Source organism: Arachis stenosperma, unplaced genomic scaffold (assembly GCF_014773155.1).
Source record: "Arachis stenosperma cultivar V10309 unplaced genomic scaffold, arast.V10309.gnm1.PFL2 arast.V10309.gnm1.Scaffold_100025, whole genome shotgun sequence".
NCBI classification, from domain to species: Eukaryota; Viridiplantae; Streptophyta; class Magnoliopsida; order Fabales; family Fabaceae; genus Arachis; species Arachis stenosperma.
In genome coordinates, this window is record NW_026651369.1 from 2,029,541 (window position 1) to 2,101,629 (window position 72,089).

At 39.4% G+C, this 72,089-nt stretch overlaps 3 non-coding genes across 3 annotated transcripts; all 3 read left to right on the forward strand.

Moving 5' to 3' along the window:
* The first annotated feature begins 12,691 nt into the window (after nucleotides 1-12,691).
* LOC130959883 (small nucleolar RNA R71) lies at nucleotides 12,692-12,799 on the forward strand. The gene has a single exon (XR_009078875.1). It is a non-coding gene; the product is annotated as a small nucleolar RNA R71 (small nucleolar RNA).
* A 30,717-nt stretch (nucleotides 12,800-43,516) lies between these two features.
* LOC130959901 (small nucleolar RNA R71) lies at nucleotides 43,517-43,624 on the forward strand. The gene has a single exon (XR_009078891.1). It is a non-coding gene; the product is annotated as a small nucleolar RNA R71 (small nucleolar RNA).
* Nucleotides 43,625-68,080: 24,456 nt separating this feature from the next.
* LOC130959909 (small nucleolar RNA R71) lies at nucleotides 68,081-68,184 on the forward strand. The gene has a single exon (XR_009078899.1). It is a non-coding gene; the product is annotated as a small nucleolar RNA R71 (small nucleolar RNA).
* The last annotated feature ends 3,905 nt before the right edge of the window (nucleotides 68,185-72,089 follow it).

Below are 72,089 nucleotides of genomic sequence, written 5' to 3' on the forward strand. Positions count from 1 at the left end.
ACATCTTTGATCATTGTTAGTCCTTAGACATTGGGGGCTGGCCATTCGGCCATGCTTGGACCACCATCACTTATGTATTTTCAACGGTGGAGTTTCTACTCACCATAGATTAAGGTGTGGAGCTCGGATGTTCCTCGAGTATTAATGCAAAGTACTACTGTTTTCTACTCAATTCATGCTTATTCTTATTCTAAGATATTCATTCGCACACAAGAACATGATGAATGTGATGATTATGTGACACTCATCACCATTCTCACTTATGAACGCGTGATTGACAACCACTTCCATTCTACATGAAAATAAGCTTGAATGTGTATCTCTTGGATTCCTGATCCATGCGTTTGATTGCCTCTCTTGACAACAGAGCCTTCAATTCCTTGCGATCAGAGTCTTCGTGGTATAAGCTAGAATCAATTGGCAGCATTCTTAAGATCAGGAAAGTCTAAACCTTGTCTGTGGTATTCCGAGTAGGATCTGGCATGGGATGACTGTGACGAGCTTCAAACTCGCGACTGTAGGGCGTGGTGACAGACGCAAAAGGATAGTAAATCCTATTCCTACACGATCGAGGACCCACATATGATTAGCCCTACGTAACCCGTAGTTGGACCATTTTCACTGAGAGGACGGGAAGTAGCCATTGACAACGGTGACGCCCAACATACAGCTTGCCATGGAAAGGAGTATGAAGGATTGGATGAAGGCAATAGGAAAGCAGAGATTCAAAATGGATAAAGCATCTCCATACACTTATTTGGAATTCCCACCAATGAATTACATAAGTATCTCTATCTTTATTCTATGTTTTGTTTATCTTTTAATTATCAAAACTCCATAACCATTTGAATCCGCCTGACTGAGATTTCCAAGATGACCATAGCTTGCTTCAAGCCGACAATCTCCATGGGATCGACCCTTACTAACGTAAGGTTTATTACTTGGACGACCCAGTGCACTTGCTGGTTAGTTGTGCGAAGTTGTGAAAAATAGTTGAGATTACAGTTGTGCGTACCAAGTTGTTGGCGTCATTAAGATCACAATTTCGTGCACCATCGATCCATCAGTTGCAGTTGGAGGTTCCTCTGTGCCTCTTGGTTTTCTTGGTATTGTCTTGATAGGCTATTAATGGCTTCTTGAATTTGGCGCATGTCCAGAGAGGTTGGAGCTTGCTCTTCTGAGGTTTGTCCTTCTACAGCTTGATGGAATGCCCTCTTTCTTGGTCTTCGTTGAGGTAGGGGAGGTGCAACATAACGCATCCGTCGAGCAGTAATTGGGATACCAACTTTTATCTACTCAGTATTCCCATCTTCAAATACTACCCCAGCCTTCTCACACAAGCGGAAGATAGTGCTAGGATAGCCCAACTTAGCTCTAGGATCGTTTTTCTCGGCTAACTTTCGAATACCTTGAGCTATAAGTTCCTAAACCTTGATTTCCCCTCCCTTCAGTATGCATTGCACCATTGTTGCTCTCTTACGATTTACCTCCGAATTGTTTCTGGTGGGGAGGGTGGATCTTCTCACGATTTTGAACCACCCTTTAGCTTCAGGAAGAAGGTCTCCCCTTTTTATAAATCTGGGCTTCCCATGGGGGTCTCTCACCCAATCTGCTCCTTGTGTGTAGATACCTTTCACAATCTGGTTATAATTGGGACTTCCATCTATTCTGGATTGGTAGCTCTCTTCTTCAAATGGTATGGTTCGTAGCTTTAACAACCTCATGATAGTCATTGGACTAAAATCCACCGTCACCCCCCTTACAAAGCTGCTATAGGATTCATCTTCCTTATCATACCTGACTGCATTTGCATAAAACTCTCTAACAAGAGTTGCACTTACTTTTTTAACTGAATCTGTGAGGAGTTCCCATCTTCTCTTTTTGACCTTCTCTATGATTTCGGGACACTCATTTTTCCTGACTTGGAACCCCAGCTCATATATTACCACTTTTTTTGCCATCCACCCGAATTGTAGTGCATGGTGCAAGGTTCCAAAATCTTTTCATCAAAAGGGTGTTGCTCCATAGGCTCCTTCCCTTTTCTTCTTTTGGAGCTTGACGATGCCATGAGTGACCTTTCAGCCAGAAAGTGTATAGGTATATGTATGGGTGTAACGTTGGAGGATGTAGCCAGAGGATTTGGTTCAAATGTTTTTGGATGGGGGAAGAGGTATTGAAGGTGTATTCCGAGAGTAAGAGGTGTAATGACCGAGGAATTTGAATTTGGAAGGGTATGGAGTGGGAGTTATTTATACAGGAAGATGGTGGGTAATTGGAGGGTGCGGATTGATGGTATGGCTTAATAGTGGACGGTTGGGGTTTGGCATGAAATGGGCACAAGGATCACCACTTTTATGATGTGGTTGGTTCGGCCTCCAAGGTGTTCTCCCTTCAATATTGCATGGCAACACTTTCCAAGGCACCTTATGCGAAAACATGTGGCTAACCCCCCTTTTTGAAGTGGCCAAACCCCTCTCCTTGGGTTGTCCCATCAATTCTATCCAATCTTCCCTTCATTTCCCATGCAAGACAAAAGGAATAAAATAAAAAAAATTAGTTTGAATGGTGGCGGAGAAAGTAGAAATGAGAGGCTAACCACTTTTTAAATTTTCAATTTAAACAACTAAATGATGTTCATGAATGAAAACCAACCGACTTATCTGGTGTTCATGTATGCAACATTGGTGACACCAAACTTAGTTTGTGATCATGGAGTGTAAAAAGAGTTGATTAAGACTCTAAGATTGGCATGATATGATTCGTGTACATGCCCTCTTAGTGTGCCTTGAACACCAAACTTGTTGTTCACTATATGTTGTATACAAGGATTCACTACTTAAGTGTTTGTCAAAGTGGATTTGAAATTCATGAACCTTGCTTTATTAACTACTATTAAAGATTTAAAGGAAAGGATATAAAACATGGGTTGCCTCCCAAGAAGCACTTCTTTAGCGTCATTAGCTTGACAGTTGGCCTTCACCAGGGTGGTTGATAGTGCCTCAAGTCTTCCCCCTTGCAGTAAATCTATCTCCATTGGCCTCATTAAGAATCTGCACATGTTCTAAGTAGAGAACTCTGCTGATGGTATATGCTTGGGGTAGCTGAGATGGAATGATTGGGAGAAGAGGTGGGATTAGTGGGACATAAGCAGAGATCACTTTATCTCCTGGAGAGAAGTCCTTTGTAGGGATCTTTTGTTCCTCCATCCCCTTGGAACCTTTTTCTTTTCTTCCCTTGGTGCTGCCTTGCTCCTTGTGGCCTCCTTTTCCAGGGAAACTTTGTTGCTAGTCTCGTATAACTTTTATGGGTTCAGCTCCTCCTGGGTTTCCCTTGGTTGTTGTGCCTCCTGACTGCATTTCTTGTCAACCAAAGGGATTCCCAGGTGTCCTGTTCATGCTTCCTTGTTTGTTTCTTCCATGGGTGTCCTGTTGTGGTTCTCACTGAATTCCTTGTTTTCTTGATCTGTTTCTTGTGAGGGCTTGAAGACATTGAAGGTATGTTGTTCATCATGTATCCTCAATATTAGTTCTCCTTGCTCCACATCTATAAGTGCTCTGGCCATGACTAGGAAAGGTCTCCCCAGGATGATTGGATGGATGTGACTCTCTTTCATCTCCAGGACAACAAAATCTGTGGGAAGGAAGTAGTTCCCGACCTTCACCAACACGTTTTCAACCACTCCTATTGCTTGCTTTTGAGTTTTGTTAGCCAATTGGATGATTACATTTGTGGGTGTTAGCTCATTGATTTGAAGCTTCTTCATGAGGGATAACGGTATTAAGTTGATGCTTGCTTCCATGTCATAAAGTCCCCTTCAATCCTTGTTTCTCCAATAGCACAGGGGATATGAAAACTCCATTGGTCCTTCCTTTTTGTAGGCAACTCTGCCTGAATAAGAGCATTGCACTCCTTATTCATCACTATTGTTTGCCCACCCTTCAATAATTTCTTCTTGGTCAGCAACTCTGATGATTGGATTTTTGATGGTTTAGAATTTCACTAATAAAATCTCGTTGTAAATTATAGTTTCTAAACCAAACAATAATCCTTTCATACAAAAGATTGTTTGTCACAAGTAACAAACCCCTAAATTTATAAACCAAAGTATTGAACCTCGGGTCGTTCTCCCTAGGAATTACAATAAAGTGTCTTGTTATTGGTTATGATTTATTTTTGGGGTTTTAATAAGAAACATGAAAGATAAATGGCAAGAAAGTAAACTAATGGCTAAAAAGGTCTTGGCAAGGATTGGTGGTCAAGGATCTCTATCCTAATCACTAGCCACAATATGAGAATTGGCAAGGATTAATCCCATTAAGTCATCCTCTAACTAGTAAAGGAAAGTCAAATGAGTTATATCAATCCTAGTCCATAGGTCCTAACTCTCCACTAATTCAATTAGTGAGAACTAGAGTCAATGGCTCCCAACCATCAATCACTTGGACATTAGTAACTCAAGAGTCCCTAAGTTACCTTTCCAAGCCAAGAGCATAAAACTCTACTCTAAAATCCAACCAAGCATTTTATCGAACACTTGGAAGGCACAAAAGAAAAGCATAGTAAATTGATAGCAAGAATAGAATCTAACAACAATTATTGAAAAGAATTAACAACAACAATAAAAAGGAACACATTTATTATGAATTACCTTGATTGAATTGAAAGAGAGTAGAAGAAACAAAAGTAGATCTACAACAAAATACAAGAACAACATAAAAGAGATTACAACAAAAGAATATAAGAAGGATGAATGTAACTACAAGGAATTGAGAAGATAGGAGTAGAAGAAAGCAAAGATTAAAACCTAAATCTAAGAGCTAAACCTAATCCTAATCCTAATCCTAGAGAGAAGTGAGAGCTTCTGTCTCTAAAACTAACTTTAAACTAATCCTAATGAGTGTGAATGAATGGAATTCCCCTTTACTCTTCAATCCTTGGCTTTAAATAGCATTTCTGGCGCCAAAGTTGGTTGCAATTGGGCCCCACAACCCTTGAGAATTTGTTGGGTGCGAATTCATTAAAAAATCATATTCTAGCATCGACGCGTATGCGCACAGCACGCGTACGCGTCCATCGGCGAGTTCAATTCTTTGGCTTTTCATGATCTTCTCCACTTTGCATGCTTTCCTCTTCACTCCTTTGATCCATTCCTAGCCTTTTCAATTTGAAATCACTAACAAACACATCAAGGCATCTAGTGGAATCAAAGAGAGATTAAAATCATCAAGTTAAAGGCTTAAAAAGCATGTTTTCACACTTAAGCACAAATTGGGAGACAATTGGTGGGCGAAATCGTGATTCATTCTTTTCACTTCAACAATCCAAGGTAATGGCTCCAAAGACTTGGTGCACAGAACCATGGTCCAAAATTAACTTCACAGTCTCGCTCAACTAACCAGCAAGTGCACTGGGTCGTCCAAGTAATACCTTACGTGAGTAAGGGTCGATCCCACGGAGATTGTTGGTATAAAGCAAGCTATGGTCATCTTGTAAATCTCAGTCAGGCTTATCCATGTGGTTATGGGAGATTAGTGATGAGCGGATATTTTATACGCTTTTTGGGGGTAATTTCATATAGATTTTAGTATGTTTTAATTAGTTTTTAATAGAATTTTATTAGTTTTTAAGCAAAAATCATATTTCTGGACTTTACTATGAGTGTGTATATTTTTCTGTGATTTCAGGTATTTTCTGGCTGAAATTGAGGAAGCTGAGCAGAAATCTGACTTAGGCTGAAAAAGGACTGCTGATGCTGTTGGATCCTGACCTCCCTGCACTCGAAATGGATTTTCTGGAGCTACAAGAGTCCAATTGGCGCGCTCTCAACAGCGTTGGAAAGTAGACATCCAGGGCTTTCCAGCAATATATAATAGTCCATACTTTGCGCGAAGATAGACGACGTAACTTGGCGTTGAACGCCAAGTACATGCTGCTGTCTGGAGTTAAACGCCAGAAAAACGTCATGATCCGGAGTTGAACGCCCAAAACACGTCATAACTTGGAGTTCAACTCCAAGAAATGCCTCTACTCGTGGATAGCTTTAGTCTCAGCCCCAGCACACACCAAGTGGGCCCCAGAAGTGGATTTCTGCACCAATTATCTTAGTTTACTCATATTCTGTAAACCTAGGCTACTAGTTTACTATTTAAACAACTTTTAGAGACTTATTTTGTACCTCATCACATTTTCAGATCTGAATTACATACTTTTTGACGGCATGAGTCTCTAAACTCCATTGTTGGGGGTGAGGAGCTCTGCAGCGTTTCGATGAATTAATACAATTCCTTTATTTTCCATTCAAACACGCTTGTTCTTATCTAAGATGTTCATTCGCGCTTAATTATGGAGAAGGTGATGATCCGTGACACTTGGTGCGCGAAATTGTGAACAATACTTTTCACAACTCTCATAATCCCTGGTCATGAACTCCAAAAACTTGGTGGTTCAATTCCATGGCATTACACAACTTCGCACAACTAACCAGCAAGTGCACTAGGTCGTCCAAGTAATACCTTACGTGAGTAAGGGTCGATCCCACGGAGATTGTTAGTATGAAGCAAGCTATGGTCATCTTGCAAATCTTAGTCAGGCAGACTCAAATGTATATGGTGATGAACGAAAATAACATAAAAGATAAAGATAGAGATACTTATGTAATTCATTGGTAGGAACTTCAGATAAGCGCATGAAGATGCCTTCCCTTCTGTCTCTCTGCTTTCCTACTGTCTTCATCCAATCCTTCCTACTCCTTTCTATGGCAAGCTCGTGTAGGGTTTCACCGTTGTCAATGGCTACCTCCCATCCTCTCAGTGAAAGCGATTGCATATGCCCTGTCACGGCATAGCGGAATTCAGCTGTCGGTTCTCGGTCAGGCCGGAATAATATTCATCGATACTTTTGCGTCTGTCACTAACGCCCCGCCTGCTAGGAGTTTGAAGCACGTCACAGTCATTCAGTCATTAAATCCTACTCAGAATACCACAGACAAGGTTAGACCTTCCGGATTCTCTTGAATGCTGCCATCAGTTCTCGCCTATACCACGAAGACTCTGATCTCACGGAATGGTTGGCTCGTTTGTCAGGCGAGCACTCGGTTGTCAGGCGATCAACCATGCATCGTGCAATCAGGAATCCAAGAGATATTCACTAGAGCCTTGGTTGCTTGTAGAACAAAAGTGGTTGTCAGTCACCTTGCTCATAAGTGAGAATGATGATGAGTGTCACGGATCATCACATTCATCAAGTTGAAGAACAAGTGATATCTTAGAACAAGAACAAGCGGAATTGAATGGAAGAACAATAGTAATTGCATTAATACTCGAGGTACAGCAGAGCTCCACACCTTAATCTATGGTGTGTAGAAACTCCACCGTTGAAAATACATAAGCATAAGGTCTAGGCATGGCCGAATGGCCAGCCTCCCAATGATCTAAGATAGCATAAAACGAAGATAGCTACCAAAAGTCCTCTAATACAATAGTAAAAGGTCCTACTTATAGATAACTAGTGGCCTAAGGTTTACAGAAATGAGTAAATGACATAAAAATCCACTTCCGGGCCCACTTGGTGTGTGTTTGGGCTGAGAAATGAAGCAATTTCGTGTAGAGACTCTTCTTGGAGTTAAACGCCAGCTTTTATGCCAGTTTGGGCGTTTAACTCCCATTTGGGTGCCAGTTCCAGCGTTTAACGCTGGGATTTCTTGAGGTGACTTTGAACGCCGGTTTGGGCCATCAAATCTTGGGAAAAGTATGGACTATCATATATTGCTGCAAAGCCCAGGATGTCTACTTTCCAACGCCGTTGAGAGCGCGCCAATTGGGCTTCTGTAGCTCCAGAAAATCCACTTCGAGTGCAGGGAGGTCAGAATCCAACAGCATCTGCAGTCCTTTTCAGTCTCTGAATCAGATTTTTGCTCAGGTCCCTCAATTTCAGCCAGAAAATACCTGAAATCACAGAAAAACACACAAACTCATAGTAAAGTCCAGAAAAGTGAATTTTAACTAAAAACTAATAAAAATATACTAAAAACTCAACTAAAACTATCAAAAACATACTAAAAACAATGCCAAAAAATGTATAAATTATCCGCTCATCACAACACCAAACTTAAATTGTTGCTTGTCCTCAAGCAACTGAAAATCAAATAAGATAAAAAGAAGAGAATATGCAATGAATTCCAAAAACATCTATGAAGATCAGTATTAATTAGATGAGCGGGGCTTTTAGCTTTTTGCCTCTGAACAGTTTTGGCATCTCACTCTATCCTTTGAAATTCAGAATGGTTGGCTTCTTTAGGAACTCAGAATCCAGATAGTGTTATTGATTCTCCTAGTTAAGTATGATGATTCTTGAACACAGCTACTTATTGAGTCTTGGCCGTGGCCCAAAGCACTCTGTCTTCCAGTATTACCACCGGATACATACATGCCACAGACACATAATTGGGTGAACCTTTTCAGATTGTGACTCAGCTTTGCTAAAGTCCCCAATTAGAGGTGTCCAGGGTTCTTAAGCACACTCTTTTTGTCTTGGATCACAACTTTATTCTCTTTTTTTTCGGTTTTCTTTTTTTCTCTCTTTTTTTTCGCTTGCTCTCTTTTTTTTTTGTATTTACTGCTTTTTCTTGCTTCAAGAATCATTTTTAAATGATTTTTCAGATCCTCAGTAACATGTCTCCTTTTTCATCATTCTTTCAAGAGCCAACCTTCATGAACCACAAATTCAAGATACATATGCACTGTTTAAGCATACATTCAGAGAACAAGAGTGTTGCCACCACATCAAATAATTAAACTATTATAAAATTCAAAATTCATGCAATTCTTTCCTTTTTTCTCAATTAAGCACGTTTTTATTCAAGAAAGGTGATGGATTCATAGGACATTCATAACTTTAAGGCATAGACACTAATGATCACAAGACACAAACATGGATAAACATAAGCATAAAATTCGAAAAACAGAAGAATAAAGAACAAGGAAATCAAAGAACGGATCCACCTTAGTGATGGCGGCTCTTTCTTCCTCTTGAAGATCCTATGGAGTGCTTGAGCTCCTCAATGTCTCTTCCTTGTCTTTGTTGCTCCTCCCTCATGATTCTTTGGTCTTCTCTAATTTCATGAAGGATGATGGAGTGTTCTTGATGCTCCACCCTTAGTTGTCCCATGTTGGAACTCAGTTCTCCTAGGGAGGTGTTTAGTTGCTCCCAATAGTTTTGTGGAGGAAAGTGCATCCCTTGAGGAATCTCAGGGATCTCATGATGAGTGGGGTCTCTTGTGTACTCCATCCTTTTCTTGGTAATGGGCTTGTCCTCATCAATGGGGGTATCTCCTTCTATGTCAACTCCAACTGAATAACAGAGGTGACAAATGAGATGAGGAAAGGCTAGCCTTGCCAAGGTGGAAGACTTGTCCGCCACTTTATAGAGTTCTTGGGCTATAACCTCATGAACTTCCACTTCTTCTCCAATCATGATGCTATGAATCATGATGGCCCGGTCTAGAGTAACTTCGGACCGGTTGCTAGTGGGAATGATTGAGCGTTGAATGAACTCCAACCATCCTCTAGCCACGGGCTTGAGGTCATGCATTCTTAATTGAACCGGCTTGCCTCTTGAATCTCTCTTCCATTGTGCGCCCTCTTCACATATGACTGTGAGGACTTGGTCCAACCTTTGATCAAAGTTGACCCTTCTAGTGTAAGGATGTTCATCTCCTTGCATCATGGGCAAATTGAATGCCAACCTTACACTTTCCGGACTAAAATCCAAGTAATTCCCCCGGACCATAGTAAGATAATTCTTTGGATTCGGGTTCATACTTTGATCATGGTTCTTTGTGATCCATGCATTGGCATAGAACTCTTGAACCATCAAGATTCTGACTTGTTGAATGGGGTTGGTAAGTACTTCCCAACCTCTTCTTCGGATCTCATGGCGGATCTCCGGATATTCACCCTTTTTGAGTGAAAAGGGGACCTCGGGGATCACCTTCTTCAAGGCCACAACTTCATAGAAGTGGTCTTGATGCACCCTTGAGATGAATCTATCCATCTCCCATGACTCGGAGGTGGAAGCTTTTGCCTTCCCTTTCCTCTTTCTAGAGGTTTCTCCGGCCTTGGATGCCATAAATGGTTATGGAAAAACGAAAAAGCAACGCTTTTACCACACCAAACTTAAAAGGTTTGCTCGTCCTCGAGCAAAAGAAGAAAGAAGAGAGTAGAAGAAGAAGAAATGAGGGAGAAAGGGATGGCTTTGTATTCGGCCAAAGAAGGGGAGAAGTGGTGTTTAGGTTGTGTGAAAATGAAGGAGTGAAGAAGGGTATTTATAGGAGAGAGGGGATGGAGTTCGGCCATAATGGTTGGGTTTGGGTGGGAAAGTGGTTTGAATTTGAATGGAAGGTTAGGTGGGGTTTTATGAAGGATGGATGTGAGTGGTGAAGAGAAAGATGGGATTTGATAGGTGAAGGGTTTTTGGGGAAGAGGTATTGAGGTGATTGGTGAATGGGGGAAGAAGAGAGAGAGTGGTGGTGGGGTAGGTGGGGGTCCTGTGGGGTCCACAGATCCTGTGGTGTCAAGGAAAAGTCATCCCTGCACCAAATGTTGCTCAAAATCACGTTTTGAGCCATTTTTGGCGTTAAACGCCGGGCTGGTGCCCATTCCTGGCGTTTAACGCCAGGTTCTTGCCCTTTTCTGGCGTTTAACACCAGTCTGGTGCCCCTTTCTGGTGTTAAACGCCCAGAATGGTGCCAGACTGGGCGTTAAACGCCCAACTGCTAGCCTCACTGGCGTTTAAACGCCAGTGGGTTCTTCCTCCAGGGTGTGCTGTTTTTCTTCCTGTTTTCATTTTGTTTTTGCTTTTTCAATGGATTTTGTGACTTCTTATGATCATCAACCTACAAAAAACATAAAATAACAAAGGGAAATAGATAAAATATAATCATTGGGTTGCCTCCCAACAAGCGCTTCTTTAATGTCAGTAGCTTGACAGAGGGCTCTCATGGAGCCTCACAGATACTCAGAGCAATGTGGGAACCTCCCAACACCAAACTTAGAGTTTGAATGTGGGGGTTCAACACCAAACTTAGAGTTTGGTTGTGGCCTCCCAACACCAAACTTAGAGTTTGACTGTGGGGGCTCTGTTTGGCTGAGTTTTGAGAGAAGCTCTTCATGCTTCTTCTCCATGGTGATAGAGGGATATCCTTGAGCCTTAAACACAAAGGATTCTTCATTCACTTGAATGATTAGCTCTCCTCTATCAACATCAATCACAGCCTTTGCTGTTGCTAGGAAGGGTCTGCCAAGGATGATGGATTCATCCATGCACTTCCCAGTCTCTAGGACTATGAAATCAGTAGGGATGTAGTGGTCTTCAATCTTAACCAAAACATTCTCTACAAGTCCATAAGCTTGTTTTCTTGAGTTGTCTGCCATCTCTAGTGAGATTCTTGCAGCTTGCACCTCAAAGATCCCTAGCTTCTCCATTACAGAGAGAGGCATGAGGTTTACACTTGACCCTAAGTCACACAGAGCCTTCTTGAAGGTCATGGTGCCTAAGGTACAAGGTATTGAAAACTTTCCAGGATCCTGCCTCTTTTGAGGCAGTTTCTGCCTAGACAAGTCATCCAGTTCTTTGGTGAGCAAAGGAGGTTCATCTTCCCAAGTCTCATTTCCAAATAACTTGTCATTTAGCTTCATGATTGCTCCAAGGTATTTAGCAACTTGCTCTTCAGTGACATACTCATCCTCTTCAGAGGAAGAATACTCATCTGAGCTCATGAAAGGCAGAAGTAAGTCCAATGGAATCTCTATGGTCTCATTTTGAGCCTCAGATTCCCATGGTTCCTCATTGGGGAACTCAGTGGAGGCCAGTGCACGCCCATTGAGGTCTTCCTCAGTGGCGTTCACTGCCTCTCCTTCCTCCCAGAATTCGGCCATGTTAATAGCTTTGCACTCTCCTTTTGGATTTTCTTCTGTGTTGCTTGGGAGAGTACTAGGAGGGGGTTCAGTAATTTTCTTGCTCAGCTGACCCACTTGTCCTTCCAAATTTCTGATGGAGGACCTTGTTTCATTCATGAAACTTTGAGTGGTTTTGATTAGATCAGAGACCATTGTTGCTAAGTCAGAGGTATTCTGCTTAGAACTCTCTGTCTGTTGCTGAGAAGATGATGGAAAAGGCTTGCCATTGCTAAACCTGTTTCTTCCACCATTATTGTTATTGAAACCTTGTTGAGGTCTCTCTTGATTCTTCCATAAGAAATTTGGATGATTTCTCCACGAAGAATTATAGGTGTTTCCATAGGGCTCTCCTAGGTAATTCACCTCTTCCATTGAAGGGTTCTCAGGATCATAAGCTTCTTCCTCAGATGAAGCATCCTTAGTACTGCCAGGTGCATTTTGCATTCCAGACAGACTTTGAGAAATCAAATTGACTTGTTGAGTCAATATCTTGTTCTGAGCCAGAATGGCATTCAGAGCATCAATCTCAAGAACTCTTTCTTCTGATTTGTCCCATTGTTCACAGGATTCCTTTCAGAAGTGTACATGAATTGGTTATTTGCAACCATCTCAATTAGTTCCTGAGCCTCTGTAGGCGTCTTCTTCAGATGAAGAGATCCTCCCGCAGAGCTATCCAAAGACATCTTGGATAGTTCAGAGAGACCATCATAGAAAATACCTATGATGCTCCATTCAGAAAGCATGTCAGAAGGACATTTTCTGATTAATTGTTTGTATCTTTCCCAAGCTTCATAGAGGGATTCTCCATCCTTCTGTCTGAAGGTTTGGACTTCCACTCTAAGCTTACTCCATTTTTGAGGTGGAAAGAACTTTGCCAAGAAGGCATTGACTAGCTTTTCCCAAGAGTCCAGGCTATCTTTAGGTTGTGAGTCCAACCATATTCTAGCTCTGTCTCTTACAGCAAAAGGGAATAGCATCAGTCTGTAGACCTCAGGGTCAACCCCATTAGTCTGACTGTGTCACAGATTTGCAAGAACTCAGCTAAAAACTGATGAGGATCTTTCATTGGAAGTCCATGGAATTTGCAATTCTGTTGCATTAGAGAAACTAATTGAGGCTTAAGCTCAAAGTTGTTTGCTCCAATGGCAGGGATAGAGATGCTTCTCCCATAGAAGTTGGGAGTAGGTGCAGTAAAGTCACCCAGCACCTTCCTTGCATTGTTGGCATTGTTGTTGTTTTCGGCTGCCATGTGTTCTTCTTCTTTGAAGAATTCGGTCAGGTCCTCTAAAGAGAGTTGTGCTTTGGCTTCTCTTAGCTTTCTCTTCAAGGTCCTTTCAGGTTCAGGGTCAGCTTCAACAAGAATGCCCTTGTCTCTGCTCCTGCTCATATGAAAGAGAAGAGAACAAGAAGATGTGGAATCCTCTATGTCACAGTATAGAGATTCCTTGAGGTGTCAGAGGAAAAGAAAAATAGAAGAAAGAAGGTAGAAGAATTCGAACTTGATGAGATAAAGTTCGAATTGTGCATTAAGAAGGAGTAGTACTCCATAAATAGAAGGATGTGAGAAGGAGGGAAGAGAATTTTCGAAAATTAATTAGAAAGATGTCAAAAACATTTTAAAAATGATTGATAATTTTCGAAAATTGAAAGTGGAAAAGAAATCAAGTGATTTTTGAAAAAGATTTTGAAATTAGAAGTTAAAAAGATTTGATTGAAAACTGATTTTGAAAAAGATGTGATTAAAGAGATATGATTGAAAAGATTTGATTTAAAAACGATTTTAAAAGATATGTTTTGAAAACAATTTTTTTTTAAAAGATTTGATTTTGAAAATCAATGACTTGTCTAACAAGAAAAGATATGATTCAAACATTAAACCTTCCTCAACAGAAAAGGCAACATATTTGAGATGTTCAATCAAATCATTAATTGTTAGTAAGTATCTTTGAAAAAGGAAAGGAATTGATTTTGAAAACATTTGATTGAAGAGATATGATTTGAAAAAGATTTGATTTTGAAAAGCTTAGAAAACTTGAAAAAAAATGATTTGAAAAACAAAATCTTCCCCCTTTGCCATCCTGGCGTTAAACGCCCAGAATGGCCTCCATTCTGGCGTTTAACGCCCAAAATGCTACCTCTTTGGGCGTTAAACGCCCAACCAGGTACCCTGGCTGGCGTTTAAACGCCAGTCTGTCTTCTTCACTGGGCATTTTTGAATGCTCAGCTTTTTCTGTATAATTCCTCTGCAGCATGTTCTGAATCTTCAATTCTTTGTATTATTGACTTGAAAAGACACAAATTAAAAATATTTTTGGATTTTTAATAATCAAAATGCAACAAGAATGAAATAACAATGCATGCTAGACACCAAACTTAGCAGTTTGTATACTACTGACACTATATGAGACGCATAAACACTCAAGCCAAAAGAATTCAAAGATCAGAGTAAGAAATCATCAAGGATTACTTGAAGATCCTTAAGATACATGAATGAATGTATGCAATTGACACCAAACTTAAGATGAGACTAGTGTCTCAGCAAGGAACATAACATATTTTTGGTTTTTATGAAATTTTTTTTGATTTTTTTGTGTTTTTCGAAAATTAAGTGGAAAAAGATATCAAAATTCTTAATGAGAATTCCAGGAATCAGTGCAATGCTAGTCTAAGACTCCGTCCAGGAATTAGACATGGCTTCATAGCCAGCCAAGCTTTCAAAGAAAGCTTCGGTCCAAACACTAGACATGGCCAAAGGCCAGCCAAGCCTTAGCAGATCACTGCTCCAAAAGCAAGATTGATAAAAATCAACAAGCTCTTGTGATGATAAGTTGAAACCTCGGTCCAATGAGATTAGACATGGCTTCTCAGCCAGCCAGATTTCAACAAATCATCATGAAACTCTAGAATTCATCTTCAAGAATTTCGAAAAAAAAGTACCTAATCTAAGCAACAAGATGTACCGTCAGTTGTCCAAACTGAACAATCCCTGGCATTGTTACCAAAAGCTTGCTCAAAACTTGAACAATCCCCGGCAACGGCGCCAAAAACTTGGTGCGCGAAATTGTGAACAATACTTTTCACAACTCTCATAATCCCTGGTCATGAACTCCAAAAACATGGTGGTTCAATTCCATGGCATTACACAACTTCGCACAACTAACCAGCAAGTGCACTGGGTCGTCCAAGTAATACCTTACGTGAGTAAGGGTCGATCCCACGGAGATTGTTAGTATGAAGCAAGCTATGGTCATCTTGCAAATCTTAGTCAGGCAGACTCAAATGTATATGGTGATGAACGAAAATAACATAAAAGATAAAGATAGAGATACTTATGTAATTCATTGGTAGGAACTTCAGATAAGCGCATGAAGATGCCTTCCCTTCTGTCTCTCTGCTTTCCTACTGTCTTCATCCAATCCTTTCTACTCCTTTCCATGGCAAGCTCGTGTAGGGTTTCACCGTTGTCAATGGCTACCTCCCATCCTCTCAGTGAAAGCGATTGCATATGCCCTGTCACGGCATAGCGGAATTCAGCTGTCAGTTCTCGGTCAGGCCGGAATAATATCCATCGATACTTTTGCGTCTGTCACTAACGCCCCGCCTGCTAGGAGTTTGAAGCACGTCACAGTCATTCAGTCATTAAATCCTACTCAGAATACCACAGACAAGGTTAGACCTTCCGGATTCTCTTGAATGCTGCCATCAGTTCTCGCCTATACCACGAAGACTCTGATCTCACGGAATGGTTGGCTCGTTTGTCAGGCGAGCACTCGATTGTCAGGCGATCAACCATGCATCGTGCAATCAGGAATCCAAGAGATATTCACTAGAGCCTTGGTTGCTTGTAGAACAAAAGTGGTTGTCAGTCACCTTGTTCATAAGTGAGAATGATGATGAGTGTCACGGATCATCACATTCATCAAGTTGAAGAACAAGTGATATCTTAGAACAAGAACAAGCGGAATTGAATGGAAGAACAATAGTAATTGCATTAATACTCGAGGTACAGCAGAGCTCCACACCTTAATCTATGGTGTGTAGAAACTCCACCGTTGAAAATACATAAGCATAAGGTCTAGGCATGGCCGAATGGCCAGCCTCCCAATGATCTAAGATAGCATAAAACGAAGATAGCTACCAAAAGTCTCTAATACAATAGTAAAAGGTCCTACTTATAGATAACTAGTGGCCTAAGGTTTACAGAAATGAGTAAATGACATAAAAATCCACTTCCGGGCCCACTTGGTGTGTGTTTGGGCTGAGAAATGAAGCAATTTCGTGTAGAGACTCTTCTTGGAGTTAAACGCCAGCTTTTATGCCAGTTTGGGCGTTTAACTCCCATTTGGGTGCCAGTTCCAGCGTTTAACGCTGGGATTTCTTGAGGTGACTTTGAACGCCGGTTTGGGCCATCAAATCTTGGGCAAAGTATGGACTATCATATATTGCTGCAAAGCCCAGGATGTCTACTTTCCAACGCCGTTGAGGGCGCGCAATTGGGCTTTAATAGCTCCAGAAAATCTACTTTGAGTGCAGGGAGGTCAGAATCCAACAGCATCTGCAGTCCTTTTCAGTCTCTGAATCAGATTTTTGCTCAGGTCCCTCAATTTCAGCCAGAAAATACCTGAAATCATAGAAAACACACAAACTCATAGTAAAGTCCAGAAAAGTGAATTTTAACTAAAAACTAATAAAAATATACTAAAAACTCAACTAAAACTATCAAAAACATACTAAAAACAATGCCAAAAAGTGTATAAATTATCCGCTCATCAACACTCATCACCTTCCCCAACCATGAACGTGTGCCTGACAACCACCTCCGTTCTACATCAGACTGAATGAGTATCTCTTAGATTCATTACGCAGAATCTTCGTGGTATAAGCCGGATTGATGGCGGCATTCATGAGAATCCGGAAAGTTTAAACCTTGTCTGTGGTATTCCGAGTAGGATTCTGGGATTGAATGACTGTGACGAGCTTCAAACTCCTGAAGGCTGGGCGCTAGTGACAGACGCAAAAGAATCAATGGATTCTATTCTAACCTGATTGAGAACCGACAGATGATTAGCCGTGCTGTGACAGAGCATAGGAACGTTTTCACTGAGAGGATGGGAAGTAGCCATTGACAACGGTGACACCCTACATAGAGCTTGCCATGGAAGGAGCCGTGCGTGTGTTGAAGGATTTTAAGGAAGAGTTGAAATTCGGAGGACAAAGCATCTCCAAAACTCCAACATATTTCTCATTACTGCACAACAAGTAACACTGTTATTCTCTTTTATTTTCCAATCAAATCTAATAATTCCAACTTATAATTTTAATCAATATCCTGACTAAGAATAATAAAATAAACATAGCTTGCTTCAAACCAATAGTCTCCGTGGGATCGACCCTTACTCACGTAAGGTATTACTTGGACGACCCAGTGCACTTGCTGGTTAGTTGTGCGGATTACAAATTCGTGCACCAAGTTTTTGGCGCCGTTGTCGGGGATTATTCGAGTTTGAACAACTAAAGGTTTATTTTATTTCTTAGATTAGGAATAATTTATTTTTATTGTTATAGAGTCATTAAATCTTGATAGGATAGTTTCTTTTCAAAAATTTCTTTTCAAAATTTATTATTCTTCTTAATTGATTGCTAATTTTCGTGAGTTTTAGTGTCTTATTCTAAGTTTGGTGTTAATTGCATATTTTACAATTTTCTTTAAATTTTCGAACTTGTGTTCTTTGTTCTTCATTGATCTTCAAGTTGTTCTTGTTTATTTTTCTTGTTTGATCTTGAGTTTTTCTTGTTTTGTGTCTTTTCTTGTTTTTCTTGTGCTTTTTCAAAACATTAATTTTCAAAAATTATACTTTTATCCATAAAAATAACACATCTTTAAAATACGTTACATTTTTAGCTCAGTTGGTTATAGCGGGGGTATATGTTCTTAACAATTGGGCACTTTCTTTTTAAAATTCTTTTTCAAAATAATTTTTCTTGATTTAATCTTGTGCCAAACTTTAAGTTTGGTGTTTTCTTGTTAATCTTTTCATAATTTTCGAAAATTTTATTAAAGTTTTCTAAAAATTTTAAGTTTGGTGTTCTTCCTTTTGTTCTTGGTGTTCTTGTGAATCTTCAAGGTGTTCTTGAGTTTTTCTTGTGTCTTGATCTTAAAATTTTTAAGTTTGGTGTTCCTTGGTGTTTTCCCTCCAAAATTTTCGAAAATAAGGAGCATTAGATCTAAAAATTTTAAGTCTTGTGTCTTTTATGTGTTTTTCTCTTTCATTATAAAATTCAAAATTCAAAAAAATTATATTTTCTAACTAATTTTGAACTATTTTTTCGAAAATTTTATATAAAAATTCAAATTTCAATTTCAAAATATTTCTAATTTCTTTTATTTATTTCATTTTTTTATTTATTTTATAAAAATTAATTCAAAAAAATTAATTAATAATAAAATCAACATATAAATTATCTCTTGTATTCCATCATGGAAGCAAGTAGGAATGAACAGTCCAAGAGGACTCTGGGGTCATATGCTAACCCCACTACTGCTTCATATGGGAGTAGTATCTGTATACCCTCCATTGGAGTTAGTAGCTTTGAGTTGAATCCTCAGCTCATTATCATGGTGCAGCAAAACTGTTAGTATTCTGGTCTTCCACATGAAGAACCTACAGAGTTCTGGCACAATTTTTGCAAATTGCTGACACAGTACATGATAAGGAAGTGGATCAGGATGTCTACAGATTATTACTGTTTCCATTTGCTGTAAAAGATCAAGCTATGATGTGGTTAAATAACCAGCCTAAGAACAGCATAAAAACATGGAAGCAGCTGTCAGAAAAATTCCTGAATCACTATTTCCCTCCAAAACGGATGACACAGCTAAGGCTAAGCATCCAAGGCTTCAAACAAGGAGATAATGAATCTCTTTATGATGCCTGGGAGAGATACAGAGAGATGCTAAGAAAATGCCCCTCTGAAATGTTTTCAGAATGGGTGCAATTAGACATCTTCTACTATGGGCTTACAGAAAAAGCTCAGATTTCTCTAGACCACTCAGCTGGTGGATCTATACATATGAGAAAAACAATTGAAGAAGCTCAAGAGCTTATTGATACAGTTGCCAGAAATCAACATCTGTACCTAAGCAGTGAATCTTCCATGAAAGAAGAAGCTAAAACAGTAACTGCTGAACTCAGTCCGGTGGATCAGGCTAATGAATTCAATCAGCAATTAGACTTTCTAACTCAGCAGCTAGCCGAATTCAAGGAAATATTACAGGAAACAAGAATGGCTAACAGGAATATGGAAGTACAATTAAAGCAGACAGAAAAGCAATTGTCAAAACAAATAGCAGAAGAATGCCAAGCAGTTCAATTAAGAAGTGGGAAAACATTAAATACCTCACTTCAAAGCAGCAGGAAACCAAGAAATGAACAAGTGGATACTCAAAATCCCTCTGAGGACAGTCAGAGCCAGAGAGGAATAAAGCTGGCGCTGAACGCCCAGACCATGCTCATTCCTGGCGTTCAGCGCCAGAAACAAGCATGAATCCGGCGTTGAACGCCCAAAGGGAGCATAGTTCTGGCGTTCAAACGCCAGTAACAAACAAGGAAGTGGCGTCTAACGCCACTCCAGCTCCCACCACTGGCATTCAAATGCCAGTGGGGAATCAGTCACATACAAGTGCTGATAACAACCCTTCTAAAAAGGCTTCCCAACCCACTTCTGTAGGTAATAAACCTGCAGCAACTAAAGTTGAGGAATACAAAGCCAAAATGCCTTATCCTCAAAAACTCCGCCAAGCGGAACAGGATAAGCAATTTGCCCGTTTGCAGACTATCTCAGGACTCTTGAAATAAAGATTCCGTTTGCAGAAGCACTTGAGCAAATACCCTCTTATGCTAAGTTCATGAAAGAGATCTTAAGTCATAAGAAGGATTGGAGGGAAACTGAAAAAGTTTACCTCACTGAAGAATGCAGTGCAGTCATTCTGAAAAGCTTACCCGAGAAGCTTAAAGATCCTGGGAGCTTTATGATACCATGCACATTAGAGGGCACTTGCACCAAGCAAGCTTTATGTGATCTTGGGGCAAGTATCAACCTAATACCTGCATCTACTATCAGAAAGCTTGGTTTAACTGAAGAAATCAAACCAACCAGGATATGTCTTCAACTTGCTGATGGCTCCATTAAATACCCATCAGGCGTGATTGAGGACATGATTGTCAAGGTTGGGCCATTTGCCTTTCCTACTGACTTTGTGGTGCTGGAAATGGAGGAGCACAAGAGTGCAACTCTCATTCTAGGAAGACCTTTCCTAGCAACTGGCCGAACCCTCATTGATGTCCAAAAAGGGGAAGTAACCTTGAGAGTCAATGAGGAGGAGTTCAAGTTGAATGTTGTCAAAGCAATGCAACATCCAGACACCCCAAATGACTGCATGAGTGTTGATATTATTGACTCTCTGGTAAGAGAGGTCAATATGGCTGAGAGTCTCGAATCAGAGCTAGAGGACATCTTTAAAGACGTTCAGCCTGATCTGGAGGAGTCAGAGAAAATGGTAGAACCTCTGAAAATTCCTCAGGAAAAGGAGAAACCTCCTAAACCCGAGCTCAAACCATTACCACCTTCCCTAAAATATGCATTCTTGGGAGAAGGTGATACCTTTCCTGTAATCATAAGCTCCACCTTAGAGCCACAGGAAGAGGAAGCACTAATTCAAGTGCTAAGGACACACAAGACAGCTCTTGGGTGGTCCATCAGTGATCTTAAGGGCATTAGCCCAGCTAGATGCATGCACAAGATCTTACTGGAGGGTGACGCCAAGCGAGTGGTTCAACCACAAAGGCGACTGAACCTAGCCATGAAGGAAGTGGTGCAGAAAGAGGTCACTAAATTACTAGAGGCTGGGATTATTTATCCTATTTCTGACAGCCCCTGGGTGAGCCCTGTCCAAGTTGTCCCTAAGAAAGGTGGCATGACAGTGGTTCATAATGAAAAAATGAACTAGTTCCTACAAGAACAGTTACTGGGTGGCGTATGTGTATTGATTACAGAAGGCTCAATACAGCCACCAGAAAGGATCATTTTCCTTTACCATTCATAGACCAGATGCTAGAAGACTAGCAGGTCATGAATACTACTGCTTCCTGGATGGATATTCAGGTTATAATCAAATTGCAGTAGATCCCCAGGATCAGGAGAAAACGGCGTTCACATGCCCATCTGGAGTATTTGCATACAGAAGGATGCCATTTGGCCTGTGCAATGCACCTGCAACCTTTCAGAGGTACATGCTCTCAATTTTCTCTGATATGGTGGAAAATTTTCTAGAAGTCTTCATGGATGACTTTTCAGTGTTTGGAGACTCATTCAGCTCCTGCCTTAACCATTTAGCACTTGTTCTGAAGAGATGCCAAGAGACCAACCTGGTTTTAAACTGGGAAAAGTGTCACTTTATGGTGACTGAAGGAATTGTCCTTGGGCACAAAATCTCGAACAAGGGAATAGAGGTGGATCAAGCTAAAGTTGAAATAATTGAAAAATTACCACCACCCACCAATGTTAAGGCAATCAGAAGCTTTCTGGGGCATGCAGGATTCTATAGGAGGTTTATAAAGGATTTTTCAAAAATCACCAAACCTCTAAGCAACCTGCTAGCTGCTGACACGCCATTCATCTTTGATAAAGAGTGTCTGCAGGCATTTGAGACCCTGAAAGCTAAATTGGTCTCAGCACCAATCATCTCTGCACCAAACTGGGCATTACCATTTGAACTAATGTGTGATGCCAGTGACCATGCCATTGGTGCAGTGTTGGGACAAAGGCATAACAAGCTTCTGCACGTCATTTACTATGCCAGTCATGTTCTAAATGACGCTCAGAAAAATTACACAACCACAGAAAAAGAGCTACTTGCAGTGGTTTACGCCATTGACAAATTTAGATCCTATTTAGTAGGATCAAAGGTGATTGTGTACATTGATCATGCTGCTCTTAAATATCTACTCACAAGCAGGATTCAAAACCCAGACTTATAAGATGGGTGTTACTTCTGCAAGAGTTTGATATAGAAATAAGAGACAGAAAAGGGACAGAGAATCAGGTAGCAGACCACCTGTCCCGAATAGAACCAGTAGAAGGGGCATCCCTCCCTCTCACTGAGATCTCTGAAACCTTTCCGGATGAGCAACTCTTTGCCATCCAGGAAGTGTCATGGTTTGCAGACATTGCAAACTACAAGGCAGTGAGATTTATACCCAAAGAGTACAGTAGACAGCAAATAAAGAAGCTGATCACGGATGCAAAGTATTATCTTTGGGATGAGCCGTATCTCTTTAAGAGATGTGCAGACGGAGTAATCCGTAGATGTGTGCCTAAGGAAGAAGCACAGAAGATCCTATGGCACTGCCATGGATCACAATATGGAGGACATTTTGGAAGTGAGCGAACAGCCACAAGAGTCCTCCAAAGTGGCTTCTACTGGCCTACTCTCTATAAAGACTCCCGAGTGTATGTACTTAATTGTGACAGTTTCCAAAGATCTGGCAATCTACCTCACAGTTACGCCATGCCTCAGCAAGGGATCTTGGAGATTGAGTTATTTGATGTATGGGGCATTGACTTCATGGGACCCTTCCCACCATCATACTCAAACACTTATATTCTTGTGGCAGTGGATTATGTATCCAAATGGGTGGAGGCTATTGCAACACCCACCAATGACACTAAAACAGTGTTAAAATTCCTCTAGAAATACATCTTCAGCAGATTTGGTATCCCTAGAGTGTTAATTAGTGATGGGGGCACTCATTTCTGCAATAAACAGCTTTATGCTGCTCTGGTTCGTTATGGAGTTAGCCACAGGGTAGCTACTCCATATCATCCACAAACTAATGGGCAAGCTGAAGTCTCAAATAGAGAACTCAAAAGAATCCTGGAACGGACTGTAATTAACCGTAGAAGGGATTGGGCAAGAAGCTTGGATGATGCTCTGTGGGCATACAGAACAGCATTCAAGACCCCTATAGGGACCTCTCCATACCAGCTTGTGTATGGAAAGGCATGTCACTTGCCAGTGAAACTGGAACACAAGGCCTATTGGGCAACCAGATTCCTAAACCTTAATGCCAAGTTAGCCGGAGAAAAACGATTGCTCCAGTTAAATGAGCTAGAGGAATTTAGACTCAATGCTTTCGAAAATGCAAAGATTTACAAAGAGAAAGCGAAAAGATGGCATGATAAGAAATTGTCATCCAGAGTCTTTGAGCCGGGGCAGAAAGTTCTGCTATTTAATTCTAGGCTCAAATTATTCCCCGGGAAATTAAAATCCCGGTGGAGAGGTCCATATATCATTACAAACGTATCACCATATGGATACATAGAGCTTCAGGATAATGACTCTAACAAAAAGTTCATTGTTAATGGACAAAGAGTCAACATTATCTTGAAGGCAATTTTGAGCAAGAATGCTCAAAACTGAGACTTGATTAAAACTCAGTAATAGTCCAGCTAATGACAATAAAGAAGCGCTTGTTGGGAGGCAATCCAGCCAATCACAAAATTTAATTTTATTCGCTTTTATTGATTTTATAGGTATAGGTCAAAATATCCTCAAGGTAAATAGCAATTGATTGAATTCACAGAGTTATAAGAGAATTTGGAAGCTCACTGGCGTGAAAAAGCCAGTAAGAACATTTTGGGCATTGAACGCCCAAAAGAAGCACCCACTGGGCGTTCAACGCCAGTAAGGGTAGCCATCTAGGCGTTAACGCCAGAAAGGAGCATCTTCTGGGCGTTAAACGCCAGAAAGAAGCACCCTCTGGGCGTTTAATGCCAGATTGACAGCATCCTGGGCGTTCAGAAAAACGCCCAGTGACAAAGGACTTCCTGGCGTTCAACGCCAGAAAGATGCATCAGCTGGGCGTTGAACGCCCAGGAGAAGCAACATTTGGGCGTTAAACGCCCAAACCATGCAGCAGTTGGGCGTTTAACGCCAGGATGGTGGGGAGGAGGTAAAATTCGTTTCTCTTTACAAATTTTCTAATTTTTATGTTTCAATTCATGATTTCTTGCATAAACATATTTTAATTATCATCCCTCAATTCAAATTAGTGTTCTAAAAATCCTAATTTCTAAAATCCATTTTTCAAAAATATCAAATGTATCTTAATCCATAAAGCCAAATTATTTTTCAATCCAATCAAACTCTTTTAAAGTTTGTTTTCAAAACTCAATTATCTCTTTAAAATTCTTTTTTAAAATTGAAAATTCAAATCTATCTTTTTAATTATTATTCATATCTTTTTCTTTTTTTTTTAAACTTTATCTTTTTCTTATCATATCTATCTTTTATAAATCATATCTTCTATCTTATCCTTTTCTTATTTTCGAATTTACCCACCCCCCCTCCCCATATATTGAGTTCGGCACCCCACTCATCATCACCTTGCCACACTTGCTCTCTTCCTATCCCTCTCCTTTCTTCTCTTTTGCTTGAGGACAAGCAAAGCTCTAAGTTTGGTGTGGTTATCCGTGATCACAAAAACATACTCATTAAGATCATGGCCCCTAAAGGAAAACAACCCACCCCAAGGGGCAAGAAAGAGAGTGCTCGAAAGCCACTTTGGAATCAAGGGAAGTTCTTAACTAAAGAACATTCAGACTATTACTACAAAATAATGAGTCACAGATCAGTGATCCCGGAAGTCAAATTTGATCTGAAAGAAGATGAATATCAAGAGATTCAAGAGCAAATTCGAATCAGGAATTGGGAAATTCTGACCAATTCTGAAACGAAAGTGGGAAGAAACATGGTTCAGGAGTTCTATGCTAATCTATGGCAGACAGACAGGCAGAGAATAATTGGAGCTGCTCTCTATGACCATCGGACCTTAGTCAGAGGAAAGATTGTTCATACTCATCCTGACAAGATCAGGGAGATATTTAAGATTCCTCAACTGAAAGATGACCCAGACTCCTTTAACAGGAGAATGATGAGGGTAAATAAAGGTCTAGACAAGATTCTAGAGGATATATGCATCCCTGAAGCCAGGTGGACTACCAGCACCACTGGCACCCCAATTCAACTCAAAAGAGAAGATCTAAAACCAGTAGCCAGAGGCTGGCTGGATTTCATTGGGCGTTCCATATTGCCCACCAGCAACAGTTCTGAAGTTGCCATCAAAAGAGCTGTCATGATTCACTGCATCATGTTGGGAAAAGAGGTAGAAGTCCATCAACTGATCTCATGTGAGCTATACAAAATAGCAAACAGGAATTCCAAGGACGCCAAATTGGCCTATCCAAGCTTAATTTCTATGCTCTGCAAAGATGCCGGAGTGAAGATGGGAATAACAGAGTATATTCCAGTTGAGAGGCCAATCACTGGAATATCAATGGTCAGACAACAGCAACAAGATGATTCAGCCAAGAGGAGAGCACAGGAAGCCCTCCCAGAACTGCCTCAATTCGAATATTGGGAACATCTTGAGGCTTCTATTTCCAAATTGCAAGAAGCTATGGACCAAATAAAGGAAGAACAGAACAATCAAAGTAGCATGCTTTGCAAACTGCTTAAGGAACAGGAAGAGCAGGGGCGTGATCTAAGGGAGCTAAAGCGCCAAAAATTAATCCTTGAAAAGCACCCCACAGATTAGAGGAACATCTACTCCTCAAAACAACAGGTTGCTAAGTTCCGATTTTTCTGCTTTAACTTAGTGATAGTATTATTATGGAAATTTACCTTAGGAGATATTTAGTAGTAATTAGTATGTCTATTTTGATTTTATTTCCAATTAAGCTATAATTTATTTTTCTCATCATCATCAGGCATGAATAAAGTAGTAGAATTTTTTTTTAATAAAGAAGTAATCTATATTTTCGAGTTCTAAATAATAAAAATTATAATTAATTATGTGTGGTGGCAATACTTTTTGTTCTCTGAATGAATGCTTGAACAGTGCATAACTTGTACTTTGAATTTGATGAATATTGGCTCCTGAAAGAATGAGGAACACGAAAAATATTATTGATGATCTGAAAAATCATGAAATTGATTCTTGAAGCAAGAAAAAGCAGTCTCAAAAAAAAAGCAATAGAAAAAGCCACGAGCCCTTAAAACCAAAAGGCAAGGGTAAAAAGGATCCAAGGCTTTGAGCATCAATGGATAGGAGGGCCCAAGGAAATAAAATCCAGGCCTAAGCGGCTAAACCAAGCTGTCCCTAACCATGTGCTTGTGGCATGCAGGTCCAAGTTACAAACTTGAGACTGAGTGGTTAAAGTCGTGATCCAAGGCAAACAGAGTGTGCTTAAGAGCTCTGGACACCTCTGACTGGGGACTTTAGCAAAGCTAAGTCACAATCTGAACAAGGTTCACCTAGTCATGTGTCTGTGGCATTTATGTATCTGGTAGTAATACTGGAAAACAAAGTGCTTAGGGCCACGGCCAAGACTCATAAAATAACTGTGTTCAAGAATCAACATACTACACTAGGAGAATCAATAATACTATCTGAATTCTGAGTTCCTATGGATGCCAATCATTCTGAAATTCAAGGGATAAAGGGAGATGCCAAAACTGTTCAGAAACAAAAAGCTACAAGCCCCGCTCATCTAAATAAGAATCTGAGCTTCATTTAAAACTCTAAAATATTATTACTTCTTAATTTCTGTTAAAACCTATTTTATTTATCTAGTTGCTTGAGGACAAGCAACAGTTTAAGTTTGGTGTTGTGATGAGCGGATATTTTTACGCTTTTTGGGGGTAATTTCATGTAGATTTTAGTATGTTTTAATTAGTTTTAATAGAATTTTATTAGTTTTTAAGCAAAAATCATATTTCTGGACTTTACTATGAGTGTGTGTATTTTTCTGTGATTTCAGGTATTTTCTGGCTGAAATTGAGGAAGCTGAGCAGAAATCTGACTTAGGCTGAAAAAGGACTGCTGATGCTGTTGGATCCTGACCTCCCTACACTCGAAATGGATTTTCTGGAGCTACAGGAGTTCAATTGGCGCGCTCTCAATGGCGTTGGAAAGTAGACATCCAGGGCTTTCCAGCAATATATAATAGTCCATACTTTGCGCGAATATAGACGACGTAACTTGGCGTTGAACGCCAAGTACATGCTGCTGTCTGGAGTTAAACGCCAGAAAAACGTCATGATCCGGAGTTGAACGCCCAAAACACGTCATAACTTGGAGTTCAACTCCAAGAAAAGCCTCTACTCGTGGATAGCTTTAGTCTCAGCCCCAGCACACACCAAGTGGGCCCCAGAAGTGGATTTCTGCACCAATTATCTTAGTTTACTCATATTCTGTAAACCTAGGCTACTAGTTTACTATTTAAACAACTTTTAGAGACTTATTTTGTACCTCATGACATTTTCAGATCTGAATTACATACTTTTTGACGGCATGAGTCTCTAAACTCCATTGTTGGGGGTGAGGAGCTCTGCAGCATCTCGATGAATTAATACAATTCCTTTATTTTCCATTCAAACACGCTTGTTCTTATCTAAGATGTTCATTCGCGCTTAATTATGGAGAAGGTGATGATCCGTGACACTCATCACCTTCCCCAAACCATGAACGTATGCCTGACAACCACCTCCGTTCTACATCAGACTGAATGAGTATCTCTTAGATTCATTACGCAGAATTTTCGTGGTATAAGCCGGATTGTTGGCGGCATTCATGAGAATCCGGAAAGTCTAAACCTTGTCTGTGGTATTCCGAGTAGGATTCTGGGATTGAATGACTGTGACGAGCTTCAAACTCCTGAAGGCTGGGCGTTAGTGACAGACGCAAAAGAATCAATGGATTCTATTCCAACCTGATTGAGAATCGACAGATGATTAGCCGTGCTGTGACAGAGCATAGGAACGTTTTCACTGAGAGGATGGGAAGTAGCCATTGACAACGGTGACACCCTACATAGAGCTTGCCATGGAAGGAGCCGTGCGTGTGTTGAAGGATTTTAAGGAAGAGTTGAAATTCGAAGGACAAAGCATCTCCAAAACTCCAACATATTTCTCATTACTGCACAACAAGTAACACTGTTATTCTCTTTTATTTTTCCAATCAAATCTAATAATTCCAACTTATAATTTTAATCAATATCTTGACTAAGAATAATAAAATAAACATAGCTTGCTTCAAACCAATAGTCTCCGTGGGATCGACCCTTACTCACGTAAGGTATTACTTGGACGACCCAGTGCACTTGCTGGTTAGTTGTGCGGATTACAAATTCGTGCACCAATTAGATAATTAAAAGATAAATAAAATAGGATAGAAATACTTATGTAATTCAATGGTGGGAATTTCAGATAGGCGTATGAAGATGCTGTGCTCCTCTTGAATTTCTGCTTTCCTGCTGCTTTCATCCAATTCTTCTTACTCCTTTCCATGGCAAGCTGTTTGTAGGGCATCACCGTTGTCAATGGCTACATCCCATCCTCTCAGTGAAAAAGGTCCAAATGCTCTGTCACGGCACGGCTAATCATCTGTCGGTTCTCAATCAGGTTGGAATAGAATCCCTTGATTCTTTTGCGTTTGTCATCACGCCCAGCCTTCAGGAGTTTGAAGCTCGTCACAGTCATTCAATCCCAGAATCCTACTCGGAATACCATAGACAAGGTTTAGACTTTCCGGATTCTCAAGAATGCTGCCATCAATTCTAGCTTATACCATAAAGATTCTGTTGGGGAATCTAAGAGATATGCGCCCGGCCTAAGGTAGAACGGAAGTGGTTGTCAGTCACGCGCGTTCATAGGTGAGAATGATGATGAGTGTCACGGATCATCACATTCATCAAGGTGAAGTGCAACGTATATCTTGGATTAAGAATAAAATTGTTTTGGATAGAAAATAATAGTAATTGCATTGAAACTTGAGGTACAGCAGAGCTCCACACCCTTAATCTATGGTGTGTAGAAACTCCACCGTTGAAAATACATAAGTGAGAGAGGTTCAGGCATGGCCGAATGGCCAGCCCCCAAAACGTGATCACTGGATCAAAATACAATCCAGGGATCAAAACCAATATAATAATATGATAGTAAAGAGTTCTATTTATAATAAACTAGCTCCTAGGGTTTACAAAAGTAAGTAATTAATGCGTAAATCCACTTCCAGGGCCCACTTGGTGTATGTTTGGGCTGAGCTTGATCTATCCACGAGCTGAGGCTTTTCTTGGAGTTGAACTCCAAGTTATAACGTGTTTTGGGCGTTCAACTCCGGATCATGACGTGTTTCTGGCGTTTAACTCAAGACAGCAGCATGTACTTGGCGTTCAACGCCAAGTTACATCGTCAATTTCCGAATAAAGTATGGACTATTATATATTGCTGGAAAGCTCTGGATGTCTACTTTCCAACGCCGTTGAGAACGCGCCATTCGGAGTTCTGTATCTCCAGAAAATCTATTTCGAGTGCAGAGAGGTCAGAATCCAACAGCATCAGCAGTCCTTTGTCAGCCTTGCTTTCAGTGTTTTGCTCAGGTCCCTCAATTTCAGCCAGAATTTACCTGAAATCACAGAAAAATACACAAACTCCTAGTAAAATTCAGAAATGTGAATTTAACATAAAAACTAATGAAAACATCCCTAAAAGTAGCTTAAACATATTAAAAACTTCCTAAAAACAATGCCAAAAAGCGTATAAATTATCCGCTCATCACAACACCAAACTTAAATTGTTGCTTGTCCCCAAGCAACTGAAAATCAAATAGGATAAAAAGAAGAGAATATACTATAAATTCAGAATATCAATGAATATAATTCTAATTAAATGAGCGGGACTTGTAGCTTTTTGCTTCTGAACAGTTTTGGCATCTCACTTTTTCCTTTGAAGTTTTGAATGATTGGCTTCTCTAGGAACTTAGAATTTCAGATAGTGTTATGATTTTCCTAGTTAAGTATGTTGATTCTTGAACACAGCTACTTTTTGAGTCTTGGCCGTGGCCCTAAGCACTTTGTTTTCCAGTATTACCACCGGATACATAAATGCCACAGACACATAACTGGGTGAACCTTTTCAGATTGTGACTCAGCTTTGCTAGAGTCCCCAGTTAGTGTTGTCCAGAGCTCTTAAGCACACTCTTTTGCTTTGGATCCTTTTTACCCTTGCCTTTTGGTTTTAAGGGCTATTGGCTTTTTCTGCTTGCTTTTTCTCTTTTTTTTTTTCAAAATATTTTTTTCGCCAATTATTTATTTATTTATTTATTTATTTTCGCCATTCACTGCTTTTTCTTGCTTCAAGAATCAAATTCATGATTTTTCAGATTGTCAATAACATTTCTCCTTGTTCATCATTCTTTTAAGAGCCAACAATTTTAACATTCATAAATAACAAGATCAAAAGACATATGCACTGTTCAAGCATTCATTCAGAAAGCAAGAAGTATTGTCACCACATCAATATAATTAAACTAAATTCAAGGATAAATTCGAAATTCATGTACTTCTTGTTCTTTTGAATTAAAACATTTTTCTTTTAAGAGAGGTGAAGGATTCATGGAATTATTCATAATCTTTAAGGCATAGTTACTACATACTAATGATCATGAAGTAGAGACACAAAATATAGATAAACATGAAGGATAAAAACTGAAAAAAAAACAGAGAAAATAAGAACAAGGAATGAGTCCACCTGAGTGAGGGTGGCGCCTTTTTGAAGATCCAATGGTGCTTTTTGAGCTCCTTTATGTCTTTTCCTTGCTTCTGTTGCATGATCCCTAGTGATTTTGGTGTTTTTATCCTTATTTGCTCCCAATAGTTGTGTGGATGATAATTTATCCCCTGAGGTATCTCAAGGATCTCTTGATTTGCAGTCAAATATTCTACCACTGAGCTATAAACCCTTTAGATGAGTCTTTCCATCTCCCATGACTCGGAGGTGGAAGCTTTTTGTCTTTCCTTTTTCTCTTTTTTTTTCTTCTTTTTTTTTGAGGTTTCTCTGAATTGTTGATTTTTAGTTTCTCTTGACTTCCTCTTCAGAGTCCTTTCAGGTTCATGATCTGTTTCAATAAGAATGTTCTTGTCCTTGCTCCTGCTCATATAGGGAAGAAGAGAACAAGAAAAGAAAGAGGAATCCTCTATGTCACAGTAAAGAGGTTCCTTATTGTTAGTAGAAGAAGAAAGGAATAAAAGTGGAGAATCCAATCACAATGGTGAGGATAGAGGCAGTGATTGGAGATGAAGAGAGGTGAAGAGAAGTGTTAGTAAATAAATAAAATAAATAGAAAGAGATGAGGGGGAGAGAAATTCGAAAATAATTTTGAAAAATGGGTTAGTAATTTTCGAAAATTAAAACTAAAATTTGAAACAATTAATTAATTAAAAAGAATTTTTGAAAAAGAGGGAGGTATTTTCGAAATTAGAGAGGGAAAAGTAGTTAGGTGGTTTTGAAAAAGATAAGAAACAAACAAAAAGTTAATTTGTTAGTTGAAAAAAGATATTAAAATCAAATTTGAAAAGATAAGAGGATAAGAAATTAGAAAAGATATTTTAAAATCAAATTTTTGAAAAAGATAAATTTTGAAAAAGATATGATATAAAAGATATGATAAAAGATATGATAAAAAGATATAATTTTTGAAAAGATAAGATTGAAAAGATATTTTTGAAAAGATATTATTGAAGTTAGTTTTGAAAAAGATTTGAATTTTAAAATCACAATTAATGACTTGACTCACAAGAAATCACAAGATATGATTCTAGAACTTAAAATTTGAATCTTTCTTAACAAGAAAGTAACAAACTTGAAATTTTTGAATCAAAACATTAATTTTTGACGCAATTTTCGAAAATATGATGTAAAGATAAGAAAAAGATTTTGAAAATATTTTGAAAAAGATTTTTTGAAATTTTCGAAAATGATGAAAAAATGGAAAAGATATGATTTTTGAAAAAGATTTTAAAAAGATAAGATTTAAAAAGATAAGATATTTTTTTGATTTTTGAATTTTTTTTATGAGAGAGAAAAACACTAAAAATACTCAATGCATGAAAATTTTGGATCAAAACACATGATGCATGCAAGAACACTATGAATGTCAAGATGAACACCAAGAACACTTTGAAGATCATGATGAACATCAAAAACATATTTTTGAAAAATTTTCAATGTAAAGAAAACATGCAAGACACCAAACTTAGAAATTTTTCATGTTTAGATTCTATGAATGCAAGAATGCATATGAAAAACACCATACAACACAAAACAAGAAAATATGAAGATCAAACAAGAGGATTCATCAAGAACAACTTGAAGATCATGAAGAACACTATGAATGCATGAATTTTTCGAAAATTTTATGCAAGAAAAAGATGAACATGCAATTGACACCAAACTTATGACTTGACACAAGACTCAAACAAGAAACACAAAATATTTTTTATTTTTATGATTTTCTAATTTTTTTGTATTTTATTTGATTTTTCGAAAAAATTATAGAGAAAATAAATAAGAAATTCAAAAAATTTTTAACAAGAATTCCAGGAATCATGCAATGTTACACTAAAGCTCCAGTCCAGGAATTAGACATGGCTCAATAGCCAGCCAAGCTTTTAATGAAAGCTCTAGTCCAAAATACTAGGCATGGCCAATGGCCAGCCAAGCTTTAGCATCTGGGTCAGACATACAATACCTAAATCATCAAATTAACTTGCCTCTATGCTGATGGTTTGGAAGCCTCAGTCCAAAATAATTTAGACATGGCTTTACAGCCAGCCAGGCTTCAACATTTTTCATGAAACTCCAGAATGCATAGTAAAAAAATTTGAATAATTTTCGAAAATAGGGAGAAGATTTTGAAAAGATTTTCGAAATTTTTTTTTTAAAATAAAATAAAAATTACCTAATCTGAGCAACAAGATGAACCGTCAGTTGTCCATACTCGAACAATCCCCGGCAACGGCGCCAAAAACTTGGTCGGCAAAATCGTGATTCATTCTTTTCACTTCAACAATCCAAGGTAATGGCTCCAAAGACTTGGTGCACAGAACCATGGTCCAAAATTAACTTCACAGTCTCGCTCAACTAACCAGCAAGTGCACTGGGTCGTCCAAGTAATACCTTACGTGGGTAAGGGTCGATCCCACGGAGATTGTTGGTATGAAGCAAGCTATGGTCATCTTGTAAATCTCAGTCAGGCTTATCCATGTGGTTATGGGAGATTAGATAATTAAAAGATAAATAAAATAGGATAGAAATACTTATGTAATTCAATGGTGGGAATTTCAGATAGGCGTATGAAGATGCTGTGCTCCTCTTGAATCTCTGCTTTCCTGCTGCTTTCATCCAATTCTTCTTACTCCTTTCCCTGGCAAGCTGTTTGTAGGGCATCACCGTTGTCAATGGCTACATCCCATCCTCTCAGTGAAAAAGGTCCAAATGCTCTGTCACGGCACGGCTAATCATCTGTCGGTTCTCAATCAGGTTGGAATAGAATCCCTTGATTCTTTTGCGTTTGTCATCACGCCCAGCCTTCAGGAGTTTGAAGCTCGTCACAGTCATTCAATCCCAGAATCCTACTCGGAATACCATAGACAAGGTTTAGACTTTCCGGATTCTCAAGAATGCTGCCATCAATTCTAGCTTATACCATAAAGATTCTGTTGGGGAATCTAAGAGATATGCGCCCGGCCTAAGGTAGAACGGAAGTGGTTGTCAGTCACGCGCGTTCATAGGTGAGAATGATGATGAGTGTCACGGATCATCACATTCATCAAGGTGAAGTGCAACGTATATCTTGGATTAAGAATAAAATTGTTTTGGATAGAAAATAATAGTAATTGCATTGAAACTTGAGGTACAGCAGAGCTCCACACCCTTAATCTATGGTGTGTAGAAACTCCACCGTTGAAAATACATAAGTGAGAGAGGTTCAGGCATGGCCGAATGGCCAGCCCCCAAAACGTGATCACTGGATCAAAATACAATCCAGGGATCAAAACCAATATAATAATATGATAGTAAAGAGTTCTATTTATAATAAACTAGCTCCTAGGGTTTACAAAAGTAAGTAATTAATGCGTAAATCCACTTCCAGGGCCCACTTGGTGTATGTTTGGGCTGAGCTTGATCTATCCACGAGCTGAGGCTTTTCTTGGAGTTGAACTCCAAGTTATAACGTGTTTTGGGCGTTCAACTCCGGATCATGACGTGTTTCTGGCGTTTAACTCAAGACAGCAGCATGTACTTGGCGTTCAACGCCAAGTTACATCGTCAATTTCCGAATAAAGTATGGACTATTATATATTGCTGGAAAGCTCTGGATGTCTACTTTCCAACGCCGTTGAGAACGCGCCATTCGGAGTTCTGTATCTCCAGAAAATCCATTTCGAGTGCAGAGAGGTCAGAATCCAACAGCATCAGCAGTCCTTTGTCAGCCTTGCTTTCAGTGTTTTGCTCAGGTCCCTCAATTTCAGCCAGAATTTACCTGAAATCACAGAAAAATACACAAACTCCTAGTAAAATCCAGAAATGTGAATTTAACATAAAAACTAATGAAAACATCCCTAAAAGTAGCTTAAACTTATTAAAACTTCCTAAAAACAATGCCAAAAAGCGTATAAATTATCCGCTCATCAACAATCATGAAACCATGCTATTTCATTGAATAAATGTGGGTAAAAGGTGATAAAATCCCCTAAAATCAATACAAGATAAACCCTAAATATGGGGTTTATCAACCTCCCCACACTTAAACCAAGCATGTCCTCATGCTTAAACTAAGAAGGAGGTAAGGGTATGGCATTTATTCAATTGAAACTAACTAAATGCAATCTACCTATATGCAACTATCTAAATGAATGCAATTGCTTGGTCAAAATAAATCAAATCCCAAGAATACATATATGTACAAGGGCTAGGGACTAGCAAGTCTAATCCGCAATTGAATTGAGTTATTAAATATTTTTACAAACTTGCATGAAGGGATGATCATAGTTGAAAACATGTAATTGAGCATCAAATCCTCACCGGATGTATTTGCACTCTATTCGCTCAAGTGTTTAGGGTTGATTCTCTCAATTCTCCCCTAATCATGCTTTCCAAGATTTGTTTTCCATCTAACAATCAACATTCATTTCATGCATGCATACACATATCATGAGGTCTTTTTTTTTAGGTTGAATGGGGTTTGGGTCAAGGTAGGATGTATATTTGGTCAAGTGAGCTTGAAATTTGAATCTTTGATAAGCTTAGACTTCCCACCTAGCCTATGACATCCTATACAATTAAGTCCTAACCTAACTACCCATTTTTCACTTTTTCACATACTCATGTATTTTCTTTTCATTTCACAACACATATGCATTGATTTTATTGAGCTTCACTTGGGGTATTTTGTCCCCTTTTTATTTCTTTCTTTTTCTATTTTTTCCTTCTTTTTCTATTTTTTTTCTTTTCTATTTTATTTTTTCTTTTTCTTTTCTTTTTCTTTTGTTTTTCTCATTTTTTTTCTTTCTATATACAAGAGCATCAATGCATAAGGTTTTACATTTGATCAATACATGAGCATGTACCCAATTCCCAGTATTCACAACAAAAATACAAAACTACCCTTTTACTCCCCCAATGTCCCAAGATTTCCCACACTTGAATGATACTCACACACTAGCCTAAGCTAATCAAAAATCCAAATAAAGACATTTATTGTTTTTCGCTTTAAGGCTTGTAATGTGCTAAATTAGGAACAAAGTAGGTTAATCGTAGGCTCAAATTTGCTAACAAAGGAAGATAAAAGGTAAGGCCATTTGGGTAAGTAAGCTGATGAATTGATGGACTCAATCATATAAATGCATGAATACACAAAGTAATGGACATAAAGAATCAAACAAATCAAAGATTACAATCATAGAAAGAGAATAATGCACACAAAAAGTAAAAATAAGTGGTTATAAGATGTAACCACACCATTAGGCTCAAATCTCGCAAGCTTGTGTTCTTAGCTCAAAAACATGATCCACGAGATATATATAATTCAAGCAAGCTCTATGAGAAGTTTCCACTCAAATCAATTGATATGCCCTATAGATAGAATTCTTGAAAAATCTCATTATTTTGACTAAGCTTATTGTGTATACATATGCAAAAATAAGAAAATGCAAGTAAAAATCCTAAAAACCTAAAATGAAATGCAAAAGTGTTGGAATTAGAAATTTGTCACCCAAAATCGCCGATCGGTCGGATGACCTCCCCACACTTAAAAGTTTGCACCGTCCGTGGTGCACTCAAAGATGAGCAAGGGGGTACGGTGAATCTCCGGATTGCTGCGTGTTCTTAGTCTTGCTTCCATTTTTGCTTGTGGTGTATCCATCATGAAAAACAAAAGTATAACACCATAAGATGAGGAGATATAAAAGCAAGGAAGCATACATTGTTGGAATGAGGTACTAATCACTAGAATTGAGTGAGTGAATTGGTGTGACAGTAATGACAAATGAGTGTGTGAATTCTAAATTGCGCGCCCTTTTAGAACACACATTAGCATAAAAAGCAATGTCATAAAAGAAGCATGCACTTCACTTATTCTAGTGTGCTTGAGATGCTTTAAGTAAACTTGTAAGGTAAAACAAGTATTGAAGAGGCATGAAAGCATTCAAGCTAAAGCATATATGGATGCATAGAATCATGAAATACAATGCATTGGAATAAATGCACAACATCCATCAAGAAATTGCCTAATAGAGGAGAAAGATTTCAATTACATGATGGCGAGCTACAACATGTAATTCAAAAGAGTTACAAGCTCGAAGGCAATTCTCATCACTTGGTATTTTTAAAAGGTAAGCATGAAAAACTCAAAACTAAGTAGCAAAATATAACCTCAATCATAGAATCCAACAAAGATTGTAAACATAATGATGTTAAGAAAACATCCATTTTTAATACTCAGCAGCAATTAATGGTAAATAAGAATAACAATCTAACACTTACACTGAAAAAGGGAAAATGAAATAAAAAAACTAACTAAAACTAACTAATCAACTAACTAACTAACTAATCAACTAACTAACTAACTAATCAACTAACTAACTAACTAATTAGTTAACTAAAATAAATGGTTAGTAATGGTGTTTGGGAGTGTTGGATGAGGTGTAGAAGAAGGGAAGAGGAAAGGAGAGGGAAAGAAATGTAAAGGAGAGAAAAAAAGAAATATAGTGAAGGAAGCACATCCGCGCGTACGCACGCATGGCGCGCGCGTCGATGGCTTATTTCGAGAGTGGCGCGTACACGTCATGTGCGCGTGCGCGCAAGTGGGGTTGTGCCAAAGGCACAACGTTGGCGTAGCGCAGGCACAACTCTCGGGTCAATGTATGAAAGGTGAAACTTCTCAATCCACGCGTACGCACGCATGGCGCGCGTGCGTGGATGGTCCAAAATGCTTGATGCACGGGTACGCGCACAGTGCGCGTACGCGTGGATGGTGCTCTATTTTTCAAAAATTTTGCTATGTTTTTGCACCAATCCAAGCATTCCAAACCTCCAAACAGCTACCAAAACAACATAAAACCTTATTTAATATACTAAACTACCAATTAGACTCAACAAACTCAACACAACATAAAATTAAACTAATTCTATTAGTATGTACAAAGAGAAAAAATGAAAAGAATTTACCATGGTGGGGTGTCTCCCACCTAGCACTTTTATTTCTTGTCCTTAAGTTGGACTTATGGGGAGCTCCTCATCAAGATGGCTTGTACTTGTACTCATCTTGGAACTTCCACCAATGCTTGGACTTCCATTGTGCCCCAAGATTTCTCATGGATTGAGCCAAGTGTTGATGAAGTTCTTCACAAGCTTGGGGCTCCCAAAGTTGATTCTCTTCTTGTAATCCGGGATCCCAAACTTTGTTTTCACACCTATCTTGAAGTTGATCATCATTATTAGTCCATCCTGGTGGTGAATAAGATGAATTCTCTATATAGTGACCAATAATCCTCCTAGATCCATCTATTTGAGCACTACGCCAACCATTATATCTCATGTTTGATGCATCAACCATAATGAGCCTTGATTTGCAACGCCCATTGGTGCGCGAAATTGTGAACAATACTTTTCACAACTCTCATAATCCCCGGTCATGAACTCCAAAAACTTGGTAGCTCAATTCCATGGCATTACACAACTTTGCACAACTAACCAGCAAGTGCACTGGGTCGTCCAAGTAATACCTTACGTGAGTAAGGGTCGATCCCACGGAGATTGTTAGTATGAAGCAAGCTATGGTCATCTTGCAAATCTTAGTCAGGCAGACTCAAATGGATATGGTGATGAACGAAAATAACATAAAATAAAGATAGAGATACTTATGTAATTCATTGGTAGGAACTTCAGATAAGCGCATGAAGATGCCTTCCCTTCCGTCTCTCTGCTTTCCTACTGTCTTCATCCAATCCTTCTTATTCCTTTCCATGGCAAGCTTGTGTAGGGTTTCACCGTTGTCAATGGCTACCTCCCATCCTCTCAGTGAAAACGATTGCATATGCTCTGTCACAGCACGCGGAATTCAGCTGTCGGTTCTCGGTCAGGCCGGAATAGAATCCATTGATTCTTTTGCGTCTGTCACTAACGCCCCGCCTGCTAGGAGTTTGAAGCACGTCACAGTCATTCAATCATTGAATCCTACTCAGAATACCACAGACAAGGTTTAGACCTTCCGGATTCTCTTGAATGCTGCCATCAGTTCTCGCCTATACCACGAAGACTCTGATCTCACGGAATGGTTGGCTCGTTTGTCAGGCGAGCACTCGGTTGTCAGGCGATCAACCATGCATCGTGCAATCAGGAATCCAAGAGATATTCACTAGAGCCTTGGTTGCTTGTAGAACAAAAGTGGTTGTCAGTCACCTTGTTCATAAGTGAGAATGATGATGAGTGTCACGGATCATCACATTCATCAAGTTGAAGAACAAGTGATATCTTAGAACAAGAACAAGCGGAATTGAATAGAAGAACAATAGTAATTGCATTAATACTCGAGGTACAGCAGAGCTCCACACCTTAATCTATGGTGTGTAGAAACTCCACCGTTGAAAATACATAAGAACAAGAGTGATCATTGGTTTCGGCCCCAGAGAGGGAACCAGAAGAACCAAGATGAAAATACAATAGTAAAGGTCCTATATATAGAGAACTAGTAGCCTAGGGTGTACAGAGATGAGTAAATGACATAAAAATCCACTTCCGGGCCCACTTGGTGTGTGCTTGGGCTGAGCAATGAAGCATTTTCGTGTAGAGACTCTTCTTGGAGTTAAACGCCAGCTTTTATGCCAGTTTGGGCGTTTAACTCCCATTTAGGTGCCAGTTCCGGCGTTTAACGCTGGAATTCCTGAGGGTGACTTTGAACGCCGGTTTGGGCCATCAAATCTTGGGTAAAGTATGGACTATCATATATTGCTGGAAAGCCCAGGATGTCTACTTTCCAACGCCGTTAAGAGCGCGCCAATTGGGCTTCTGTAGCTCCAGAAAATCCACTTCGAGTGCAGGGAGGTCAGAATCCAACAGCATCTGCAGTCCTTTTCAGTCTCTGAATCAGATTTTTGCTCAGGTCCCTCAATTTCAGCCAGAAAATACCTGAAATCACAGAAAAACACACAAACTCATAGTAAAGTCCAGAAAAGTGAATTTTAACTAAAAACTAATAAAAAGTATACTAAAAACTAACTAAAACTACTAAAAACATACTAAAACAATGCCAAAAAGCGTACAAATTATCCGCTCATCACAACACCAAACTTAAATTGTTGCTTGTCCCCAAGCAACTGAAAATCAAATAAGATAAAAAGAAGAGAATATACTATAGACTCCAAATTATCAATGAAACTTAGCTCCAAATTAGATGAGCGGGACTAGTAGCTTTTTGCCTCCGAACAGTTTTGGCATCTCACTTTATCCTTTGAAATTCAGAATGATTGGCTTCTTTAGGAACTCAAAATCCAGATAGTGTTATTGATTCTCCTAGTTAAGTATGATGATTCTTGAACACAGCTACTTATTGAGTCTTGGCCGTGGCCCAAAGCACTCTGTCTTCCAGTATTACCACCGGATACATACATGCCACAGACACATAATTGGGTGAACCTTTTCAGATTGTGACTCAGCTTTGCTAGAGTCCCCAATTAGAGGTGTCCAGGGTTCTTAAGCACACTCTTTTTTTTGTATTCACTGCTTTTTCTTGCTTCAAGAATCATTTTTATGATTTTTCAGATCCTCAGTAACATGTCTCCTTTTTCATCATTCTTTCAAGAGCCAACAATTTTAACATTCATGAACAACAAATTCAAAAGACATATGCACTGTTCAAGCATACATTCAGAAAACAAAAAGTATTGTCACCACATCAAACTAATTAAGCTAGTTTTAAAGATGAATTCGAAATCCTGTACTTCTTGTTCTTTTGTAATAAAAACAGTTTTCATTTAAGAAAGGTGATGGATTCATAGGACATTCATAACTTTAAGGCATAGACACTAAGACACTAATGATCATAAGACACAAACATGGACAAACATAAGCATAAATTTTCGAAAAACAGGAAATAAAGAACAAGGAGATTAAAGAACGGGTCCACCTCAGTGATGGCGGCTCTTTCTTCCTCTTGAAGATCCTATGGAGTGCTTGAGCTCCTCAATGTCTCTTCCTTGCCTTTGTTGCTCCTCTCTCATGATTCTTTGATCTTCTCTAATTTCATGGAGGAGAATGGAGTGTTCTTGGTGCTCCACCCTTAGTTGTCCCATGTTGGAACTCAGTTCTCCTAGGGAGGTGTTGATTTGCTCCCAATAGTTTTGTGGAGGAAAGTGCATCCCTTGAGGCATTTCAGGGATCTCATGATGAGAGGGGTCTCTTGTTTACTCCATCCTTTTCTTAGTGATGGGCTTGAGGTCATGCCTTCTCAGTTGAACCGGCTTCCCTCTTGAGTTTCTCTTCCATTGAGCGCCCTCTTCACAAATGTCTGTGAGGACTTGGTCCAACCTTTGATCAAAGTTGACCCTTCTTCATGGCCACAACTTCATTGAAGTGGTCTTGATGCACCCTTGAGATGAATCTCTCCATCTCCCATGACTCGGAGGTGAAAGCTTTTGCCTTCCCTTTCCTCTTTCTAGAGGTTTCTCCGGCCTTGGATGCCATAAATGGTTATGGAAAAACGAAAAGCAACGCTTTTACCACACCAAACTTAAAAGGTTTGCTCGTCCTCGAGCAAAAGAAGAAAGAAGAGAGTAGAAGAGAAGAAATGAGGAGAAAGGGAATGGCTTTGTGTTTCGGCCATTATGGGTGGGTTTGGGTGGGTTAGTGGTATGAATTTGAGTGGTGAGGTAGGTGGGGTTTTATGAAGGATGGAGGTAAGGGGTTTTTGGGAGAGAGGTGTTGAGGTGAAGAAGAGAGAGGGTGGTGGGGATCCTGTGGGGTCCACAGATCCTGAGGTGTCAAGGAAAAGTCATCCCTGCACCAAATGGCATGCAAAATGCGTTTTGAGCCAATTCTGGCGTTAAACGCCGGGCTGGTGCCCATTTCTGGCGTTTAACGCCAGGTTCTTGCCCTTCTCTGGCGTTTAATGCCAGTCTGGTGCCCCTTTCTGGCGTTAAACGCCCAGAATGGTGCCAGACTGGGCGTTAAACGCCCAACTGCTAGCCTCACTGGCGTTTAAACGCCAGTGAGTTCTTCCTCCAAGGTGTGCTGTTTTTTTTTCCTGTTTTTCATTCTGTTTTTGCTATTCCAATTGATTTTGTGACTTCTCATGATCATCAACCTACAAAAAATATAAAATAACAAAAGAAAATAGATAAAATGTAACATTGGGTTGCCTCCCAACAAGCGCTTCTTTAATGTCAGTAGCTTGACAGAGGGCTCTCATGGAGCCTCACATTTTCTCAGAGCAATGTGGGAACCTCCCAACACCAAACTTAGAGTTTGAATGTGGGGGTTCAACACCAAACTTAGAGTTTGGTTGTGGCCTCCCAACACCAAACTTAGAGTTTGACTGTGGGGGCTCTGTTGTTGGACTCTGATTTGAGAGAAGCTCTTCATGCTTCCTCTCCATGGTGACAGAGGGATATCCTTGAGCTTTAAACACCAAGGATTCTTCATTCACTTGAATGATCAACTCTCATCTATCAACATCAATCACAGTCTTTGCTGTGGCTAGGAAGGGTCTGCCAAGGATGATGGATTCATCCATGCACTTCCCAGTCTCTAGGACTATAAAATCAGTAGGGATGTAGTGGTCTTCAATCTTCACCAAAACATCCTCTACAAGTCCATGAGCTTGTTTTCTTGAGTTGTCTGCCATCTCTAATGAGATTCTTGCAGCTTGCACCTCAAAGATCCCTAGTTTCTCCATTACAGAGAGAGGCATGAGGTTTACACTTGACCCTAAGTCATACAGAGCCTTCTTGAAGGTCATGGTGCCTATGGTACAAGGTATTGAAAACTTCCCAGGATCTTGTCTCTTTTGAGGTAATTTCTGCCTAGACAAGTCATCCAGTTCTTTGGTGAGCAAAGGAGGTTCATTCTCCCAAGTCTCATTTCCAAATAACTTGTCATTTAGCTTCATGATTGCTCCAAGGTATTTAGCAACTTGCTCTTTAGTGACATACTCATCCTCTTCAGAGGAAGAATACTCATCAGAGCTCATGAAAGGCAGAAGTAAGTCCAATGGAATCTCTATGGTCTCTTTTTGAGCCTCAGATTCCCATGGTTCCTCTTTAGGGAACTCATTGGAGGCTAGTGCACGCCCATTGAGGTCTTCCTCAGTGGCGTTCACTTCCTCTCCTTCCTCTCCAAATTCGGCCATGTTGATGGCCTTGCACTCTCCTTTTGGATTTTCTTCTGTATTGCTTGGGAGAGTACTAGGAAGGAGTTCAGTAACTTTCTTGCTCAGCTGTCCCACTTGTGCCTCCAAATTCCTAATGGAGGACCTTGTTTCAGTCATGAAACTTTGAGTGGTTTTGATTAGATCAGAGACCATAGTTGCTAAGTCAGAGGGGCTCTGCTTAGAATTCTCTGTTTGTTGCTGAGAAGATGATGGAAAAGGCTTGCTATTGCTAAACCTGTTTCTTCCACCATTATTGTTATTGAAACCTTGTTGAGGTCTCTCTTGATTCTTCCATGAGAAATTTGGGTGATTTCTCCATGAAGAATTATAGGTGTTTCCATAGGGTTCTCCTAGGTAATTCACCTCTTCCATTGAAGGGTTCTCAGGATCATAGGCTTCTTCTTCAGATGAAGCATCCTTAGTACTGCTTGGTGCATTTTGCATTCCAGACAGACTTTGAGAAATCAAATTGACTTGTTGAGTCAATATCTTGTTCTGAGCCAGAATGGCATTCAGAGCATCAATCTCAAGAACTCCTTTCTTCTGATTAGTCCCATTGTTCACAGGATTTCTTTCAGAAGTGTACATGAATTGGTTATTTGCAACCATTTTAATCAGCTCTTGAGCTTCTGTAGGCGTCTTCTTTAAGTGAAGAGATCCTCCAGCAGAGCTATCCAAAGACATCTTGGATAGTTCAGAGAGACCATCATAGAAAATACCTATGATGCTCCATTCAGAAAGCATGTCAGAAGGACATTTTCTGATCAATTGTTTGTATCTTTCCCAAGCTTCATAGAGGGATTCTCCATCCTTCTGTCTGAAGGTTTGGACTTCCACTCTAAGCTTACTCAATTTTTGAGGTGGAAAGAACTTTGCCAAGAAGGCATTGACTAGCTTTTCTCATGAGTCCAGGCTTTCTTTAGGTTGTGAGTCCAACCATGTCCTAGCTCTGTCTCTCACAGCAAAAGGGAATAGCATAAGTCTGTAGACCTCATGGTCTACCCCATTAGTCTTGACAGTGTCACAGATTTGCAAGAATTCAGCTAAGAACTGATGAGGATCTTCCAATGGAAGTCCATGAAACTTGCAATTCTGTTGCATTAGAGAAACTAATTGAGGCTTAAGCTCAAAGTTGTTTGCTCCAATGGCAGGGATAGAGATGCTTCTCCCATAGAAGTCGGGAGTATGTGCAGTAAAGTCACCCAGCATCTTCCTTGCATTGTTTGCATTGTTGTTGTTTTCGGCTGCCATGTCTTCTTCTTCTTTGAAGATTTCTGTTAGGTCCTCTATAGAGAATTGTGCCTTAGCTTCTCTTAGCTTTCGCTTCAAGGTCCTTTCAGGTTTAGGGTCAGCTTCAACAAGAATGCCTTTGTCTCTGCTCCTGCTCATATGAAAGAGAAGAGAACAAGAAAATATGGAATCCTCTATGTCACCGTATAGAGATTCCTTGAGGTGTCAGAGGAAAAGAAAGGTAGAAGACAGAAGTAGAAAATTCGAACTTATCAAAGAAGATGGAGTTCGAATTTTGCATTAAGGAATAGTGTTAGTCCATAAATAGAAGGATGTGAGAAGAAGGGAAGTAATTTTCGAAAATTAAGTAGAAGATTTTGAAAACATTTTTGAAAAACATTACTTAATTTTCGAAAATGAAAGTGGGAAAGAAATAAAATGATTTTTGAAAAAGATTTTGAAATTAGAAATCAAAAAGACTTGATTGAAAACTATTTTGAAAAAGATGTGATTAAAAGATATGATTGGTTTTTAAAGATGTGATTAAAAAGATATGATTGAAAAGTTATGGTTTTAAAAAGATGTGATTGAGAAGATATGATTTGAAAACAATTTTAAAAAGATTTGATTTTAAAAATTAATGACTTGCCTAACAAGAAAAGATATGATTCAAACATCAAACCTTTCTCAACAGAAAAGGCAACAAATTTGAGATGTTCAACCAAATCATTAATTGTTAGTATGTATCTTTGAAAAAGGAAAGAAATTGATTTTGAAAACATTTGATTGAAAAGATATGATTTGAAAAGATTTGATTTTGAAAAACTTTGAAAACTTGAAAAAAAAATTGATTTGAAAACAAAATCCTCCCCCTTGTGCCATCATGGCGTTAAACGCCCAGAATGGTGCACATTCTGGCGTTTAACGCCCAAACTACTACCCTTTTGGGCGTTAAACGCCCAGCCAGGCACCCTGGCTGGCGTTTAAACGCCAGTCTGTCTTCTTCACTGGGCATTTTTGAATGCCCAGCTTTTTCTGTGTGATTCCTCTGCAGTATGTTCTGAATCTTCAATTCTCTGTATTATTGACTTGAAAAGACACAAATTAAAATATTTTTGGATTTTTAATAATGAGGAATAATCAAAATGCAACTAAAATCAAATAAACAATGCATGCAAGACACCAAACTTAGCAGTTTGTATACTATTGACACTAACAAAATGAGAATGCATATGACAAACAACAGAAATACTCAAGTCAATAGAATTCAAAGATCAAAACAAGGAAATCATCAAGAACAACTTGAAGATTAATGAAGACACATGAATGAATGCAAGAAGAACAGAAACATGCAATTGACACCAAACTTAAAATGAGACACTAGACTTAATCAAGAGATATTTTTGGTTTTTATGATTTTGTAATTTTTTTGGATTTTTCGAAAATTAAGTGGAAAAGAAATAAAGGTATCAAAATTCTTAATGATAATTCCAGGAATCATGCAATGTTAGTCTAAAGCTTTAGTCAAAAGGAATTAGACATGGCTAGCCAAGCTTCAGCAGGATATTGCATTCAAGAGCTAAATTTATGATAATCAATTAGCCTTGGTGATGATAATAACATCACCTTGAAACACTAGAATTCATTCTTAAGAACTCTGAAGAAAAAAATACCTAATCTAAGCAACAAGATGAACCGTCAGTTGTCCATACACAAAACAATCCCCGGCAACGGCGCTAAAAACTTGGTGCGCGAAATTGTGAACAATACTTTTCACAACTCTCATAATCCCCGGTCATGAACTCCAAAAACTTGGTAGCTCAATTCCATGGCATTACACAACTTCGCACAACTAACCAGCAAGTGCACTGGGTCGTCCAAGTAATACCTTACGTGAGTAAGGGTCGATCCCACGGAGATTGTTAGTATGAAGCAAGCTATGGTCATCTTGCAAATCTTAGTCAGGCAGACTCAATGGATATGGTGATGAACGAAAATAACATAAAAGATAAAGATAGAGATACTTATGTAATTCATTGGTAGGAACTTCAGATAAGCGCATGAAGATGCCTTCCCTTCCGTCTCTCTGCTTTCCTACTGTCTTCATCCAATCCTTCTTATTCCTTTCCATGGCAAGCTTGTGTAGGGTTTCACCGTTGTCAATGGCTACCTCCCACCCTCTCAGTGAAAACGATTGCATATGCTCTGTCACAGCACGCGGAATTCAGCTGTCGGTTCTCGGTTAGGCCGGAATAGAATCCATTGATTCTTTTGCGTCTGTCACTAACGCCCCGCCTGCTAGGAGTTTGAAGCACGTCACAGTCATTCAATCATTGAATCCTACTCAGAATACCACAAACAAGGTTTAGACCTTCCGGATTCTCTTGAATGCTGCCATCAGTTCTCGCCTATACCACGAAGACTCTGATCTCACGGAATGGTTGGCTCGTTTGTCAGGCGAGCACTCGGTTGTCAGGCGATCAACCATGCATCGTGCAATCAGGAATCCAAGAGATATTCACTAGAGCCTTGGTTGCTTGTAGAACAAAAGTGGTTGTCAGTCACCTTGTTCATAAGTGAGAATGATGATGAGTGTCACGGATCATCACATTCATCAAGTTGAAGAACAAGTGATATCTTAGAACAAGAACAAGCGGAATTGAATAGAAGAACAATAGTAATTGCATTAATACTCGAGGTACAGCAGAGCTCCACACCTTAATCTATGGTGTGTAGAAACTCCACCATTGAAAATACATAAGAACAAGAGTGATCATTGGTTTCGGCCCCAGAGAGGGAACCAGAAGAACCAAGATGAAAATACAATAGTAAAAGGTCCTATATATAGAGAACTAGTAGCCTAGGGTGTACAGAGATGAGTAAATGACATAAAAATCCACTTCCGGGGCCCACTTGGTGTGTGCTTGGGCTGAGCAATGAAGTATTTTCGTGTAGAGACTCTTCTTGGAGTTAAACGCCAGCTTTTATGCCAGTTTGGGCGTTTAACTCCCATTTAGGTGCCAGTTCCGGCGTTTAACGCTGGAATTCCTGAGGGTGACTTTGAACGCCGGTTTGGGCCATCAAATCTTGGGTAAAGTATGGACTATCATATATTGCTGGAAAGCCCAGGATGTCTACTTTCCAACGCCGTTGAGAGCGCGCCAATTGGGCTTCTGTAGCTCCAGAAAATCCACTTCGAGTGCAGGGAGGTCAGAATCCAACAGCATCTGCAGTCCTTTTCAGTCTCTGAATCAGATTTTTGCTCAGGTCCCTCAATTTCAGCCAGAAAATACCTGAAATCACAGAAAAACACACAAACTCATAGTAAAGTCCAGAAAAGTGAATTTTAACTAAAAACTAATAAAAAGTATACTAAAAACTAACTAAAACTACTAAAAACATACTAAAAACAATGCCAAAAAGCGTACAAATTATCCGCTCATCACCCACCACAAAACTTTTTTGCTTACGCTTCATCCACAAAGCTCCCTAAGTTGACCATCCGTTTCAAGCAAGCCATACTCAAGTGGGACAATAAAGCTAATAGAAATGAGTTTTACCCACTCAAGTGAAGGAGTAGAGGGCAACCTAGGCAAAGATGATTCCAAGGATCTTGACAAAACGTATTCCACTCCCATCCTTCTATTTCTAAGGACTTCCACCTCTTTACAAGATCTCTTAATCTCGATCCTTTGTTCAACAATTTTATCTAAGCCTTTTCCCTTAATCAAACTATAATTGGGAGGGTGAGAAAAATTTACCTCCTCAACACTTTCAAATCCAACGGGAGAAGGTTCTTCATGTTCAAAGGATCTACCACCACTAGAATTTGATACTTGCTCTTCATTGCCATGGGAACTCAATTCTTGTTCTATCCCATCCAAGTCTTCATATGGAATATGCCTTGTAGGTTATGCACATCCCTCCTTATCATCAATCTTCTTCAACTCTATGTTCCCATGGAGGCTCCGCATCTCCTAAGTCTTCAACCATTTCTTCCTTTCCTTCGATAATCCTAGCTTCCTCCAATTGTTCCAATATAAAGCAATGATGAGCGGATAATTTATACTCTTTTTGGCATTGTTTTTAGGAAGTTTTTAATAAGTTTAAGCTACTTTTAGGGATGTTTTCATTAGTTTTTATGTTAAATTCACATTTCTGGATTTTACTAGGAATTTGTGTGTTTTTCTGTGATTTCAGGTAAATTCTGGCTGAAATTGAGGGACCTGAGCAAAACTCTGAAAGCAAGGCTGACAAAGGACTGCTGATGCTGTTGGATTCTGACCTCCCTGCACTCGAAATGGATTTTCTGGAGCTACAGAACTCCAAATGGCGCGTTGTCAACGGCGTTAGAAAGTAGACATCCAGAGCTTTCCAGCAATATATAATAGTCCATATTTTATTCGGAAATTGACGACGTACCTTGGCGTTTAACGCCAAGTACATGCTGCTGTCTGGAGTTAAACGCCAGAAACACGTCATGATCCGGAGTTGAACGCCCAAAACACGTTATAACTTGGAGTTCAACTCCAAGAAAAGCCTCAGCTCGTGGATAGACCAAGCTCAGCCCAAACATACACCAAGTGGGCCCCGGAAGTGGATTTATGCATCAATTACTTACTTCTGTAAACCCTAGTAGCTAGTTTATTATAAATAGAACTCTTTACTATCATATTATCATCTTGGTTTTGATCCCTGGATTGTATTTTGATCCAGTGACCACGTTTTGGGGGCTGGCCATTCGGCCATGCCTGAACCTCTCTCACTTATGTATTTTCAACGGTGGAGTTTCTACACACCATAGATTAAGGGTGTGGAGCTCTGCTGTACCTCAAGTTTCAATGCAATTACTATTATTTTCTATCCAAATCAATTTTATTCTTAATCCAAGACATGCGTTGCACTTCACCTTGATGAATGTGATGATCCGTGACACTCATCATCATTCTCACCTATGAACGCGCGTGACTGACAACCACTTCCGTTCTACCTTAGGCCGGGCGCATATCTCTTAGATTCCCCAACAGAATCTTCGTGGTATAAGCTAGAATTGATGGCAGCATTCTTAAGAATCCGGAAAGTCTAAACCTTGTCTATGGTATTCCGAGTAGGATTCTGGGATTGAATGACTGTGACGAGCTTCAAACTCCTGAAGGCTGGGCGTGATGACAAACGCAAAAGAATCAAGGGATTCTATTCCAACCTAATTGAGAACCGACAGATGATTAGCCGTGCCGTGACAGAGCATTTGGACCTTTTTCAATGAGAGGATGGGATGTAGCCATTGACAACGGTGATGCCCTACAAACAGCTTGCCATGGAAAGGAGTAAGAAGAATTGGATGAAAGCAGCAGGAAAGCAGAGATTCAAGAGGAGCACAGCATCTTCATACGCCTATCTGAAATTCCCACCATTGAATTACATAAGTATTTCTATCCTATTTTATTTATCTTTTAATTATCTAATCTCCCATAACCACATGGATAAGCCTGACTGAGATTTATAAGATGACCATAGCTTGCTTCATACCAACAATCTCCGTGGGATCGACCCTTACTCACGTAAGGTATTACTTGGACGACCCAGTGCACTTGCTGGTTAGTTGTGCGAAGTTGTGAACCATGGCATTGACACCAAGTTTTTGGAGCCATTACCTGGGATTGTTGAAGTGAAAAGAATGAATCACAATTTCGTCCACCAAGTTTTTGGCGCCGTTGCCGGGGATTGTTCGAGTATGGACAACTGACGGTTCATCTTGTTGCTCAGATTAGGTAATTTTTATTTTATTAAAAAAAAATTTCAAAAATCTTTTCAAAATCTTCTCCCTATTTTCGAAAATTATTCAAAAAATTTTTTAATATGCATTCTAGAGTTTCATGAAGCATGTTGAAGCCAGGCTGGCTGTAAAGCCATGTCTAAATTCTTTTGGACTGATGCTTCAAAACCATCTTCATAGAGGCAAGCTAATTTGATTATTAGCTGTATGCTAAAGCTTGGCTGGCCATTGGCCATGTCTAGTGTTTTGGACCGGGACTTTCACAAAAGCTTGGCTGGCTATTAAGCCATGTCTAATTCCTGGACTGGAGCTTTAAACTAACATTGCGAAGATTCCTGGAATTCATATTAAAATTTTGAATTTCTTATTCTATTTTTCCTATATATTTTACGAAAAAAAATCAAATAAAATACAAAAAAAATTAGAAAATCATAAAAATAAAAAATATTTTGTGTTTCTTGTTTGAGTCTTGTGTCAAGTCATAAGTTTGGTGTCAATTGCATGTTCATCTTTTTCTTGCATAAAATTTTCGAAAAATTCATGCATTCATAGTGTTCATCATGATCTTCAAGTTGTTCTTGATGAACTTTCTTGTTTGATCTTCATATTTTCTTGTTTTGTGTTGTATGGTGTTTTTCATATGCATTCTTGCATTCATAGAGTCTAAACATGAAAAATTTCTAAGTTTGGTGTCTTGCATGTTTTCTTTTCTTGAAAATTTTTCAAAAATATGTTCTTGATGTTCATCATGATCTTCAAAGTGTTCTTGGTGTTCATCTTGACATTCATAGTGTTCTTGCATGCATCATGTGTTTTGATCCAAAATTTTCATGCATTGAGTATTTTTAGTGTTTTTCTCTCTCATCAAAAAAAAAAATTCAAAAATCAAAAAAATATCTTATCTTTTTAAATCTTATCTTTTTAAAATCTTTTTCAAAAATCATATCTTTTCCATTTTTTCATCATTTTCGAAAATTTCAAAAATCTTTTTCAAAATATTTTCAAAATCTTTTTCTTATCTTTACATCATATTTTCGAAAATTGCATCAAAAATTAATGTTTTGATTCAAAAATTTCAAGTTTGTTACTTTCTTGTTAAGAAAGGTTCAAATTTTAAGTTCTAGAATCATATCTTGTGATTTCTTGTGAGTCAAGTCATTAATTGTGATTTTAAAATTCAAATCTTTTTCAAAACTAATTTCAATCTTATCTTTTCAAAACCATATCTTTTTAAATCATATCTTTTATATCATATTTTTTTCAAAATTTTATCTTTTTCAAAAAATTTTAAAATATCTTTTTTAACTTCTTATCTTCTTATCTTTTCAAAATTGATTTTAATATTTTTTTTCAACAAACTAATTAACTTTTTGTTTGTTTCTTATCTTTTTCAAAACCACCTAACTACTTTTCCCTCTCTAATTTTCGAAAATACCTCCCTCTTTTTCAAAAATTCTTTAATTGTTTCAAATTTTAGTTTTAATTTTCGAAAATTACTAACCCATTTTTCAAAATTATTTCGAATTTCTCTCCCCCTCATCTCTTTCTATTTATTTTATTTATTTACTAACACTTCTCTTCACCTCTCTTCATCTCCAATCACTGCCTCTATCCTCACCATTGTGATTGGATTCTCCACTTTTATTCCTTTCTTCTTCTACTAACAATAAGGAACCTCTTTACTGTGACATAGAGGATTCCTCTTTCTTTTCTTGTTCTCTTCTTCCCTATATGAGCAGGAGCAAGGACAAGAACATTCTTATTGAAGCAGATCATGAACCTGAGAGGACTCTGAAGAGGAAGTCAAGAGAACTAAAAATCAACAATTTAGAGAAACCTCAAAAAAAAAAGAAGAAAAAAAAAGAGAAAAAGGAAAGACAAAAAGCTTCCACCTCCGAGTCATGGGAGATGGAAAGACTCATCTAAAGGGTTTATAGCTCAGTGGTAGAATATTTGACTGCAAATCAAGAGATCCCTGAGATACCTCAGGGGATAAATTATCCTCCACACAACTATTGGGAGCAAATAAGGATAAAAACACCAAAATCACTAGGGATCATGCAACAGAAGCAAGGAAAAGACATAAAGGAGCTTAAAAAGCACCATTGGATCTTCAAGAAGGCGCCACCCTCACTCAGGTGGACTCATTCCTTGTTCTTATTTTCTCTGTTTTTTCGATTTTTATCCTTCATGGTTATCTATATTTTGTGTCTCTACTTCATGATCATTAGTATGTAGTAACTATGCCTTAAAGATTATGAATAATTCCATGAATCCTTCACCTCTCTTAAAAGAAAAATGTTTTAATTCAAAAGAACAAGAAGTACATGAATTTCGAATTTATCCTAGAATTTAGTTTAATTATATTGATGTGGTGACAATACTTCTTGCTTTCTGAATGAATGCTTGAACAGTGCATATGTCTTTTGATCTTGTTATTTATGAATGTTAAAATTGTTGGCTCTTGAAAGAATGATGAACAAGGAGAAATGTTATTGACAATCTGAAAAATCATAAATTTAATTCTTGAAGCAAGAAAAAGCAGTGAAAAAGCAAAAGCTTGTGAAAAAAATAATAAAAAAATTAATTGGCAAAAAAAAAGAAATATATTTAAAAAAAAAAAGATCCAAAGAAAAAGAGTGTGCTTAAGAGCCCTGGACACCACTAACTGGGGACTCTAGCAAAGCTGAGTCACAATCTGAAAAGGTTCACCCAGTTATGTGTTTTGTGGCATTTATGTATCCGGTGGTAATACTGGAAAACAAAGTGCTTAGGGCCACGGCCAAGACTCAAAAAGTAGCTGTGTTCAAGAATCAACATACTTAACTAGGAGATCAATAACACTATCTGAAATTCTAAGTTCCTAGAGAAGCCAATCATTCAAAACTTCAAAGGAAAAAGTGAGATGCCAAAACTGTTCAGAAGCAAAAAGCTACAAGTCCCGCTCATTTAATTAGAATTATATTCATTGATATTCTGAATTTATAGTATATTCTCTTCTTTTTATCCTATTTGGTTTTCAGTTGCTTGGGGACAAGCAACAATTTAAGTTTGGTGTTGTGATGAGCGGATAATTTATACTCTTTTTGGCATTGTTTTTAGGAAGTTTTCAATAAGTTTAAGCTACTTTTAGGGATGTTTTCATTAGTTTTTATGTTAAATTCACATTTCTGGATTTTACTAGGAATTTGTGTGTTTTTCTGTGATTTCAGGTAAATTCTGGCTGAAATTGAGGGACCTGAGCAAAACTCTGAAAGCAAGGCTGACAAAGGACTGCTGATGCTGTTGGATTCTGACCTCCCTGCACTCAAAATGGATTTTCTGGAGCTACAGAACTTCAAATGGCGCGTTGTCAACGGCGTTGGAAAGTAGACATCCAGAGCTTTCCAGCAATATATAATAGTTCATACTTTATTCGGAAATTGACGACGTAACTTGGCATTGAACGCCAAGTACATGCTGCTCTCTGGAGTTAAACGCCAGAAACACGTCATGATCCGGAGTTAAACGCCCAAAACACGTTATAACTTGGAGTTCAACTCCAAGAAAAGCCTCAGCTCGTGGATAGACCAAGCTCAGCCCAAACATACACCAAGTGGGCCCCGAAAGTGGATTTATGCATCAATTACTTACTTCTGTAAACCCTAGTAGCTAGTTTATTATAAATAGAACTCTTTACTATCATATTATCATCTTGGTTTTGATCCCTGGATTGTATTTTGATCCAGTGACCACGTTTTGGGGGCTGGCCATTCGGCCATGCCTGAACCTCTCTCACTTATGTATTTTCAACGGTGGAGTTTTTACACATCATAGATTAAGGGTGTGGAGCTCTGTTGTACCTCAAGTTTCAATGCAATTACTATTATTTTCTATCCAAATCAATTTTATTCTTAATCCAAGATATGCGTTGCACTTCACCTTGATGAATGTGATGATCCGTGACACTCATCATCATTCTCACCTATGAACGCTGGTGCACGAAATTGTGATCACTACAACTCAAAACAATCCCTAGTAATGGCTCCAAAGACTTGGTGCTCAATACCATGGCATAAACACAACTTCGCACAACTAACCAGCAAGTGCACTGGGTCGTCCAAGTAATAAACCTTACGCGAGTAAGGGTCGATCCCACGGAGATTGTTGCTATGAAGCAAGCTATGGTCACCTTGTAAATCTTAGTCAGGCAGACTCAAATGGGTATAGATGATGAATAAAACATAAAGATAAAGATAGAGATACTTATGTATATCATTGGTGAGAGCTTCAGATAAGCGAATGAAGATGCTTTCCCTTCCGTCTCTCTGCTTTCCCACTGTCTTCTTCCAATCCTTCTTACTCCTTTCCATGGCAAGCTTATGCAAGGGTTTCACCGTTGTCAGTGGCTACCTCCCATCCTCTCAGTGAAAATGTTCATATGCTCTGTCATAGCATATGGCTAATCAGCTGTCGGTTCTCGGTCAGGCCGAATAGAATCCATCGATTCTTTTGCGTCTGTCACTAACGCCCCGCCTGCTAGGAGTTTGAAGCACGTCACAGTCATTCAATCATTGAATCCTACTCAGAATACCACAGACAAGGTTAGACCTTCCGGATTCTCTTGAATGCCGCCATCAGTTCTCGCCTATACCACGAAGACTCTGATCTCACGGAATGGCTGGCTCGTTTGTCAGGCGAGCACTCGGTTGTCAGGCGATCAACCATGCATCGTGTATCAGGAATCCAAGAGATAAACACTAGAGCCTTGTTGCTTGTAGAACAAGAGTGGTTGTCAGTCACTTTGTTCATGAGTGAGAATGATGATGAGTGTCACGGATCATCACATTCATCAAGTTGAATAACAAGTGATATCTTGGACAAAGAACAAGCGGAATTGAATAGAAGAACAATAGTAATTGCATTAATACTCGAGGTACAGCAGAGCTCCACACCTTAATCTATGGTGTGTAGAAACTCCACCGTTAAAAATACATAAGAACAAAGTCTAGGCATGGCCGTGAGGCCAGCCCCCAATGATCTAAGATAGCATGAAACTCAAAGATAGCTACCAAGATGTAAATACATAGTAAAAAGGTCCTATATATAGAGAACTAGTAGCCTAAGGTGTACATAGATGAGTAAATGACATAAAAATCCACTTCCGGGCCCACTTGGTGTGTGCTTGGGCTGAGCAATGAATCATTTTCGTGTAGAGACTCTTCTTGGAGTTAAACGCCAGCTTTTATGCCAGTTTGGGCGTTTAACTCCCATTTTGGTGCCAGTTCCGGCGTTTAACGCTGGGAATTCTGAAGGTGACTTTGAACGCCGGTTTGGGCCATCAAATCTTGGGCAAAGTATGGACTATCATATATTGCTGGAAAGCCCAGGATGTTTACTTTCCAACGCCGATGAGAGCGCACCAATTGGGCTTCTGTAGCTCCAGAAAATCCACTTCGAATGCAGGGAGGTCAGAATCCAACAGCATCTGCAGTCCTTTTCAGTCTCTGAATCAGATTTTGCTCAGGTCCCTCAATTTTTCAGCCAGAAAATACCTGAAATCACAGAAAAACACACAACTCATAGTAAAGTACAGAAAAGTGAATTTTAACTAAAACTAATAAAAATATACTAAGAACTCAACTAAAACTACCAAAAACATACTAAAAACAATGCCAAAAAGCGTACAAATTATCCGCTCATCACAACACCAAACTTAGATTGTTGCTTGTCCCCAAGCACTGGAGATCAAATAAGATAAAAGAAGAGAATATGCAATGAACTCCAAAAACATCTATGAAGATCAGTATCAATTAGATGAGCGGGGCTTTTAGCTTTTTGCCTCTGAATAGTTTTGGCATCTCACTTTATCCTTTGGAACTCAGAATGATTGGCTTCTTTAGGAACTCAGAATCCAGATAGTGTTATTGATTCTCCTAGTTAAGTATGATGATTCTTGAACACAGCTACTTATTGAGTCTTGGCCGTGGCCCAAAGCATTCTGTCTTCCAGTATTACCACCGGATACATACATGCCACAGACACATAATTGGGTGAACCTTTTCAGATTGTGACTCAGCTTTGCTAAAGTTCCCAATTAGAGGTGTCCAGGGTTCTTAAGCACACTCTTATTGCCTTGGATCACAACTTTATTTCTTTCTTTTTCTTTCTTTTTCTTTTTCTTTTTCGTTTTTTTTTCGCTTGCTTTCTTTTTTTGTATTCACTGCTTTTTCTTGCTTCAAGAATCATTTTTATGATTTTTCAGATCCTCAGTAACATGTCTCCTTTTTCATCATTCTTTCAAGAGCCAACATTCATGAACCACAAATTCAAAAGACATATGCACTGTTTAAGCATACATTCAGAGAACAAAAGTGTTGCCACCACATCAAAATAATTAAACTGTTATAAAATTCAAAATTCATGCAATTCTTATCTTTTTCAATTAAGAACAATGTTTATTTAAGAAAGGTGATGGATTCATAGGACATTCATAACTTTAAGGCATAGACACTAAGACACTAATGATCATAAGACACAAACATAGATAAACATAAGCACACTTTTCGAAAAACAAGAAAATTAAAGAACAAGGAGATTAAAGAACGGGTCCACCTTAGTGATGGCGGCTTGTTCTTCCTCTTGAAGGTCTTATGGAGTGCTTGAGTTCCTCAATGTCTCTTCCTTGTCTTTGTTGCTCCTCTCTCATGACTCTTTGATCTTCTCTAATTTCATGGAGGAGGATGGAATGCTCTTGGTGCTCCACCCTTAGTTGTCCCATGTTGGAACTCAATTCTCCTAGGGAGGTGTTCAGTTGCTCCCAATAGTCTTGTGGAGGAAAGTGCATCCCTTGAGGCATCTCAGGGATCTCATGATGAGAGGGGTCTCTTGTTTGCTCCATCCTTTTCTTAGTGATGGGCTTATCTTCATCAATGAGGACGTCTCCCTCTATGTTAACTCCAATTGAATGACAGAGGTGACAGATGAGGTGAGGAAAGGCTAACCTTGCCAAGGTAGAGGACTTATCCGCCACCTTATAGAGTTCTTGGGCTATAACCTCATGAACTTCCACTTCTTCTCCAATCATGATGCTATGGATCATGATGGCTCGGTCTAGAGTAACTTCGGACCGGTTGCTAGTGGGAATGATTGAGCGTTGGATAAACTCCAACCATCCTCTAGCCACGGGTTTGAGGTCATGCCTTCTCAATTGAACCGGCTTGCCTCTTGAATCTCTCTTCCATTGTGCGCCCTCTTCACATATGACTGTGAGGACTTGGTCCAACCTTTGATCAAAGTTGACCCTTCTTGTGTAAGGATGCTCATCTCCTTGCATCATAGGCAAGTTGAATGCTAACCTTACATTTTCCGGACTAAAATCCAAGTATTTCCCCCGAACCATAGTAAGATAATTCTTTGGATCCGGGTTCACACTTTGATCATGGTTCTTGGTGATCCATGCATTGGCATAGAACTCTTGAACCATCAAGATTCCGACTTGTTGAATGGGGTTGGTAAGAACTTCCCAACCTCTTCTTCGGATCTCATGGCGGATCTCCGGATATTCACCTTTTTTGAGTGAAAAGGGAACCTCGGGGATCACCTTCTTCAAGGCCGCAACTTCATAGAAGTGGTCTTGATGCACCCTTGAGATGAATCTATCCATCTTCCATGACTCGGAGGTGGAAGCTTTTGCTTTCCCTTTCCTCTTTCTAGAGGTTTCTCCGGCCTTGGATGCCATAAATGGTTATGGAAAAACGAAAAAGCAACGCTTTTACCACACCAAACTTAAAATGTTTGCTCGTCCTCGAGCAAAAGAAGAAAGAAGAGAGTAGAAGAAGAAGAAATGAGGAAGAAGGGAGTGGCTTTGTGTTCGGCCAAAGAGGGGAGAGGTGGTGTTTAGGTTGTGTGAAAATGAAGGGTGAAGAAGGGTTTATATAGGAGAGGTGGGGGTGATGGTTCGGTCATGTATGGGTGGGTTTGGGAGGGAAAGTGGTTTGAATCTGAATGGGGAGGTAGGTGGGGTTTTATGAAGGATGGATGTGAGTGGTGAAGAGAAAGATGGGATTTGATAGGTGAAGGGTTTTTGGGGAAGAGGTGTGGAGGTGATTGGTGAATGGGTGAAGAAGAGAGAGAGAGTGGTGGGGTTGGTGGGGATCCTGTGGGGTCCACAGATCCTGTGGTGTCAAGGAAAAGTCATCCCTGCACCAAATGGCATTCAAAATCACGTTTTGAGCCATTTCTGGCGTTAAACGCCGGGCTGGTGCCCATTCCTGGCGTTTAACACCAGGTTCTTGCCCTTTTCTGGCGTTTAACGCCAGTCTGGTGCCCCTTTCTGGCGTTAAACGCCCAGAATGGTGCCAGACTGGGCGTTAAACGCCAACTGCTAACCTCACTGGCGTTTAAACGCTAGCAACATCTTCCTCCAGGGTGTGCTGTTTTTCTTCCTGTTTTTCATTCTGTTTTTGCTTTTTCACTTGATTTTGTGACTTCTCATGATCATCAACCTACAAAATAAAATAAAATAACAAAGGAAAATAGATAAAATATAACATTGGGTTGCCTCCCAACAAGCGCTTCTTTAATGTCAGTAGCTTGACAGAGGGCTCTCATGGAGCCTCACAGATATTCAGAGCAATGTTGGAACCTCCCAACACCAAACTTAGAGTTTGAATATGGGGGTTCAACACCAAACTTAGAGTTTGGTTGTGGCCTCCCAACACCAAACTTAGAGTTTGACTGTGGGGGCTCTGTTTGTCTCTGATTTGAGAGAAGCTCTTCATGCTTCCTCTCCATGGTGACAGAGGGATATCCTTGAGCCTTAAACACAAAGGATTCTTCATTCACTTGAATGATCAGTTCACCTCCATCAACATCAATCACAGCCTTTGCTGTGGCTAGGAAGGGTCTGCCAAGGATGATGTTTTCATCCATGCACTTCCCAGTCTCTAGGACTATGAAATTAGTAGGGATGTAATGGTCTTCAATCTTTACCAAAATATTCTCTACAAGTCCATAAGCTTGTTTTCTTGAATTGTCTGCCATCTCTAGTGAGATTCTTGCAGCTTGTACCTCAAAGATCCCTAGCTTCTCCATTACAGAGAGAGGCATGAGGTTTACACTTGACCCTAAGTCACACAGAGCCTTCTTGAAGGTCATGGTGCCTATGGTACAAGGTATGGAAAACTTCCCAGGATCTTGTCTCTTTTGAGGTAATTTCTGCCTAGACAAGTCATCCAGTTCTTTGGTGAGCAAAGGGGGTTCATCCTCCCAAGTCTCATTTCCAAATAACTTGTCATTTAGCTTCATGATTGCTCCAAGGTATTTAGCAACTTGCTCTTCAGTGACATACTCATCCTCTTCAGAGGAAGAATACTCATCAGAGCTCATGAAAGGCAGAAGTAAGTCCAATGGAATCTTTATGGTCTCATTTTGAGCCTCAGATTCCCATGGTTCCTCATTGGGGAACTCACTGGATGTCAGTGCACGCCCATTGAGGTCTTCCTCAGTGGCGTTCACTGCTTCTTCCTCCTCTCCAAATTCGGCCATGTTGATGGCCTTGCACTCTCCTTTTGGATTTTCTTCTGTATTGCTTGGGAGAGTACTAGGAGGGAGTTCAGTAACTTTCTTGCTCAGCTGTCCCACTTGTGCCTCCAAATTCCTAATGGAGGACCTTGTTTCAGTCATGAAACTTTGAGTGGTTTTGATTAGATCAGAGACCATGGTTGCTAAGTCAGAGGGGTTCTGCTTAGAATTCTCTGTCTGTTGCTGAGAAGATGATGGAAAAGGCTTGCTATTGCTAAACCTGTTTCTTCCACCATTATTGTTGTTGAAACCTTGTTGAGGTCTCTCTTGATTCTTCCATGAGAAATTTGGGTGATTTCTCCATGAAGAATTATAGGTATTTCCATAGGGTTCTCCTAGGTAATTCACCTCTTCCATTGAAGGGTTCTCAGGATCATAACCTTCTTCCTTAGATGAAGCATCCTTAGTACTGCTTGGTGCATTTTGCATTCCAGACAGACTTTGAGAAATCAAATTGACTTGTTGAGTCAATATCTTGTTCTGAGCCAATATGGCATTCAGAGCATCAATCTCAAGAACTCCTTTCTTCTGACTAGTCCCATTGTTCACAGGATTCCTTTCAGAAGTGTACATGAATTGGTTATTTGCAACCATTTCAATTAGCTCTTGAGCTTCTGTAGGCGTCTTCTTCAGATGAAGAGATCCTCCAGCAGAGCTATCCAAAGACATCTTGGATAGTTCAGAGAGACCATCATAGAAAATACCTATGATGCTCCATTCAGAGAGCATATCAGATGGACACTTTCTGATCAATTGTTTGTATCTTTCCCAAGCTTCATAGAGGGATTCTCCATCCTTCTGTCTGAAGGTTTGGACTTTCACTCTAAGCTTACTCAATTTTTGAGGTGGAAAGAACTTTGCCAAGAAGGCATTGACTAGCTTTTCCCATGAGTCCAGGCTTTCTTTAGGTTGTGAGTCCAACCATATCCTAGCTCTGTCTCTTACAGCAAAAGGGAATAGCATAAGTCTGTAGACCTCAGGGTCAACCCCATTAGTCTTGACAGTGTCACAGATTTGCAAGAATTCAGCTAAGAACTGATGAGGATCTTCCAATGGAAGTCCATGGAACTTGCAATTCTGTTGCATTAGAGAAACTAATTGAGGCTTAAGCTCAAAGTTGTTTGCTCCAATGGCAGGGATAGAGATGCTTCTCCCATAGAAGTCGGGAGTAGGTGCAGTAAAGTCACCCAGCACCTTCCTTGCATTGTTTGCATTGTTGTTATTTTCGGCTGCCATGTGTTCTTCTTCTTTGAAGAATTCGGTTAGGTTCTCTACAGAGAGTTGTGCCTTAGCTTCTCTTAGCTTTCGCTTCAAGGTCCTCTCAGGTTCAGGGTCAGCTTCAACAAGAATGTCTTTGTCTCTGCTCCTGCTCATATGAAAGAGAAGAGAACAAGAAAATGTGGAATCCTCTATGTCACAGTATAGAGATTCCTTGAGGTGTCAGAAGAACAGAAAAATAAAAGAAAGAGGTAGAAGAATTCGAACTTAATCAGATAGAGTTCGAATTGTGCATTGAGAAGGAGTGATACTCCATAAATAGAAGGATGTGAGAAGAGGGGAAGAGAACTTTCGAAAATTAATTAAAAAGATTAAAAACATTTTGAAAAATTGATTGAAAATTTTCGAAAACTCAAAGTGGAAAAGAAATCAAGTAATTTTTGAAAAAGATTTTGAAATTAGAAATTAAAAAGATATGATTGAAAACTTTTTGAAAAAAGATGTGATTAAAAAGATTTGATTGAAAAAGTTATGCTTTTAAAAAGATGTGATTGAGAAGATATGACTTGAAAAACATTTTAAAAAAGATTTGATTTTGAAAAATTAATGACTTGCCTAACAAGAAAAGATATGATTTAAACATTAAACCTCTCTCAACAGAAAAGGCAACATACTTGAAATGTTCAATCAAATCATTAATTGTTAGTAAGTATCTTTGAAAAAGGAAAGAAATTGATTTTGAAAACATTTGATTGAAAAGATTTGATTTGAAAAGATTTGATTTTGAAAAACTTTGAAAACTTGAAAAAAAATTGATTTGAAAACAAAATCCTCCCCCTTGTGCCATCCTGGCGTTAAACGCCCAGAATGGTATCCATTCTGGCGTTTAACACCCAAAATGCTACCTTTTTGGGCGTTAAACGCCCAACAGGTACCCTGGCTGGCGTTTAAACGCCAGTCTGTCCTTCTTCACTGGGCGTTTTGAACGCCCAGTTTTTCTGTGTAATTCCTCTGCTGCATGTTCTGAATCTTCAGTCCCCTGTACTATTGACTTGAAAATAGAACCAAGATCAAATAAACAAGGCATGCAAGACACCAAACTTAAAATTAGACACTAGACTCAAACAAGAAACATAAAATATTTTTTTGGTTTTTATGATTTTGTAATTTTTTTGTGCTTTTTCGAAAATTATATAAAATAGAAAATAAAGGTTTCAGAATTCTCAAATTGAATTTCCAGGAATCATTGCAATGCTAGTCTAAGACTCCGGTCCAGGAATTAGACATGGCTTCACAGCCAGCCAAGCTTTCAAAGAAAACTTCGGTCCAAAACACTAGACATGGCCAATGGCCAGCCAAGCCTTAGCAGATCATTGCTCCAATAGCAAGTTTGATAGGAATCAACAAGCTATTGTGATGATTAGTTGAAACCTCGGTCCAATAAGATTAGACATGGCTTTTCAGCCAGCCAGATTTCAACAAATCATCATGAAACACTAGAATTCATTTTTAAGAACTCTGAAAAAAATACCTAATCTAAGCAACAAGATGAACCGTCAGTTGTCCATACACAAACAATCCCCGGCAACGGCGCCAAAAACTTGGTGCTATTGCCGGATTTTGGCACTGATGTTACCGGACCAAAAGCTTGCTCAAAACTCGAACAATCCCCGGCAACGGCGCCAAAAACTTGGTGCACGAAATTGTGATCACTACAACTCAAACAATCCCTAGTAATGGCTCCAAAGACTTGGTGCTCAATACCATGGCATAAACACAACTTCGCACAACTAACCAGCAAGTGCACTGGGTCGTCCAAGTAATAAACCTTACGCGAGTAAGGGTCGATCCCACGGAGATTGTTGCTATGAAGCAAGCTATGGTCACCTTGTAAATCTTAGTCAGGCAGACTCAAATGGGTATAGATGATGAATAAAACATAAAGATAAAGATAGAGATACTTATGTATATCATTGGTGAGAGCTTCAGATAAGCGAATGAAGATGCTTTCCCTTCCGTCTCTCTGCTTTCCCACTGTCTTCTTCCAATCCTTCTTACTCCTTTCCATGGCAAGCTTATGCAAGGGTTTCACCGTTGTCAGTGGCTACCTCCCATCCTCTCAGTGAAAATGTTCCTATGCTCTGTCACAGCATATGGCTAATCAGCTGTCGGTTCTCGGTCAGGCCGGAATAGAATCCATCGATTCTTTTGCGTCTGTCACTAACGCCCCGCCTGCTAGGAGTTTGAAGCACGTCACAGTCATTCAATCATTGAATCCTACTCAGAATACCACAGACAAGGTTAGACCTTCCGGATTCTCTTGAATGCCGCCATCAGTTCTCGCCTATACCACAAAGACTCTGATCTCACGGAATGGCTGGCTCGTTTGTCAGGCGAGCACTCGGTTGTCAGGCGATCAACCATGCATCGTGTATCAGGAATCCAAGAGATAAACACTAGAGCCTTGTTGCTTGTAGAACAAGAGTGGTTGTCAGTCACTTTGTTCATGAGTGAGAATGATGATGAGTGTCACGGATCATCACATTCATCAAGTTGAATAACAAGTGATATCTTGGACAAAGAACAAGCGGAATTGAATAGAAGAACAATAGTAATTGCATTAATACTCGAGGTACAGCAGAGCTCCACACCTTAATCTATGGTGTGTAGAAACTCCACCGTTGAAAATACATAAGAACAAAGTCTAGGCATGGCCGTGAGGCCAGCCCCCAATGATCTAAGATAGCATGAAACTCAAAGATAGCTACCAAGATGTAAATACAATAGTAAAAAGGTCCTATATATAGAGAACTAGTAGCCTAAGGTGTACATAGATGAGTAAATGACATAAAAATTCACTTCCGGGCCCACTTGGTGTGTGCTTGGGCTGAGCAATGAAGCATTTTCGTGTAGAGACTCTTCTTGGAGTTAAACGCCAGCTTTTATGCCAGTTTGGGCGTTTAACTCCCATTTTGGTGCCAGTTCCGGCGTTTAACGCTGGGAATTCTGAAGGTGACTTTGAACGCCGGTTTGGGCCATCAAATCTTGGGCAAAGTATGGACTATTATATATTGCTGGAAAGCCCAGGATGTCTACTTTCCAACGCCGTTGAGAGCGCGCCAATTGGGCTTCTGTAGCTCCAGAAAATCCACTTCGAATGCAGGGAGGTCAGAATCCAACAGCATCTGCAGTCCTTTTCAGTCTCTGAATCAGATTTTTGCTCAGGTCCCTCAATTTCAGCCAGAAAATACCTGAAATCACAGAAAAACACACAAACTCATAGTAAAGTCCAGAAAAGTGAATTTTAACTAAAAACTAATAAAAATATACTAAGAACTCAACTAAAACTACCAAAAACATACTAAAAACAATGCCAAAAAGCGTACAAATTATCCGCTCATCAAACCCGCGTTACTGACAACCACTTCCGTTCTACCTTAGGCCGGGCGCATATCTCTTAGATTCCCCAACAGAATCTTCGTGGTATAAGCTAGAATTGATGGCAGCATTCTTGAGAATCCGGAAAGTCTAAACCTTGTCTATGGTATTCCGAGTAGGATTCTGGGATTGAATGACTGTGACGAGCTTCAAACTCCTGAAGGCTAGGCATGATGACAAACGCAAAAGAATCAAGGGATTCTATTCCAGCCTGATTGAGAACCGACAGATGATTAGCCGTGCCGTGACAGAGCTTTTGGACCTTTTTCACTGAGAGGATGGGATGTAGCCATTGACAACGGTGATGCCCTACAAACAGCTTGCCATGGAAAGGAGTAAGAAGAATAGATGAAAGCAGCAGGAAAGCAGAGATTCAAGAGGAGCACAGCATCTTCATACGCCTATCTGAAATTCCCACCATTGAATTACATAAGTATTTCTATCCTATTTTATTTATCTTTTAATTATCTAATCTCCCATAACCACATGGATAAGCCTGACTGAGATTTATAAGATGACCATAGCTTGCTTCATACCAACAATCTCCGTGGGATCGACCCTTACTCACGTAAGGTATTACTTGGACGACCCAGTGCACTTGCTGGTTAGTTGTGCGAAGTTGTGAACCATGGCATTGACACCAAGTTTTTGGAGCAATTACCTGGGATTGTTGAAGTGAAAAGAATGAATCACAATTTCGTCCACCAAGCAACACCCCTCATTTCATTTCCCACTGAAGTTTCCAATCTCTCTTTCATGCTATGTTCTTCATTCGATTCTCCACATGTAGCCATGGGAGTTCCTTGAGTGTTCAAGCATTGGGAGGCTAATTGATTTGTTACCGCATCCAAGGCGGCCATAAAATTTTGCACATCCCTTTTCATCTCTTCTTGCCCTTGAACAAGAACACCAAGGGTTTCATCCATTAGAGATTGGGGTGGATGGAATGATTCATCATTTTGGGGGAAGGGTTCATAGTAGAAAGGTGGCTCTTCTTGGTAGAGTTGTGGTGGTTCAATGTTTTCCACTCTTCCCACTTGTTGCACAACACACTCCATGGTTGCTTGAAATTGATCCAATGCTTCCTTGAGACGATCCCTTTTCATCTCTTCTTTGAGACAATCCCTTGACTCTTGTTCTACTTGGATATCATGATAGGGATCATATGGCTTTTGGACCGATGGAAATGAATATTCTTCCATGTGAGGTTGTGGTGAAAGGTAGACTTCATCTTGTGGTTGAAAATGTTCATTTATTGGAGGTGGTTCTTGGAAGTATTGAGGTTGGAATGGTAGCGGCTCTATGTGTGGTTCATATGGCTCATATGGTTATTGGTGGAATGGATATGGATTAGGGTCATATGAAGGTGGTTGGTAAGAAGGGGCTTGTGAGTATGGTTGAGGGTTATGTTAAGGGTATGGATCAAAGGCATATGGTGGTGGTTCTTGAAAGTCACAAGTGGATTCACCATAACCATTGGATTGGTATGCATCATAGAATGGCTCTTCTTTATAGTGCATTAGTGGAGGTTGTTACCATGAGGATTGATCATATGCATATGACTCCTCCCACCTTTGGTTATCCCATCCTTGATATACATCCTCAGTGAAGCTCTCATTCCCTACAACATAGTTGTAATCACACTCATAGCCAAAGTGAGAATTCATGGTAGCAAGAGAAAATAAGAAACAAAAACTAATAAGAAATAATGAAACAAAATACTAAGACTAGCAAAAACTAACAAGCAATCCAAAAAGCAAGCTATTCACAATATTCACATATATACAATAACCAATACCATAACACCATTGCAAGTCCCCGAAAACGGCGCCATTTTGATGATTGGATTTTTGATGGTTTAGAATTTCACTAATGAAATCTCGTTGTAAAGTATAGTTTCTAAACCAAACAATAATCCTTTCATACAAAAGATTGTTTGTCACAGGTAACAAACCCCTAAATTTTATAAACCAAAGTATTGAACCTCGGGTCGTTATCCCTAGGAATTACAATAAAGTGTCTTGTTATTGGTTATGAGTTATTTTTGGGGTTTTAATAAGAAACATGAAAGATAAATGGCAAGAAAGTAAACTAATGGCTAAAAAGGTCTTGGCAAGGATTGGTGGTCAATGATCTCTATCCTAATCACTAGCCACAATATGAGAATTGGCAAGGATTAATCCCATTAAGTCATCCTCTAACTAGTAAAGGAAAGTCAAATGAGCTATATCAATCCTAGTCCATAGGTCCTAACTCTCCACTAATTCAATTAGTGAGAACTAGAGTCAATGGCTCCCAATCATCAATCACTTGGACATTAGTAACTCAAGAGTCTCTAAGTTACCTTTCCAAGCCAAGAGCATAAAACTATACTCTAAAATCCAACCAAGCATTTTATCGAACACTTGGAAGGCACAAAAGAAAAGCATAGTAAATTGATAGCAAGAATAGAATCTAACAATAATTATTGAAAAGAATTAACAACAACAATAAAAAAGAACATATTTATTATAAATTACCTTGATTGAATTGAAAAAGAGTAGAAAAAACAAAAGTAGATCTACAACAAAATACAAGAACAACATAAAAGAGATTACAACAAAAGAATAGAAGAAGGATGAATGTAACTACAAGGAATTGAGAAGATATGAGTAGAAGAAAGCAAAGATTAAAACCTAGTGGAATCTGAAATCACTAACAAGCACATCAAGGCATCTAGTGGAATCAAAGAGAGATTAAAATCATCAAGTTAAAGGCTTAAAAAGCATGTTTTCACACTTAAGCACAAATTGGGAGACAATCATGAAACCATGCTATTTCATTGAATAAATGTGGGTAAAAGGTGATAAAATCTCCTAAAATCAATACAAGATAAACCCTAAATATGGGGTTTATCAAGCTCCTTCATACACTTAATGTATGAGGGCATTTGTTCGAGAGCCTTGATGAATGGTATGTTTACATGGAGGGATGCAAACATATCGAGGAATCTTGAGTTTACTTTCCCTTCTACACCCCCTTGAGTCTTTGGAGAAATGGTGTTTTGGGTGCATAGGGGTTCAATGCCTCCTTCTCCTCTGGCTCTTTTCTTTGTGTAAGCTCATCTCCTTAGTCTTTCTCATCTGAATGCGCTTTTAAACCACCTTGGGGGGTGCCCTGATGGTTTGTTCACTTCTTCCAAATTCTCCTCATCACTTATAGTGACCATCTTGCATTCTTCCCATCTCACTTTCTTTGCTTCTCCTCTCGGATTTTTCTTTGTGTCACTTGGGAAACTATCAGTAGGCTTAGGGAACTACTGAGAAAGATATCCTACTTGAGATTCGAGCCTCTTGATGGTGTCCCCCTGATTCTTTATATTAGCTCGTACTTCATCCTTGAACACTCTATTGTCTTGAACTTCCTTGCATATGCCTTCGAGCAAGGTCTCAATTCTGGAGAGTCTATCTTCGGATGGTGATGGTGGGTTGAGGTTAGAGGGTTGAGACTGGCCATTTTGGGTTTGATATGGCTGCTGAGAAGTGTTGTTAGGTGGGTGTTGATATGATCTCTGTGTGGAATGTTGGTATGCTGCATTATTGTTGGGGTTGTGACGTCTCTGATCTTGGCTTTGGTCTTGTTGATTTTCCCACCCAAAGTTTGGATGGTTCTTCCAACCAGAATTATAGGTCTTAGAGTATGGATCATGTGATTGCTTGGGTGAGTTCCCAATATAGTTGGCTTGTTCCCAGTCACCTCCTTCCTCTGTATTCACTCTTTCTTGAGTTGGTGGTGGGGTGCTGACTGCTGCAACTTGGTTCCTCTCCATCTGCTTGGTAAGGTCAGCCAACTGCTTGGTAATCATCTTGTTTTGAACTAGCAGTGCATCCATATGGTTCAACTCCATTACTCCTCGAGTGTTGCTCTTCTTAGAAGCATAAAAGTAGTCATTCTCAGCTACAGTCTCAATGACATCTATGGCTTCTTCAATGGTCTTCTTTTTGTTTAGAGATCCCCCAGAAGAGTGGTCTACAACCTTCTTTGATTCGTAAGACAAGCCTTCATAGAAAATGTGTAGTTGCACTCGTTCATTGAACATGTCTGGAGGGCACCTTCTTGTTAAGTCCTTAAACCTCTCCCATGCCTCATAGAGAGTTTCACCATCTTATTGCCTGAAGGTTTGTACCTCAGCTCTCAACCTGTTGATCCTTTGAGGAGGATAGAATCTCGCCAAGAACTTGTTCACCACATCTTCCCAAGTTGTTAAACTCTCTTTCGGGAAGGATTCTAGCCATTTAGATGCTTTGTCCTTGAGTGAAAAAGGCAACAAAAGCAATCTATAGGTGTTAGGATGAACCCCATTAGACTTTACAGTATCACATATTCTTAGGAAGGTGGTTAAATGTTGATTGGGGTCTTCTTGGGCGCTTCCTCCAAATGAACAGTTGTTCTGGACAAGGGTGATGAGTTGGGGCTTCAGTTCAAAGTTATTGGCATGTATAGTTGGTTTTTCGACGCTACTTCCACAGTTTCCTGGATTTTGATTAATATAAGAGCCTAGAACTCTTATTTTCTGCCCAGCATGATCTGCTGGACCTTCTCTGGCATGGTTGTGTGTCTCCTCCTCATGGTGGTTTTCCATGTTCTCTTCCATGTCTGTCTCAAAATCCTCCTCTTCTTTCTCAGTACCAATGACCCTCTTCCCTCTTGCTTCCCTCCTTAATCTAAAGAAGGTCCTCTCAGGTTTAGATTCAAAGGAGGTTGAAGCTCCTCTTCTTCTACCTGTCATACAATCAACAGATTACACAAGCAAGAGAAAAGTGTAGAAATCACTCTTGTTAAGGTTACTGTTAGTGTGAGTGAAGCAATTTATCAAACAGTTAGTGGATTAGTTGACATAGTTGTGAATTAACTGAGAAAATAAAACAAAAGGAAATAATAAATGAAAATGGCTGAGACTGAAAGTAAATGATAAAAACAAAATAAACAAAACAAAAGAAATTTGCTCAATCTAGTTATCCTCTAATTTAATCATTGTCGATACAAAATCAATCCCCGGCAACGGCGCCATAAACTTGATGCACGGAAACTTGTCTCTCAACAAATTTCCCTCGGCAAGTATACCGAATTATCGTTAAGTAAAAACTCACAATAGAGTAAGGTCGAATCCCACAGGGATTGATTGGTCGAGCAATTTTAATTAGAGGAGTGTTCTAGTCAAGCTAAGCCAAATTGAGTTGAGAATTGCAGAAATTTAAATGCGGGAAAGATAAATGACATGGAATGTAAAGTTGCAGAATCTTAAATGGGGAGTTGGGGAGATGAGCATGAAAGTAACAGAAAAAAAAGAGAATGGGTAAGATCAGAGATGGGGAATTCATTGGGCTTAGGAGATGTTGCATTCTTCGGATCAAGTTCATCTTCATCTCTTTCTCAATCAATGCATTCATTGATCTCCTTGGAAATCTTAAGTGATTGAATCCTAATTCCTTGGCAACCCAATCTCTCTAAGCTTGAACAATTGCCCAATTCCTTAATTTAATTGCTTATAGGAAGAGATGAAGTATGGTCACTGATTATACCACATGTATTTCCAAATCAAAGTGTTGGTAGGATTATATGTCACTATATCTATCCAAACTCCAATTCGGTCCAACATGAGAAAGCATTTATAGCATGATCTCCTCATTCCTCTTCCAAGGCTCAAAGGACATCCAAATATAGAGAGTCTCTTTTCCAAGATAACTAACCAATTGGTTGAAAACTGAAAGCTTTCTAGTAAAATCAAGAGAAAAGAAAGAGGAAGAAGAATGAAAACTATAATTGATCCATCAAATTACAACAGAGCTCCCTAACCCAATGAAAAGGGATTTAGTTGTTCATAGCTCTGGGAATGGAAAACAAGAAAGAAAAGTGCATTCTAAAATAAACTAGAAAGTGCAGGTAAAGTAAAATATATAGAGTGTAGCTTCCAATAATGCCAATTTCCTTTCTAGTTTAAAATTACCCCTATATATACTACTCTTCTGATCTTCTAGTTAACTCTTCAAGTCTTGGATATGGGCCTTTGATCTTTAGTTGAAGCAGTTACAATCTTCAGTAGGCTCAGTTTTACTTGTAGAAGAAGAGTGAGTTAGGCATGGTATGCAGTTAGTCAGGACATTAGTGGTGTTTACGTTAAGTGTAAATTATGGTTCGAAGACGTTAGTGACATTAACTTTGTCACTAACGTCCCAACTCAATTGAGCCGCATTAACCCCAACGTTAGTGGTATTAACATGACCACTAACGTAGCCTTTCTATCCTTCGCTAGCGTTATTGGCACTAACTTTGCCAATAACGCTACATTCTTGCCCTTTTTCCCGCGTTAGTGGTCTCACTAACGTGACCATTAACGTAGGCATGCCATGACACGAAGGCGTTAGTGACACTAACTTTGTCACTAACGCTACAAAATTCCTTCTCTTCCACGTTAGTGCTCACGTTAATGGCATTAACGTGGCTACTAACGTGGGTGTATTTTGCCATCTCCAACGTTAGTGACAAAGTTAGTGTCACTAACGTTGGCATCTTATTCCTTGCTCCACATTATCCTTCACGTTAGTGGCATTAACGTGGCCACTAACGCAGGTAATCTTGGCCTGGTCCAACATTAGTGACAAAGTTAGTGTCTCTAACGTTGGCGATTTCCTCTTTGCTCCACGTTAGAGTTCACGTTAGTAGCACTAACGTGGCCCCTAACGTTGTTATGTGTGGCCTTTGCAATGTTAGTGGTGTTAACTTTACCACTAACATTGGAGCTTCCTCTTCCTTCCACGTTAGTTCTTACGTTGGTGTAGCTAACGTGGCAACTAACGTGGGTTATGATGGCTTTCTGATGAGCGGATAATTTATACGCTTTTTGGCATTGTTTTTAGTATGTTTTTAGTATGTTTTAGTTAGTTTTTATTATATTTTTATTAGTTTTTATTTAAAATTCATTTTTCCGGACTTTACTATAAGTTTGTGTGTTTTTCTATGATTTCAGGTATTTTCTGGCTGAAATTGAGGGACCTGAGCAAAAATCTGATTCAGAGGCTGAAAAGGACTGCAGATGCTGTTGGATTCTGACCTCCCTGCACTCGAAGTGGATTTTCTGGAGCTACAAAAACCCAATTGGTGAGCTCTTAATTGCGTTGGAAAGTAGACATCCTGGGCTTTCCAGCAATGTATAATAGTTCATACTTTGTCCGAGATTTGATGGCCCAAACAGGCGTTCCAAGTCATCTCAAGAATTCTGGCGTTAAACGCCGGAACTGGCACAAGAATGGGAGTTAAACGCCCAAACTGGCACAAAAGCTGGCGTTTAACTCCAAGAAAAGTCTCTACACATGAAAACTTCAATTCTCAGCCCAAGCACACACCAAGTGGTCCCGAAAGTGGATTTTTATGTCATTTACTCATTTCTGTAAACCCTAAAGCTACTAGTAGGACCTTTTGCTATTGTATTAAGAATCTTTTGATCACTTTAGATCTTAGGATCATCTTTGGACATCTAGTTCTTAGATCATTGGGGGCTGGCCTCTCGGCCATGCCTAGACCTTGTTCTTATGTATTTTCAATGGTGGAGTTTCTACACACCATAGATTAAGGTGTGGAGCTCTGCTGTACCTCGAGTATTAATGCAATTACTACTGTTCTTCTATTCAATTCAGCTTATTCTTATTCCAAGATATTCATTCACACCCAAGAACTTGATGAATGTGATGATTATGTGATGCTCATCATCATTCTCACCTATGAACGCGTGCCTGACAACCACTCCCGTTCTACATGCAAACAAGGCTTGAATGTTTATCTCTTGGATCCCTTAATCGGAATCTTCGTGGTATAAGCTAGAATTGATGGCAGCATTCAAGAGAATCCGGAAGGTCTAAACCTTGTCTGTGGTATTCTGAGTAGGATTCAAGGATTGAATGACTGTGACGAGCTTCAAACTCCTGAAGGCTGGGCGTTAGTGACAGACGCAAAAGAATCACTGGATTCTATTCCAACCTGATTGAGAACCGACAGATGATTAGCCGTGCTGTGACAGAGCGCGTTGAACATTTTCACTGAGAGGACGGG